This window comes from Mus caroli, unplaced genomic scaffold (assembly GCF_978045245.1).
Source record: "Mus caroli unplaced genomic scaffold, Mus_caroli_1 scaffold_18, whole genome shotgun sequence".
Classification (NCBI taxonomy): domain Eukaryota; kingdom Metazoa; phylum Chordata; class Mammalia; order Rodentia; family Muridae; genus Mus; species Mus caroli.
In genome coordinates, this window is record NW_028227273.1 from 49,591,250 (window position 1) to 49,663,338 (window position 72,089).

General features: G+C 45.7%; 1 pseudogene; it reads left to right on the top strand.

Annotated features, from left to right (window-relative positions):
- Positions 1–35,002: 35,002 nt before the first annotated feature.
- LOC110312257 (splicing factor YJU2-like) lies at positions 35,003–44,944 on the top strand (annotated as a pseudogene).
- Positions 44,945–72,089: the final 27,145 nt, after the last annotated feature.

The window sequence follows — 72,089 nt, forward strand, 5'->3', positions numbered from 1 at the left end:
GTAAATAAAGAAAATATCTCAGCCGGGCAGTGGTGGTACATGCCTTTAATCCCAGCACTTGGGAGGCAGAGGCAGGTAGATTTCTGAGTTTGAGGCCAGCCTGGTCTACAGAGTGAGTTCCAGGACAGGGCTACACAGAGAAACCCTGTCTCAAAAAACAAAAACAAAAACAACAACAAAAAAAATCTAATAAAAAATTTTTTCTCCTATCTTTATGTGTGTTCCAGGGATTGAGCCCAGGTCTCCAGTCTTGCATCTTCAGAGAGAAGACCTCTATAACCAGCCAGCCAAACCAAGCTCTGCTATTGCTAACACTGTTTTACATTGTGATCAAGCTGGAGGCTCACTGAGGTTGAGAACTGCCGCATTTAGGTGATGCTGAGAAGGCATGAGGGTGAAGCTGGTCTGGCTCTCCCAGTCTTCTCCCATGGCGTACTGACAAGGCTCTTAGAGATGCTCAAGAGGCTTTACTGCGCTGAGAACCAGAGCAGGGTCTCTGGTACATCAAGGAGACAGCCGTGGGAAGTAACTCCTGCAAGAACAGCAGGTGCTGAGTGGGTCCTGACAAGCAGTGTGAGCAGCAGGGCCTCCTGACTCCCTTGGATCCCGATGGCCAGGCGGGAGGAAAACTGCTGCTCAGAGAGACTTTGAAGATACAATGGCTTCAATAGAGGAATCCAGTGCTCTTGGATCTCACCCTCCCTGCCTCTTAGGGTTCCCCACATTCCACTAGGTCCCAAATGACAAGCTGCAATTACCGTGGAGATGCTGAAGTTACAAGTTGTCTAAAACACTCTGCAACAAAGCGCATTTGGTGCAAAGGCGCCCCCAGGCACTTACAAACCTTCCCCCACCTCCTAAGCAGCCATCCATAAGGTTTGCATCCAAGAACGTGTTGTCTGTTTGAGGCCGGCCTTTATTCTTGCAGGCGGGTGCCAGTGGCATGCATCTCAAATGAGCAGTTGTCTGTGGCCCCATCGTCTGTGGCTGAGGCATATCTAATCAGGTTAAGCAACTGTCATCCCAGCTGTCAGCTCCCGGGAAATCACAGCCTCATCTGGAACCACACACAATTCAAATAGAAGGTTGGCCCTCAGAGGTCTGACTTTCCAACTCCCCCTGACCTTGCTGTGGTGGTCCCTGGTTTTCCCGTTTCCTACGTGACTCTATACCATGGTGGCAGAGCTATTTTAGGGATTAAAACAGCTAATTGCAGATTAACATCGTGGCTAAGCCACCCCGTTACAGGTTTGGAGAGCATGCTGGTGGGCTTGGCCTGTGGGGGCGGTTTTGGTCGCATGCCCTGTGAAGTTGCTCATCTATACCCTGGGCTCCACAAAGCTGTTAATTTGGGGCTCTTCCATGTGGGCCATTGGGTTCTGGGCAAGAGGAATTTGGTGGAATTTAGTGTGAAGTAGAGTGTGATGTTTTCTTGGCCCCGACCGCCAGAAGGTCCTTTCAAAGTCATCTCCTCTGCCTGTTTTCCTGGAGAGATGAAGGAAAGGAAATGACAACTCAGAGCGAGTGACAGAACTAAGCAGGGACAGTAGTGAGATGAAATCACTGTGTTCTGACTGCCTTTCTGGGCCTCTCTCTCAGGAGATGTCCATGCACATCAACTGTTCGCTGGGAAAGCATAAAGGATGGCTAGGAGATCATCAAGTCCATGAAACGCTTGGCACAAGGACCGGAGTTCTAGTTTCTGAATCAACACTGCAAAAGGCAGGCACACTAGCACGTGTTTATAATTCCAGTGCTGAGGAGGTGCATCCTCGGGCTGAAGATCCAGGAGACCCAATGGCCAGGTAGCTGAGCCTACTTGTGAAGCTCCACACCAATGAAAGATTCTGTCTCCAAAGTTGGCACCTAGGGAGGAACACACAGCTAGGAAGGAACACATAACTCAGGAGGAGGTCAGGTTCTCTGACCACACATAACACACACACACACACACACACACACACACACACACACACACACACACACACTACATGCATATTCGAAGAACAGAGAGGCGGGTCCAAAGACCTTGGTGTGCTTTTTAGCTGTGCTGGCTTCTAGTTGATTCATTCATACAGTGAGAATTCTAAGGCTTACCTACCTATCAGGCAGGGTAAAGAATTAAACAATGTCATAATTTCAAGCTCTCTGTTGTTCTGGTTCTTACTGCAATTTGCAGGGACCTCAGCTGAGGAATTGCCTGTATTGGATTTGCTTGTGGCCATAGCTATGAAAAATTGCCTTGACTGCATGGGAGGGTTAAGCCCACTGTGGGCAGCACCATCCCTAGGCAGATGGGCCCTAGCTGTGTATGAAGGCTATTGAGAACAACTCAAAGAGTAAGTTAGTAAAAGCAGCGTTTATCCATGACTTCTGCTCTGAGGTCCTGCCTCGAGCTCCTGCTTTGATTTCCTTCAATGATGGATCATCACCCGGAAGGATAAGATAAAATACATCCTTTCATCACCAAGTTGCTTTTGGTTATGGTGTAATATCACAGCATCAGAAAGCAAGTCCGAACGCTGTCCTTATGATGCCTAGTGTTGAGTTTAGTGTCCCCTCCCTTTCTAAGTAAAGGAGCTTTCCGCATATCTCAGTGTGCTCTGATGCTGCCACAGAGGTACTATCGACCGGGTGGTGTGTAAACAGCAAACATGTATTATCAACAGTTCCAGAGGTTGAAACGTCTGCCATGAGGTTGCTGGCAGAATCGTTGTCTGGCAAGGGCCCATTTGGGTGACCCATAGTGCTAGAGCCTTCTCTGTGTCCTCCTGTGTTGGGGGAGTTAAAGGAAGTGTCTGGACTCTTTGTAAGGCACTGGCTGATTCACTTCATGAGGTCCCCACCCTCAGGACCAGCTTACCTCACAAAGACTTCTCCCAATGCCCTCTCCTTGGGGCTTATTCAGGATTTCAACAGATGAATTTTCAGAGATTGTGAATGCTACTGGCCTCTGTGAATGCTGAGGAGAGCAGATCCTTGTATTGAGTGAGGGATAGTCTCTGTACTGGCTAGTTTTGTGTCAACTTGACACAGCTGGAGTTATCACAGAGAAAGGAGCTTCAGTTAAGGAAATGCCTCCATGAGATCCAACTGTAAGGCATTTTCTCAATTAGTGATCAAGGGGGAAAGGACCCTTATGGGTGGGACCATCTCTGGGCTGGTAGTCTTGGGTTCTATAAGAGAGTAGGCTGAGCAAGCCAGAAATGAACATCCCTCCATGTTCATGATGCTCCCTGCATCAGCTCCTGCTTTCTGACCTGCTTGAGTTCCAGTCCTGACTTCCTTGGTGATGAACAGCAGTATGGAAGTGTAAGCTGAATAAACCCTTTCCTCCCCAACTTGCTTCTTGGTCATGATGTTTGTGCAGGAATAGAAACCCTGACTAAGACAGTCTCCAAATGCTTTATCAGTAGGGACAGGTGCTGGGAGTCGGTGTGTGTGTGTGTGTGTGTGTGGTATCTTGTGTGGTGTGTATGTGTGTGGTATTTTATGTGTGGTGTGTATATATGTGTGTGTGGTGTGTCTGATGGTATGTGTGTGTGTATGTGTATATGTATTGTGTAGTGTGTTACGTATAGTGTGTGTGTGTTATGCTGTTCTTGTGTGTGGTGTGTGTGGGTGAGTGGTTTTTTTGTGTCTTATATGTGTAAGTGTGTATGTGTGGGAGAGATGTATGTAGTGTGTGTGTGAATGTGTGTTTGGTGTGTATATATGTGTGTGGTAAGTCTTGTGTGTGGTGTGCAATCATGTGAGTATGTGTGTGTGATGTGTTTTGTGTGGTGTGTGTGTGTGTGTGTGTGTGAGAGAGAGAGAGAGAGACAAGGGAGAGAGAGAGAGAGAGAGAGAGACAAGGGAGAGAGAGAGAGAGAGAGAAGGGAGAGAGAGAGAGAGAGAGAAGGGAGAGAGAGAGAGAGAGAGAGACAAGGGAGAGAGAGAGAGAGAGAGAGAGAGAGAGAGAGAGAGAGAGAGAGAGAAGGGAGAGAGAGAGAGAGAGAGTTCCAGAAGAAAGAGCCTATAACCATGGAAGCCAGGCAAGTACTCTACCACGCATCTACATGTTCAGCCCTGTCTTACTGTCAGTTTGAGACAAGATCTCATTAAGCTACCCAGATGAACTTACATTTTAATCTTCCTGCCTCAGCGCTCTAAATTTCTAAAAAGCAAATGGCTGCAGAGGGCTGGGAGCATAGCTCCATCGGTAGAGAGCTTGCCTGGCATATGAGGAGCCGTGGGTTCAGTACCCAGCACTGAATAACGAGAGTGTGTCAGACACACCTGAAATATCAGCACCCAGGTCATGAAAGCAGAGAGCAAAGGTTCAAGGCCTTCCTCCTCTGACCTTGTCTCAGAAAAGGAGGATGGGAAGGAAGGAGGAAGAGAGAGGGATGGGAGGAAGGGAGGAAGGGGGAAGGGAGGAAGAGAGGGAAAGAGGGGAGGGAGAGAGGGAAAGAGGGAAAGCCCTCAAGCTGGTCTTGGTCATCCATGTCTGTAATTTCTACATTTGGGGGATGGGAGCTGGAGGCTCAGGGCTTCTAGGCTCTCCTCAGCTACACAGAAAGTTTAAGACCAGCCTGGGTTACATAAGACCCTGTCTTAAAGTATAAAACCAAACAACACCTCAGTCACAACAACACCTGAAATCCCACTTCTGGGGAGATATTGACAAGAGGACCCCTAGAGCTTCTGACTCATCCATCAGCTTAGATAACAAGACAAATGACAGGTTTAGTGAGAGAACTAAATAAAGTGGAGTGACACAGGAAGACAGCAGACACTGACACACACACACACACACACACACACACTGAATTGTTATTTAAGACTTCTTTCTAAAATGATGAGTTCTCTTTCTTGTTTCAGGCCTGAGACATGTGAAGAGGATGGTGTGAACCCACGTTACAGGAGAAGGAAGATGGCTCAGGGGGCGACTTTCCTGCTCATAGAGCCAGCAGAGAAAGTTTATATGAAGTTTACATGAAGTTATATTAAAGGGGCCTTGTGAGTTTTAAAACTATCTGAGTTTCCCGAGCCTTGCCAACCCGTCCCCCAACCAGATTTTTCCGGTTGATTTAAAGTATCAGCCTGTTCTATGGGTGTGTACTGAAGATATTTGAACTTAACTGTGTGTGAGGAGAAGGTTTCCAACATTATCATGTGTGTGCAGGGTTTGGTGTATGCAGACAGACTCACTATTTTACATAGAAAGGAATTTTATGCTGCGAGCTTGCTTGCAAAAATCACTGGGAAGGTTGGAAGGCTCTCAGGTGGACCACAGGGAAGAACTCTCAGAACTGTACAGGAAGGGCATGTCCATCCCAAAAGCAAGGGAGACTGGACCTCACCAACACAGGGGCCATTACATTCGCAAGCCAACTCAGTCACCTACCTAAGAAGCCAGGTGAGGAAATTGTCACTGACACCAAGATTTGCTTTGCAGGAAGCTGGTGACAGGACACTCCCAGTGCAGCCACTGTCTCTTCGTGTCCACACATGCAAACAGAATTCCCTAGCCTCAGAAATTCCCTAACCAGCAGTAAACAGTCAACGGTGTCTAGACGTGTTACTTCTGCACCTAACTGGAAGATCTTCATTGTCATACAGAACTCTGGTTGACGGATGTCTATAGCTGCTGAACTCACCCCTCAGATGCTGTAGCGTGGGGAGCTCACTCAGAAGCTATAGTTATGGGGGGGCCAAGCCAGCACAGACACACGCTTACTCGAAACTCTCAGGTTGTTTTACTGAAAGTATGAATGCCAAATAACTAAGCTCTAAAATTCCACGGCCTGCTATGCCCTGCTGGAAAAATAGATCATTATCATCTAATGGTCACCTACAAACAACTTACTGAAAATTTCAGATGCATAAAAAATCACCTTGAGTGGTGACCTAATGTTTTATGGAAACGAAACACTGAAGCAAAACAAACAAATAAACAAACAAAACCTGAAGCAGAGGCTTTAGACAGGTTAAGTAGTAATTTAGATATAGCTAAAGAAGGAATTTGGAAATTGAGTTAAGGAAATTACTCCAACTGAAGCCCAGAGACACAAGGACATAGAAAACTAAAACCGATCAAGAATTGTGGGACTTAGGGCTGGAGCAGTATCAGGACGGTGAGTGCTTGCCTGAGGGAGTTCTTTCAATTGTTAATCCCACAATCTTAATCCAAATTTGGTGAAAGCTTTAATTACATACAAGTCAGCAGGATGGAGTCTGGCCAGGTCCACCCCTGGGTTCCCAGGGAAATGACTGAATAAAATGAGTTTTATTCAGCAGAAGCTTAAAAAGGCAATACCCATAATTCACCACATTTCCATCAGGTCCAATGAGGAGCAAGCATGAATCCTGATGTATTTCCTGCCTGCATACCTCCTGCCAATCAAGGGCAAACATATCTACATCCTGAGTATGTCCTGCGTGTGACCCTCCAGCCCGCATGTGAGCAAACATTTTAGGGGAAAGATGGGGTCAAACAAACACAGGGCAAAGAGGAACTTGTTCTTAATGGTCTCAACTCAGACAGAAGCCACCGTAACCTGCAAGGTCTGTTGTTCCTGGTTCGCTCTCCAGAGTGCTCCAGACCTCAATGTCTTTATCCCTAAGAACTGAAGCACAAAAGTCACGGAAGGTAGAGGCCATCTGAGAAACTGGAGCTAAGACAGTTAAAGAAAGACCAACTTTATTCAAAGTTCCGAGCAGGCTAGAATTATAACAAACCTCACAACACCAGCAACACAATGCTTTCCCAGTCGATTAGGGGGGAAACAACCCTGTTCATCTCAACTTCTTTGCCTTTGTACAGTTCTAGAGAACTGGATCTTATAGTAGTTCAAAGGCTAAAGAGAATTTATAACTCACAGACCTTCACTCAAAGATCCAAAACACTGAATGGGTAGGGAAAGCAGAGAGTGTAAGATAAGATATTGTGTAAAGACAATATTTGTGTGTCTGTTTGTTTGTTTGTTTTTCGAGACAGGGTTTCTCTGTGTAGCCCTGGCTGTCCTGGAACTCACTTTGTAGACCAGGCTGGCCTCGAACTCAGAAATCTGCCTGCCTCTGCCTCCCACGTGCTGGGATCAAAGGCGTGCGCCACCACTGCCCGGCTTAAAGACAATATTTGTTAGTCAGAAATTATTACTGAATTTTAAAATACTGCTTTGGAGGAAAGGAACTAAAGGAATATATTTACTTTTCTTTATATATGTGATATATAAGTATATATAGTGTATGCATGCATATATGTCATATTTGTAAGTATGTATGTATGTATGTGTATATGTGAAAGTGAAATTATATACACATTTGTTTATATGTATATGTATACGTATATACACTATATATACATTATGTATATACATTATTTTAATATATACACACAATTTCTATATGACTATATATACAAGTGTATACTAGAAAACAGTAACATAGGAAATGAGGTGGCCATTTGCCATCATTCTTTTCAAGACTTGTTTTGTTAGGAAGGAAGGGATATTTATTAGTTTTATTTTTTTCTAGGCTTGGTATAGTATATTGCTTGTAAGTTAAGACTAGCTTAAAAAATTAATTGCAATGTTTCTCTATTCCTTTTCCCCCTTCCAAACTCTCCCATGTATCCCTCCCCACTCTCCTTCAAAATTCATGCCCCCCCCCCCATTTTTTAAAGTTTTTAAACGATAGAAGTGAAATCTTTACCAGGAAAACCTGGGGATCTTCACCTCTTATCTCTGAGGGAGGGGAAGAGATGGGCGGGGAAGGGTGCCAGTCTGCAATGTCATCTCAGAGGGGAGAATAAGAACAGCATGTTTAAAATAGAAACCAGGGCTGGTGAGAAGGCTTAGCGGTTCCTAGCACTGACTGCTCTTGCAGGTCTGGGATTCAGTTCCCCCGTACCTATATTGTGGCTCACAACCTCCTATAACTCCAGTTCCAGTGGATCCAGCTCCCTCTTCTGGCCAGCAGGGGCACCTGCACTCACATGCTGTGCATAGATTTACTCAAGCACACATAGACACACATAAATAGACTGAGGGGAGATGAGCATTTTGTCATTGCAGAGGACTTGGGAACTCAACCATGGAAGTGGCTTACCATAACGTGCACTGATCTGAGTTCCAGGGCACCTGCTAAAGTCTCCAGGGACTTGAGTCCCAGAGCAAAGAAACAGTAACAGAGATGCTTATTAGGAAATGAGAGATAGCTCCGTGGCTCAAGAGTGCTGGTTTGTCTTCCAGAGGACTGTGGTTCGATTCCAAGCTCAACAGCACCTCAGAATAGTCTGTAAGTCTAGTTCCAAGGAAAAGGGCTTGGAGCTGAGGGTTCCCTAGGCTGTGGGCAAGCCCGTCAACTATGGCTATATTTCTTAGAGATGGTCTCCTGGGTTCTGGAAGGCCCCAGAAAGCTCTACCAGGTCTGAGCTTCTCAGACCCTTTCCAGTCACACTGCAGAACTGCCAACATTTTCCACATTAAGGACAAATCAAAAGAGATTTCTCTCCTCCCCCCCCCCCTCAGAAAGGGTGAGTTGGTGGACAAAAATGAGAGCCAATCAGATTCGCGAAAAAAAAAAAAAAAGAGAGAGAGAGAGGAAATTAATTTTTAAAGAGCCTAACCAAACACCCTGTAATTTCTAGTGATTTCCTTTCAGGGAACCTGTGACCGCTGTCACTATAAACAAAGCAGAGGATAAATAAATAAAAAGGGAAAGAGAGTTGTGTTTCCCTCCCTGCCTTCCTGATGGATGGTTTACAGAGGCCCCGGATGCAGGTCAGCCTCTAGTCATTCTCAGATGGCGCCTGCCAGGCCCCAGCGCGGGTGTTTCCTCCACACGCCTCTGCCAGAGGCGCTGACGGTGGCAGGGGCTGGACCCTCATCCCTGGGTTTTGGCCACAGCCAGATGCAGCAAACAGTGAGGCCCGTTGACACGAGAGGACCCCCCGACCACCGTGGAAACGAGCAGTGAGAGCCAGCACCCTCTCGCTTTCACACATGGCTGGGTTCCGGGTGGCTGGCTTGACCCGCCTCTCCCTGGGACCACCAAGGCATAAGTGCCTCCCTCCCAAATTAACCTTTGTCCCTTTGTCAGCAGTGCCCACAGCTCTGCCCCTGAGGCTTGTTTTCAGGGCGGTGAGGTCCTGGCTGGGCATATGCACTCCCAACTTGAGAAAGACTTTGGCCTTTCCTGTGCTATGCCTGTGGGCGGCTGGACCCGATACGGAGCCCCAGGGCCTTCCTGACCCGAGGCAGGACATCCACTCTGAAGCCACTATTTCAGATAGTCTTTTGGAGTATGGGTTGAGTGTTCCGTGGATTGCCCTCAGCTGGTATCATTGACCCATCTGCCAGGACTACTGTTCTCCATCCCACGTAGCTCCAGATGGCCACTTGGAAAATGTCTTCTGTCTCCTTTCCCTAACTGAAGGGAGCCTACAGTGTCTGGGGACTTGGCAGAATCGGGGGAGGGAGGTACCTGCTCTAACTGGGGAGGTACAGATTCTAAAAACCCTCCTCCTCTCCCAGACTCCTTCTCCTTTTATGCAGAGTCTTGTGTGTAGCCCAGGCTAGCCTCAAACTCACTACTTAGCTGAGGATGACCCTGAACTTCTAATCGAGAGCCTGAGCTCACCGGTTTACAGCCGGTGAGTGATCACACTAATGTATGCAGGGCTGGAGATCAAACCCAGGGTGTCAGGAATATTAGGCAGGCACTTTACCTAGCAGAGCTACATCCCCAGTCCCTTCCCCCACGTTCCAATTTCCATCCCCACCACCTTAGCTTCTCATTTGACTAGCATTTGATTATTTTAGCTGCCTGGGTCTTTTCTCCAGCCTGCTTGTACATGAGGAGACGGGAGCCTTTCTCTTTAAGGACCTTCAAAACAATTTTGTTCTTGTTGAATCTCTCTTTTACAAAACAAATATCATGATGAGGTGAACTAAACGAATCTGAAACAGATGGGTAAAATTTCCCTGAAATACACAGAATTTCAACCCAGAGGGGAAGGGTGGGGGCCGAAGGCATTTGGGGTTTTCATTTGAATGATGGAAGCAGATCATCTGGGAGCCTCTGGGCCAACTCGGAGGAGCTGGACCGCCTCTGGGGGACACAGTTACCGTGAGCGTGCTGCCGATATCGGGTTTCTAAAGCCCAGCTTCTGAAAGAAAACAAGCCTTTCTAACTGACAGTATATCTTCTCCTAACCACTCCCCTGCAGCACATGGCCCCATGGAAGATGGAAATTATTTTGGAGATAACCAGTTGCTGCCTTTGGCATCCACTCCATAACAGCTTGATGTGTGTGCAGAGGCCCTGATTGGTGGGGCGGGAGCGTGCTGAGCCCGGGAGGCAGACACATCAGTGGTTTCAACAAGAATGTGAAAATACAGAACTTTGTGACAAAGTTCCTTCGGGGCAGGCAGATCTCCCAAATCCGTTACAGATTTCTCTAAAATATGCAGGACTTCCATGCAGACGAGAGCGGTGTGTATTCCAAAGGCATATGGGACGTTGCTAGGCTCAAACCATGGAAACTGAGGAATTGGGGATAATGATAGGTTCCAGCAGTGGGCTCTGGGCTAGTTCTTGCTCTCCCTCTGAACCTGTGAAGAGCTGTCCAGAGGAGTGTCTGCTCTCTTGTGCCCTCGAGAATCCCCAAAGGGTCACTCTCAACATTCAGGCAGGACTTCATTCCCTCGGGGATTCCTCTGCCTCAGCAGATGTTAAAGGGAGTGTTTGGGGCTCACCCTGATGCTTGTCCAACCCGTAAGCCATAAGCTTTGCAGGATAGCTACAAATGTCACTCGGCCCCAACACATTTGTAAATGACAAATTGTGTCTGGATGTCCCAAGATTGGAGACCCCTGACTCAGTATATCTTAAGCTTAGTACCTCATGGTGTCTTTTTAGATACTTTATCGCAGACCCAACCAGAGGCTTCTATTGAAACAAATCTAAGGCATGAATGCATATTGAATGCATCTCAAAGGAGATCTGTAGTGCTCAGTATCCTCTCATCTCAGGAGCAGTGCGTTTCCTCAGGATGCAAGTTTCCCAAGTCTCCGCCGCCAAGTCCTGGGTAGCTAGGGGCCATAATCAGCCCAGCGGCACCAGTATCTTCAAGGTGAAAGCCTCTGTCATACCCTAGGGGTATGGTTCTCCAGCTTCTCACATCACTATCCTTCCTGCCTTCGCACCGCTCACCCCTCCACACAGCTTCCTTGGGGCTCAAGATGCAATTCAAATAATGCCATTTTCTGCTTCGGAGTGTTTAGTGGCCTCTTATTGTCAATAGAATCAACCCCACACTTCCCACTGTTGGTCTTCTCCCTCAGCAGCTTCTCAGTGTCCTCTCTGTACCACCATGTGACTTCCCCAGCATTCAGGTCCCTGTCTACCTGCAGGTCACCCAGGCTTGCCTTAAGCACATCACAGATGTGCATCACCAAAATGTCCACCAGAAAAACAAAAGGGAGATTAAATTCTTGGATAACAGGAAATTGGATCAGTGGACTTTCCAAACAGCTGCCCAGGGCTTTATATATATTTGAATTGAATATATATATATAATTGAATTTATATATATTTGAATTGAATACACTTGATGTGCATTATTTCCAGGCATCTGTTGTAATATTTAGTCTTGCCTTCCCAGGATGCAAATGAGACCAAGAAACCTCAGCCTGTAGCTCTTGATAGCTCTGAGCCCCAGCTAGCACGCACACTAGTTGTCATTCCCAGACTCTCTTGGAATCCTGGATACCCATCCCAAGATTCGTCCACCTTGCACCAAGGGATCTCATTTCATCCTTGGGGGTGGGGGTGGGGCGCAGGAAGCTCAGCTGATATTGCCTGTACCTGGTGTGCAGACGTAGGAGACGTCACTGATAGTTTCTAGCAGAGGCTCTCCCTGCCCAAGATTTCAGACACCTCTTTCAAGCTGCTTCACTGGGGATGGGAGAGCCCATAGCTGCTGGAAGTAACTGGGAAGAGATGAACAGCATCCCCTCAAGGTGAGGGCAAGGTGAAAAAGACAAACCAAACCAAACCAACCCACAGTCCTCTCCGTGCATCCTTCCCAAAAATATGGATGTGGTGTTAGGGATGCAGGCAGAGGAAACAGATGGGGCAGAGGTGGGCGGAAGATTCCTAGGTTCTCCAGGGGAGGGGACATGGCCTTGCTCATGGAACTGAGAGATCTCTCAAAGACACCAATCCATTTAAACATGTGTCATAATGTCCTAAGGTGACATTTCTCGGGCTTCCTAACTTATCAATCCCCACCAGTGACTTGATAATAAAAGTGTCGTTCCACAGTTCTGACTCAGAGAAAGGTCCCCGAGTGTCCGTGTTTCCACTAGGGACCCTCTTGACCTGAGTTAGACTAATCAAGCTGAAGTCAGTTTCACAAGCCACCACTGCACCATTGTGCCGAGTAGAGGTACCACATGGATGTCAAGTCCCAGATCCTCTGGCCCTGCTTGCAAGGACAGTTCCCTTATCTATAAAGTGAAGGAGACAAAGAAATGTACCCAGAGGACCAAAAGTCATATGACTGGTTGAGGCATAATTATTCTTTTATTTTTATTTTTTTTGATTTATTTATGTGAGCACACTGTTTATATGTTTATATGAGACACATCAGAAGGCCTCATCGGATCCCAGTACAGAGGAATTATTTACTTAATTCATGTGTATGAGTACACTTCTTCAGACACAAGAGGGAATCGGCTCCCATTGCAGATGGTTGTGAGCCACCATCTGGTTGCTGGGATTTGAACTCAGGACCTCTGGAAGAGCGGTCACTGCTCTTAACCGCTGAGCCATCTCTCCAGCCTCGTAATCATTCTTACAAACAGTGGATCCACTCAGGTTGAATCCTGCACCTCAGACACAGACTAGAATCTTCTATTTACCAGGTACATGAGCTAAAACAGTCAAACTCAGGGAGGGGAGGGTCTTTATGGTTTGTTATTTTTTTTCTTTGTTCAGGCCCAGGTTTTCATTTCCATTAATTTTTTCTCAATATTTTGTTTGCTGGGCTTTTGGAAAAAAAATCTTTGGTTTGGGGAATGGCAACCTTCAAACAAATAGCATGAGGGGCTTGCTTTGCCTCTCAGCTGAAGGCAGCAGCGTGGGCTGGGTCAGAACTTATAGTCTGGCCCTGTCCAAAGCCATGTCTTCTATGTTGTTCACCAGGTTGTACATGGCAGGACCAGTACCACAAGCCCTCAGTAAAGTTGCAGAGAGGGGCTTAGCCTTGAACTTTCTGCCAAAAAGTTACTTGAAAACGGTGGGCTGCAAACATCCCAACACATCACAGGATTCGAGTTCTGTCTTATCCTGTAGGATACTGTTCATGATATTTTGGGTCATTTTTTATATATTTTAGGGACATATTAGATATTGCGTTTTGTATGTAAGCAGTGTAACAGCCTTATTAGAAAGGCCACAGCCATGCAGAGCCCAGTCTCCACCTGAGAATTTAGCAGATGTCTGCTCTCTGTGTGTGTCCACTGAGGAGGACTTTCCAGCCTCGTGCTGGTTCAGAGCTGCTGAGCGTGCAGAGTGCTAGCCTCGCTCACTCCGGTATTATGTCGACTTAATAAATACCACTTCAGACAATGTGGCATTCACTCACTGGAATATTACTTACTTACAAATATCACTTCAGAATATGTCGGAGTTACCCAGCATCAGAAAACACTGGTCTCATCCACCACAGCGATCCTTAGCATAGCATCACTTTAAACAGATGCCGGGCTCATTCACTACAATATTACTTGAGGCTTGTTGTCTCAACTATTGTAGACTAACAGAGAATATATGTTTTCCACTCACCTGATCGCACATAAGCACGCGGAAGGGACCTCACAGACTCTCTTAACTTCTGATGTCCCATTCCAAACTCCAGAACTCCTCCCACCATGGACAGATGGGCACACCATTTGATAACATCCTGAAAGTCCCTGGTAAGTAAGTGGAAGTCCATCACTCAGACATCCCCTTTGGTAGATCAAACACTGAATGGAGACTTAGGTTCCTAACCCTGAGTACTTAGTAAATAAATGTGGTGTGGTTTTCTTTACAATGCTAATTGGGCTCTCTGGTCCTCCCAGGTACCCCATTCAGCACCAGGAAAAGCCCCACTAATGGTTAAGATCCCACAGTTTCCTGCTCGCACGTTCACACTCCTGCTGATCCCCCCACAACTGTTTCTTGGATCTGTCCCTGTACATGGAACCCACAGCCCTGGGAACCACGAGTCCCCGGCTGAACAGTCCTCCCAGACCTTGTTAGGGAAGTGTCTCTTCCTTCTCCTCTGTCTTTCCACTCTGTAAGTCACAGGAATGTATCTCTACACACTTCATAGGTGACAAGGCCAAGCAGGAGAAGGGTCCCGACACTACGCCCATTGTGGCTACCCTCTGACCCTGGTGTGTGTCTTCTTAATTGGCTCACACTGGTGTCATGAAGCCTACTTGCGCCAAATTGTGCAGGAGTAAGACTAGACTGTCTTCAAAGGCCTAATTCTTCCCATCCTGGTTGGCACTGAGAAGTCTCTCCTCTCTTAATGCAGGCTGATGTAGAAAGTGATATTCCAGAACTTCTGAGCCCACACTTTCAGAAGACCGAAAGCTTCACTATGTAAGTCAGACCACTCTACCAGGATCATAGGTCCCCAAAGCTCTTGTATGTCTCATCCATCGCAGCCCAAAGATGAAACGTTTGAATGAGACTTTAAAACTATTCCACCTTGGTCCAACTTTCAGACTGTGAACCTGTGGACAAATACATGATCCTTGCTTTGTGTGACAATATTGTTACTCAGCCATATAGATAACTGCTAAGCCATCAGCAGCAGGTACATCTCTCTGGTAGCTTGTACCATTGGCTTGAAACATTCTGGAAGATGTGAACAAACCTGCATAAGGAGCTCTGTGGTCTTTGGGAGAAATTAGAATGGGAAGCCCACCTTTGCTTAGGAGAAGTGCAAAGCACAGGTTACAGTCAACAGATGAGAGAGAGCAGCAATCAGGCTCAGGATCACTGAAGACCACCGAGCTTCCGGTACAAAGGCAGGACTTCCTAATTTCCTACGGAGCTAGAAGAGCAGCCAGAGGAACCCCACTTGGGTTCCTGACACAAGAAAACAGAGGTAAAGGGAAGGGTGGACTGAAAGAAAACCTCTATTGACTGCTGCCTCAGGAAGTCTGCTCTGAAACAACCTGGGCTGGAGACACTTCAACTTCTTCACTGAGAAGTCAGCTAACCTGGGTCTCTTGATATCACCATTTCCATTTCTCCCTTAAAAAGTTGATATTTTATCTTGAGGAGATTAAACAACAACACAATTGTTCCCAAACTGAACAGTGCCAGAAGCCATAGCAGACAGTTCGCAGGCAGTCCTGTTCTCTCTTTTCAAGCCCATCCAGTGAGTGGCACAACACAGAGAAATAATTTTTAGCATATGAGGAAAATTGTCCTAGTGTCTCCCACAATCTAGTGTTTGAAAACAACCCTTGCCCTCACCGAATACATGAATGGTTAAACTATTGGTTTTCCTGAGATACAAAGCCTCCAAGAGAAAATGGATTTCATTTTCTTTTTCTCTTGAAAATCAACAAATCAGAGCACAAGTCCACCTTGCTGAACTTGAACTCCAAATGTGTGCTTAGGGGAAGCAGAGCTGACAGCCCAGAGACTCAAAGGTCCCATTAGCAGTCACCCAGGCCCATTACCCTGTCTCTCTGGATTTCCTTCCGTGACATTGCTCCAACACTCTCTGCAAAGAGAACTGACAGATGGATTCTGAAATTTGCATGCAGATCCTTCTTGATAGTCAAAATGCTTCAAGATGTGCCTAGGAGCCCTGGGTGGTAGGTTTCCGGGGTACTGAAGAGCCCGGGGTAGTTAGGTGGTTTTGTTTCTCACCGTGGTGTGGTACCTGCAGGCAGGCCTGAGGTTAGTGGCCCCTTTCTCTCTGAAGTGAGATTCCCAACAAGGGACCATGGGAGATGGCTCTCTGGAGCATTCGGGTGCCGAGGCGCTGAGGAGTGGAGTTAGGCTGAGTGTGTAGCACAGCAAGTTGTTTCTGTGACTCACGGCATGGCTGGACTTCATCTTATGACTAAGAGAATGAAGCAAAGGGGACGCGTTTATTCATGGGGTCATTCTGCCGTGTCACGGTCACACAGTGAGCTTGTCACCTCATCCTCTCTCCTCAGCAGTCTGTCAGGCCTTTCCCTTCATATTTTCCCCCTGGTGACAACTCTCTAGCATAGACTTTAAAAAAAAAATCCAAGGTGAAGGTATCAGAGGTTCTATGAATTTGGCTGTAAATTTTTTATTTCTCATCTCAGGCTGAAATTTCATGTTCCTTTCAAGTCCATGTGCCTGTGCCTGTGGAGGCCAGAAGACGATGTGAAATCCTTTGGAGCTGACATTACGAGCTCTCAACATGGATGATGGTCATTGTACTTTGGTCTTCCACAAAAGCAGTAAGGACTCTTAACTGCTGAGCCATCTCTCCAGCCCCTGAACTTCAGTCTTTATCAGTTATAATACCATGCACATTTGCATATGTGAAATCACAACTTCACGTGGTGGAGTATTGTATTGTATTCGCTACTTTTCTGTTGCTGTGATAAAATAGCATGACCAAAAACAGCTCAAGGAAGAAAGGGTTTATACTAGCTTATGGTCCAGAGGGAAGGAGTCCACAAAAGCAGGGAAATTACAGAGGCAGCTACAGAAAGCAGAAAGATCACATTTCATTCACTTACAGGGTGGAGAGAAGGGGGGAGGGGGGAAGAAAGAAAGAAGAAGAGATAGAAGGAAAGAAAGGGAGAAAGAGAGGGAGAGAGAGAGGGAGAGGGAAAGAGAGGGGAGGGAGGGGAGCGAGAGGGGAAGGGAGGTGGGGAGGGAGAGGGGGAGGGAGAGGGAGAGAGATCTTGTTTAATAATTCAACTGGCAAAGAGAGCTGATAGTGAGACCCAGAACTTACACTCTAAGCTTAACACTGCCAAGTAGTAGGGAATCCCATCCTACCTTCTTACAGTGACCTGGGAAGTAAGCCTGAAAATTCACACATTTGGCCATAAGCCAAAAGATCACCACAAAATGCAGAGCTGTGGCTTCCTGCTTCTCTGTCAGTGGCTCTCGTCCTTGGCATCTCATGATGAGCTGGTGATTGGATGAAGCCACTCCAGTTACTCTGTTTGATCTGTAAAGCCTCCAGCCCTGCAGTCTGGTTGTTCTGTTCATCCAAGTAGAATTGCCCATGAAGTTGACAGGAAATTTGTCAGGTCTCAATCTCTAGAGTCAAGGCCACAGAACAATGTCACCTCCTTGGAGCAGCAGGACTGGTCTATTAGCGACTCTACTCCCTGGAACATATTTGGTTCTGTGGCAGATCAGTGATTTGTCTCATGACTGCAACAAAATACCTAACGGGAAGCAAACTTAAGAAAGGACACATGTCACAACGACTTATGATACCAAACCACTGACAATGTGGACTCCATCTCTTGATACACATATGCAGGGGCTTGAATGAGAAGCATCCCACACAGGCTACTGTGTTTGGACGCTTGGTCCCTAGTTGTTGGTGCTGTTTGGGTAGGTTGTGAAACCTTTATGAAGTAGTCTTGCTGGAATCTCTCTCTCTCTCTCTCTCTCTCTCTCTCTCTCTCTCTCTCTCTCTCTCTCTTATACACACACATACACACACACACATACACACACACACACGCACACATCCACACACACACAACTAGTGGTGGGCTTTGAGGGTTTATATATAGCCTATCTCCATTCCCCATCTCTCTCTCTCTCTCTCTCTCTCTCTCTCTCTCTCTCTCTCTCTGTGTGTGTGTGTGTGTTTGGTGTTTTGCTAGTGGACTGCACTGCTGACAATGAAGATGGGAATTTCCCCAAAGAACTACTTCTTTTTCTTTTTTTAATTAATTATTTATTTATTTTTTGGTTTTTCTGAGACAGGGGTTCTCTGTGCAGCCCTGGCTGTCCTGGAACTCACTCTGTAGACCAGGCTGGCCTTGAACTCAGAAATTCACCTGAATCTGCCTCCCAAGTGCTGGGATTAAAGGCATGCACCACCATGCCCGGCTCAAAGAACTATTTCTAAACAGGCCACATCCCTCTTGTCCTATTAGTCATCTTCCTCTCCTACCTTCTGTTGATGAGCTATAAGGGAAGTTGAAGTATTAAAGAACCATAATTAAATTAGGTTTTGAAAACTCTGAGCCTACACTCTGTTTTCTAAAACAGGTCTCCGAAGCCTTCTAACATTTATGAGTAGCCTTCTTTAATTGTGTCTGTCTCTGATGCAAGTGCAGGTTATTCATTAGGGCTAAAATGATAGTGATGGCCATGGAAATATGTATGTATGTATGTGTGTGTATGTATGTATGTGTGTATGTATGTATTTTTTGGTTTGTGTTTATGTTCAGTGGTTTGAATGAGGACTGTCCCTCATAGGCTTGGGTGTTTGAACACTTAGTTCCCAGTAGGTGGTGCTATTTGGGAAGGTTTAGGTAGTGCAGCCTTCTGAAGGAAGCATGCCACTGGGAACAGGCTTTAAACTTATGTAGTCTCTCCCTATTCCTAAGTCAGGATATGAGTTCCCAGCTTCCTGTTGCCATGCCTGCCCACTGTGATGGACTCAGCCCTCTAGAACTGGAAGCCAAACTGTACCTTTTCACCCATAAATTGCTTCTGGTCATGATGTTTTATTACAACAACAGAAAACTAATAAAGAGTGTGTGCATGTGCCTATGTGGTGGTTTAATATGCTTGGCCCAGGGAGTGGCACTAATTGGGGGTGTGGACTTTTAGAGGAGGTGTGGCCTTGTTGAAGAAAGTATGTCACTGTGGGGTGGGCTTTGAGTCCTTCCCCCCCTAGCCACGAGGGAGCCAGTCTTCTGGCAGTCTTTAGATCAAGATGTAGATGTCTTAGCTTCTTCTGTGCTATGCCTGCCTGGGTGCTGCCATGCTTCCACCTTGATGATAATGGACTGAACCACTAAACCTCTGAACCTGAAGTCAGCTCCAATTAAATGTTGTCCTTATAAGAGTTGTCTTGGTTATGGTGTCTGTTCACAGCAGTAAAACCCTAACTAAGACAGGAGTTGGTACCAGGAACTGGGGTATTGCTGTGATAGGCCTGGCCATGCTTTTATTTACAGGAATGTGAATTTTGGGACTTTGTAAAGAAGTGGAATGCTTTAAGTGGGGCTTAATGGGCCATACTGGTAGAAACATGGAAGTCATGTTCCTTACTGTTTTGAACTGTCGACCTAGCTCAAGAGGCTTCAGAGGAGAAGACTTCTAGTCTATGTGATATTTTGGTGAAGAATGTGGCTGCTTTTTTGCAGTTGTCAGAAGAGTCTGCCTGAGGCAAAGGTGAAGAGATTTAGATTAATTGCTTTGACAAAAGAAGTCTCAAAACAGCCTGGTATAAATTCTGTTGTGTGGTTACTAAAGTTCACTCTTATGAAGAGCATTCTAATGAAAAGGAGCAAGCATAGAAAGGAAAAATCTACAAGATGTATGGTTCAAAGAAAGAGGAAAGGAGCACCAGGAAGTGCAGTGAAGCTCAATCCTGTGATCAAGGACATTAAATGGAATTAAGGGAGCAATATTCCACCCAGAAAAATTTATGATTTTGCAGTTGAAAAAAGAATAGTGCTATCTAAGCACTATTTATGACCTAGTTATTGTTTTCATTTGTACTTTAAATCTGGAATGAACTGGAATCCAGAAATGGATAGCATAGCTGTGATCCAGATCTTGAGGAATCAAGGCCACAACAAGCTTAGGCTGTAATCCCAGGAGACAGAGGCAAGCAGATCCCTGAGTTCAAGACCAGCCTGGAACAGAGCAAGTTCCAAGTAGAAAAAAGCTTAGGTCCAGGTGTAGTGGTTCCTGCTTTTAACCCCAGAACTCAGGAGACAAAGTCAAGCAGATCTCTGAGTTCAAGGTCAATCTATTGTGCAAGTTCCAGGACAGCCAAGCTCAGGGAGTGAAGGAGTTGGAAAACAGAAAGCTGGTGATAATATAATAGAACAAGGGGGGTATGTTCCAGCCCTGGCAAGCAGTAGAACAGGGCAGCTTTGGCCATGTGGTTCTGGCTTTAGAGTTAAAAAATAGAAGAGACTACTGGGACAATTGATGCTGCTTAGCTGGAACTAAGAAATTAGCAGTGATTAAGAGGAGACCAGTATCACTGAGGTGAAATCTGGAAAATGTTTTCTGAGAGCACAAAGAAGCTGTGTTCCAGAGATAGCAAAGGCAGTATCTCATACTGCAACTGGACTTGGTAATGTGTAAGAGTCACCCAGGTGGTACTGGTTTTGAAAGCAGGAAGGGGTCATGAAGCAGCTGAGGCTTGGAACTATGATAGGCCAGGGAAGGCCATTGGTGAAGGTGCAGCCTCAGTTGCAATTGACAGCCCAGGACTGAAGGGGTCATAAAAAGGAGTTGAGGCTTGGCACAATGAAGAGAGCCTATGAGAGGTTATTGGTGAAGCCTGGTTGCAGTGGAAGACCCCAGCAGATTGGAGATGCCAGTACCATAGGATGATCACCAAGAACAGCAGTGGCAGTGGAGTGGAGTCAACCGGAGCCTAGAGTGTTACAGAGGGCAGAGCTGGAGATGTGACCCAAGACCTTTGGAGAAGCCCAGAAGATCATGTTTGGATTCCAGACACTGGAACAAGAAGCTATAATGTTGAAGTTGCCTTGGAGACTCCAGAATGTTCAAGAGGCCAGAGCCATGAGATACATGCTGAGGAAAGCTGTTAACAGGGAGTGAAACCAGCCCAAGAGAGTTGTGTTGTAGTCAACAAAGCAGAAAGGAATTGGACATCCAGACATCAGAATGGAGTTTGCCCAGCTAGCTTTTGGTATTGCTTTGGTCCAGTGTTTCCTCACTATGTCATTTTGTAATGGTAATGTATATCCTGTGATGTTGGAGGTAAGTGTGATCGGCTTTTTGATTTTGATTTTATGAGGGATTATAGTTAAAAGATTGTATGAATCTCAGAAGAGACTTGGAACTTTGGACTTTTAACATTGTTGAGACTGCTACAGACTGAGATTTTTGAAGTTGGACTAATTGTATTTTGCATTATGGAATGCCTAGATATGGCCCTCATAGACTCAGGTGTTTGAACAAGAGTATGAGGGGCCAGGGAGTAGAATGTGGTGGTTTGAATATGTTTGTCTCAGGGAGTGGCGCTCTTAGAAGGTGTGAACTTGTTGGACAAAGTGTGTCACTGTGGGAGTGGGCTTTGAGATCCTCCTCCTAGCTGCCTGAGAACAGTCTGTTCCTGGCTTCCTTTGGATGAAGGTGTAGAACTCTCAACTCCTTCTCCTGCACCATGCCTGCCTAGACGCTGCCATGTTTCCCACCTTGATGGTAACGGACTGAACCTCTGAACCTGTAAGCCAGCCCCAATTAAATGTTATCCTTTGTAAGAGTTGCTTTGGGCATGGTGTCTGTTCACAGCAGTAAAACCCTAAGTAAGACACATCCCCATACAATATTTCGACCACAACCCCATTCACACCAGTCTTTCCTAAGTGAAGGGACCAATCACAGTAGTCCCTCATGTGAATGAGAGTCTGTCTGTGTTTGTACCAGTCCTGGGTGTTCTGGTAGGACAGCAGGGGATGTGTTCACCTCCAGCCTCAGGATAACAAGCTGCAGGGTGTCTAGAGTCCCCCATGTGATGACATAGTTCTGCACAACTTTTTAGAATAGACATGGGCTGGCACAGTGTGTTCCAGAGCCAGGCTGTGTGTCAGCAGCAAGCAGCTATGATTGGTATGCAGTTTCTTCAAGCTATACATGGAGTATTCAAAGCAGCCAGTGGTGGCATGAAGCTCATAGGGCTGATATTCCTTCCCTCAAGGCACTTGGAGTGCAGAAAGGCCCTCAGAGTTATCAATTATCAATTAGGGGGTGAAACTGTCCCATCTCTCATTATCTTTGTTTATTTTTTTAAAAAAGCATTAGGAGGGATGCTTTCAATAAAGACTCACAACTAACATCAATAGTGATTCAACAGAGGCTATGTGGTGGCTCTGTCAGTAAAGTGGCTCGTAGACACTGGGCCAAGTTCAGATCTCCAGAATCCACGTAAGAAGTTGGGTTGATGGTATGATTGTGACCCCAGTGCAGCGGACACAGTCACAGGCTGGCCCATTAGTCTAATGGGATAGGTGAGCTCTGCTTTCAGTGAGAGACCCTGTCTCAAAAACTAGATGGAGCTGGGCATGGTGGCTCACACCTTTGTCCCTTCACTAGGGAGACAGAGGCAGGCAGGTCCCTGGGAGTTCCATGCCAGCTTGGTCTACACAGTGAGTTCCATGACAGCTTGGTCTACGGAGTGAGTTCCAGCACAGCCAAGGTTGTGTAGAGTCCCTTTCTAAAAAAAAGGGGGGGGTGGAGAAGCTATTAAAGAGAACAACCAACATTGACATCTTCATGCACACACATGTATACATCCCTCCACATCTGAACACATATGCACATACATGTGCAGTCTCCCATGCCTGAACACATTTGCACAATGCACAGACATACACATGTGCACACACATACACACATATAGACACACACACACCTCCTGCCTTAGCATCCCTGGGAGAGGTAGGTCCCTTCTAATCTGTCTCAGAAATTAAGAATCTTTGAAACATTAAGTATATTTTGGTAAAACTAACTCCAAATATTCTTGTCTTAGTTAGGGTTTTGCTGCTGTGAACAGACACCATGAATAAGGCAAGTCTTATAAAGGCTAACATTTAATTGAGGCTGGCTTATAGGTCTAGAAGTTCAGTCCTGTATCATCAAGGTGGGAGCATGGCAGCATCCAGTCAGGCATGGTGCAGGAGAAGCTGAGAGTTCAAATCTTCATCTGAAGGCTGCTAGTGAAAGACTGACTTCCAGGCAGGTAGGCTGAGGATCTTAAGCCCACGCTCACAGTGACACACCTACTCCAACAAGGCCACACCTCGTAATAGGGCCACTCCCTGAGCCAAGCATATACAAACCATCACATTCCACTCCCTGCCTCCCATAGACTTGTTCAAATATATGAGTCCATGGGGACCATACCTAAACATGTCATAATGCAAAATACATTTAGTTCAACTTCAAAACTCAAAAATGTTAAAAGTCCAAAGTTCATGGTCTCTTCTGAGATTCATCTAATCACTTTACTGTAATCCCCAAAGCAAGACAGGAAACCAGCTGGGCAAACTCCAAACTCTGCATCTCCATGTCTAATATCATAGCAATCTTCAGATCTCCAACTTCCTTTTCATCTTTGTTGACTGTAACAAACTTCTTTCTCCTGGGCTGTTTCCACTCCCTGTTAGCAGCTTTCTTCAGCAGATAGCCCACGGGATCTCAAACATCTTGGGGTCTCCAAGGCATCTTCAGTGTTACAGCTTCTTGTTTCAATGTCTGGGATCTACACATGATCTGGGCTCCTCCAAAGGGCTGTTGTCACTTTTTTAGCTCTGCCCTCTGTAGCACTCTAAGCTCAGGTTGATCCACTTCACTGCTGCTGTTCTTGGTGATCAGCCCATGGTACTAGCATCTCCAATATGCTGGAGTCTTCCACTGCAACCTATAGCCTCTCATAGGCTCCCTTCATGGTGCTAAGCCTCAACTCCTTTGCATGATTCCTTTAGTCCTGGGCCATCAACTGCAACTGAGGTTGCACCTTCACCAGTGCCCTTCCATGGCTTCTCACAGTGCCAAGCCTCAGCTGCTCTCCATGACCCCTTCATGCCTTCAGAACCAGTAACACCTGGGTGACTCTTACACATTAAGCTGCTGCATGAGGCCCAACCTTGACTATCTCTGGAACACAGCTTCTTCTCTCAGAAAACACTTTCCAAGTGATGTTGGTCTCTTCTTAAACACAGCTAATTTCTTAGCTCCAGCTAACCAGCATCAATTGTCCCAGAGTCCTTTCTATTTTTCACTCTAAAGCCAGAGCCACATGGCTGAAACTTCTGTGTTTTGCTGCTTTCTGGGACTGGAACATGGCCCACCTACTTATTCTATTACTATCTTTCTTTTTTTGACTCCTTCTCTACCTAAGTTTGGCTGTCCTGGAACTTGCTCTGTAGATTGATCTTGAACTCAGAGATCTGAATGCCTGTCTCCTAAACACTGGGATTAAAGGTGTGGTCCACCAAGCCTGGATTTAAGTTTTTATTCAACTAGAACTTGCTCTGTTCTAGGCTGGCCTTGAACTCAAAGATCTGCTTGTCTTTGCCTCCTGGGATTAAAGGCTAGTCCTACCATCCCTGGATCTAAGTTTAGCTGGGTGGGTTCTTGTCCCTAGCTCACTACTGCCTTAATTCAATGTGATATTCTTGAACACAGAATTCAGCTCCATTTCACTTCATGGGATCCCTTTAATACTCAAACTATATATTTTATATTTTTCATTTCTTAGCTTGCTGGGCTTGTTTAAAATGCTCTTCATGAGACTATGATAGGCATTTCTGAGACTTCCTTTGTCAATTCAATTAATCCAAGTCCCTTCACCTTAGTGTCAGGCAAACTCTTCAGACAAAGGCAAAAAATAGCCACAGTTTTTATTTAAAAAAAAGAAAAAAAGGCTCTAGGCCACATATTTAAATTTCCACTGAAATCTCTTGGGACAGGTCTTATAATTCAAATCACTCTCAGTAACAAAGTCTTCCATATTCTTACTAGGCCATCCAATTAAGCCCCATTTAAAGCATTCCATGACTTTCCAAATCCAAAGTCCAAAACCCACATTCTTCCAAACAAAAGCATAGATAGGCCTATCACCCCACTCCTGGTACCAAGTTCTGTCTTACGGTTTTACTGCTGTGGATAGACACCATGACTAAGGCAAGTCTTATAAAGGCCAACATTTAATTGGGACTGACTTACAGATTCAGAAGTTCAGTCCAGTATCATCAAGGCAGGAACATGGCAGCATCCAGGTTGGCATGGTGCAGGAGAAGCTGAGAGTTCTACATCTTTATCTGAAGTCTGAGGATCTTCACGCCCACAGTAACACACCCACTCCAACAAGGCCACACCTCATAATAGGGCCACCCCTAGACCAAGCATATACAAACCATCACAGTGCCTTATAGTCTTCTGTGTGTTTTGTTATACATTTAAAACATTATTCTGGAGTAGGGTCTCTGGACTTCTGTAGGCAACTAGAAGAGTGTATGGTGAGGAGACTTGAGACCCCATAATCCAAGACTGTGCTCTCTGGAGACAGACTCAAGGCTAGGGAAGCAGAATGCCCTGGGGGAAACATCCTACTCTGGTGTTACACTGTTCAGCTTCCTTTATGTTTATGGGGAGGCTTTAGGGTATAATGTTAAATGCATGTGGACATGTAGTTCTGTGGCTTGAGGGTTCACCATTAGTGTTATTCTCTGTTAGAGACAGATTTGTCCCTTTGAGAAATGAGGATGTGCTGAGCAAGGTCTGTGCCTTCCCTCAGGGCTACTACAGAGCAAAGCTGGCTTCTCCTTTTTTTTTTTTTTTTTTTTTTTTGGTTTTTCGAGACAGGGTTTCTCTGTATAGCCCTGGCTGTCCTGAACTCACTCTGTAGACCAGGCTGGCCTCGAACTCAGAAATCCGCCTGCCTCTGCCTCCCGAGCGCTGGGATTAAAGGCGTGCGCCACCACGCCCGGCTTGGCTTCTCCCTTTAAACAGGAAAGCTGTGTAGGGAGGGTGAAAGGAGGAGAACTTGAGTTCCAATCTGACTTCTTCTGGATAATGGCAGCTTCAAATTTGTCACCAAACTAGGAGCTCCTGAGAGGGATGGAGGGAAACAGAGGGGGTCACAACTCCTTTCTGAGGCTGTGATAAAATCTCATGACCAGAGGCAACTTGGGGAAGGGGATTTGTTTAGCTCAGCTCATGGTTTCAGAAGGCTCGAGTCCATGCTGGTGGGCACAGTATGGCAGCAAGGAGCCTGGCAGGAAGCTGGCTATGACATTTCATCAGTGTATAGGAAACAGAGACAGTGAACTAGAAGTGGGGTGAGGGTGTAAACCTTAAAGCCACACCCAGTGACTTAATTCCTTCAGCAAATGTGCATCTCCTAAATGTTCCACAACCTCCCCTAGAAAGTGCCACCAACTGAAGATCAAGTGTTCAAGTATGCATGGGGGACAGTTTTCATTCAAACCATCACATAAGCAGAGACACAAATTCCCCCCCCATTCCACCATGGATGGTGCTCACCATACCTTTCCACCATGATGAAAGGGTCATATGCCCTCCCGTTAGCCCCAGTAAATCCTCCTTGGGATGGGGCATTTGGTAAATGCTTGGATGGGGCATTTGGTCAGAGCAGAGAGAGAAGTTATTAATATAGATAAACATACCGAGTCTCAGAATGTGTCCCTGTGCTTCTTGTGAATGACACCATGGCCTCTGGCTCTCGTGAAACGTGGGGTGGGTTAGAGATGAGGGAATGGATGGGCTGAGCATCGAAACCTCCCTCCCTGGCTTGTTTCCCCATTAGTTTCAAGGGTCTCACTTTCTATGATGCAGGCGCTGTGTCTGAAAGTAGACTTTAGTGTGGACCAGCTCTGATACTCCTATGGCCTCCCATTCTTAAAGTGGCCTCTGTAAGACAGAGAGACCTCCCCAGGGAGAGAACACTGGCATGGGCCTTTGGGTATTCTGACTGTGTCCTAGTGCTGCGTGTCTCAGCAGCTCACAGAGCTTGGTCATCTTTCCTTCCCAATGCTTTACCCTGTGAGCTCACAGCTCTAATCATCTAGTCCTGTGTTCTATACTCTCCCTACTGGGTCTGGGCAGCTGTGTCCTATCTATTCCCCGACTCCCTACAGGGTGGAGGGCAGACAGAGAGTCCTCTGTCTTCTGTGGAATGTAGCAGCAATTCTGAGTAAGGCACTGGCCAAGAAGTCCGGTCCCCCTATAAACTTTTTACAGTTCAGGAAAGTAAACACGTGGTTTAAGGTCTTTGCATAGGCAGGACTCACCGGTTTAGCTTGTTTTATAGAACTTTGAAAGAAAATGTTGGTAGAGCTAATACCTTTGGGAACCAGTCAAGGGGCAGGATCCAGAATCCCCAGGAAGAGCTTGGTGACTTAGGAGAGAAAAAGAGGAACCCTGTAGGAGCTGACTCCTCGTTCTTGCTCAGAATCTGTCTGTCCAGGTGATGTAGCCAGGTTTTCCCAGTTCAGGAAATTCGTTCCTATGTGGGGCAGTCACAGAGTTTCCTAGCACCAAGGGCTTTTACAAGTGAGCAGATGGGACCCAGGAAGCTGCATCATACAGTCCATTGGAGTTGGGGATCCATATACTGTTCAATTGAGCATCTCTCCAAGACTCTCCTGTGTGCTGGCAGGTGAGGAGAAAGCTGGACAACCACTTGATGGCTGTGTACAAAGGAACATGGCTGCGAGTGAGAGGGGTCCAGGGTCCATTTCTAAGGTTTTCGTGCTAGCAGAGACCTTGGGAAGAGAGGGAATGACCAGGGTTCCCAATTAGAGCCCTGGGGTGTGGGGAATAAACGCAAATATCCACAACCATCTAGCAGGTGAATTCACAGCCAGTGTTGAGCATCTGCAGTTTCTAGATACAGGTGTGGCTAACCAATGATGAGGAAGAATTAGGTGGGGCTACATGTGAACGACCTTGGGACAGACCAGCAGAGACCAGAGTCCAGCCATTAGAGCAGGGTACTTGGGTGGGGGTGCCTGCTAAAGTTGGGGTGAGCTAAATCCTGGGAGTAGGAGAAACAGGGATGGGAGTGGAAGACATAGGCAGACATCAGTAGTTGCAGTCACAAGGAAGGTACCTGGGCTCTGAGAGTGATTCTAGCTTTGATGGGTGTGGAGAGGTCACAGTTGGGGTACCGTGGGGGGCATTCATTACAGCCTTACTTACAAACTCTCTCAGTAAGAAATGAGTTGGGCTGGAGAGATGGCTCAGAGGATAAGAGCAACTGACTATTCTTCTAGAGGTTCTGAGTTCACTTACCAGCAACCACATGGTGGTTCACAACCATCTGTAATGGGATCCAAAGCCCTCTTGTGTCTGAAGAAATGTACTCATACACATAAAATAAATAAATAATTCCTTTAGAAAAATGAGTTATTCTGGGAAACGCAGACAGCAAGGTCAAACTGGAGGTATAATGTCAGTACTCATGACCTTCTTGACAAACCAATCATCGTCTCTAGAAGGTCACAGTATGGATACATAGACAGAGGCTTCTTTTGCAAAGCAAGTAATGTGTGTGTGTGTGTGTGTGTGTGTGTAGATTTCAGTATCAAATACTGTACCTGTCAGGCACTTAGAATGCTTTTGGCTTGTGGGATCTTGGGAGGGCGTTTATTTTTATTTTATTTTTACATACTGCAAATTGGTTTGCTACTTATTGCATAATTTATGTTAGTTTTAATATTTTCCCAGCACTTGGGAGGCAGAGACAGGCAGATTTCTGAGTTTGAGGCCAGCCTGGTCTACAGAGTGAGTTCCAGGACAGCCAGGGCTACACAGAGAAACCCTGTCTCGAAAAACCAAAAAAAAAAAATCTTTAAAATATTTATTATATTTCTGTTTTTTGTATGTGTGCACACGTGTGTCCTGATGTATCTGTGGAGGCCAGAGGATAACTTGGGGGGAACTCAGTTCTTATCTTACCTTCTGTCACATGGATCTCAGGGATTGAAGTCAGGTTGTCAGACTTGGCAGCAAGTGCCCTTACCTGCTGAGCCATCTTGCTGGCCCCCCAAAAGTTGTTGATCATTTTTTTTTCAATCTAAGGATTCACCATGAGTAACCCTAGCAAATGTTTGCCTAGTGCTTATTGGTTCTTTTTAAAATTGAATATTTTATTTATTTACATTTCAAATGTTATCCCCTTTCCTGGTCCCTCCCAACTCCCCTATCCCATTCCCCTCCCCCCTGCTTCTATGAGAATGCTCCCCCACCCACCCGCCCACCCACTCCTGCCTCCCTGCCCTGGCATTCCCCTACACTGGGGCATTGAGCCTTCATGGGACCAAGGGCCTCTCCTCCCATTGATGTCCAATAAGGCCATCCTCTGCTACATATGTGGCTGGAGCCATGGGTCCCTCCATGTCTACTCTTTGTTTGGTGGTTTAGTCCCTGGGAGATCTGGGTGGGTGGGAGGGGTCTGGTTGGTTCATATTGTTGTTCTTCCTATGGGGCTGCAAACCCCTTCAGCTCCTTCAGTCCTTCCCCTAACTCCTTCATTGGGGACCCTGTGGTCAGTCCAATGGCTGGCTGTGAGCATCCGCCTCTGTACTTGTCAAGCTCTGGCAGAGCCTCTCAAGAGACAGCTATATCAGGCTCCTGTCAGCAAGCACTTCTTGGCATCCACAATAATGTCCAGATTTGGTGACTGTATATAATAGGATGGATCCCTGGGTGGGGCAGTCTCTAGCTGGCCTTTCCTTCAGTCTCTGCTCCACATTTTGTCTCGGTATTTCCTCCCTTGAGTATTTTGTTCCCCCTTCTAAGAAGGACTGAAGTAGCCACACTTTGGTCTTCCTTCTTCTTGAGCTTCATGTGGTCTGTGAATTGTACCGTGGGTATTCCGAGCTTCTGGGCTAACATCCACTTATTAGTGAGTGCATACCATGTGCGTTCTTTTGTGATTGGGTTACCTCACTCAGGATGATATTTTCTAGTTCCATCCATTTGCCTAAGAACTTCATGACGTCATTGTTTTTAATAGCTGAGTGCTTAGTCTACACCACGGTCTATTCCGAGTACTTTCCACGGATGAGGTGATGTCCTTCCCCGGGGGAACTCAGACAGTGCATTCAAGCTCAAGAAGGCTGGCAGGTACCTGTGTTTGCAGAGCTGCTGTGTGGCAGCTGGCGTCTGAGACCGAGCCACCTGCTTTTGGAGTCTGCACTCTTAATCACTGTGGGGCTTTGTAGCTCCCCTGGGAGGAAAGGGCATTCTCTGTGGCTGAAGAACATAGGGGAGGGGACACTTACATTTTTATAGCTGGTAGAAAGGGTTGCCTAACACCTACCTACATTTAGTAAATGAATGAGTGAATGAGTGAATAAGCGAATGAATGAATGAATGAATGATTGAACAAAAGGAAAATCCTTTGTCTCCAGGATCTGAAACAACTTGAATGTTTCCCAGGACAAAGCTGCTTCTTCAAATGGAAGGGTGATAAATTGACTAATGGAACACCAGTGATTGGGTAGAGGTTGGAATGTTGCAAGTCCATAGCCAAATTATCTTGAGTCATCTTTAGCTCTCTTACTAGCCAACGATAGCCTTCCTCTGTTCCTGACCCAACAGGTCTGTGGGCCTTTGGAATATGCAAACAGAACACTAGTTTTGCTGTTGTTATTGTTTCGTTTGAAAGGTATTAACTTAGCAGACTACTAGCTTCCACCAACCCTAAAGTTAGTGTCTTCAGACAGCATGTAGCAGAGGTTTGCCCCATTTGGCTGTAAAGCGCCTCTCTGATGTTTCTACCAGAGTATTGGAAAAGCATATTGACTTAAGACTCTCTGTCCTGTTATTGCAAGAACTTCACAGTTCGGCTTCCATGTAGGATCACTGAGTTTGGGCTAACCTAAACTCGAAGAGAAGTCTTAACTGCTGAGCTGTCTCTTTAGTTCCTTACCTTGACATTTTCATAGGGCAGACCTGTTTTTGTTTCCTGAAGACTGACTGCCCATGGGGGGAGGGGTAGAGGGGGGAGGGGTGGAGATGGAGGGGTTGGAGGCTAGTAGTTAGTCCCAGAAGTAATTCTTTGGTAGTGTTCAGGTGAAGGACTTGTTGGGATAGGGTCAGAGCATGCTAAGGCATTATGATGGTTTGAATAAAAGTGGTTTCCATGAGAGTGGCACTATTAGGAGGTGTGGCCTTGTTGAAGTGGGTGTGGCCTGGTAGAAAGTGTGTCAGTAGAGCATGGATTTTGAGATTTCAGAACCTCAAGCCAGGCCCAGTGGCTCACAGTCTTGCTGCCTGTGGATCCTGATGTAGAACTCTCAGCTCCTTCTCCAGCACCATGTCTACCTGCATTCCACCATGCTTCCTGCCATGACAATTGTCTTAGTTGGGGTTTCACTGCTGTGAACAGACATCATGACCAATGTAAGTCTTATAAAAGACAACATTTAATTGGAGCTGGCTTACAGGTTCAGGCCATTATTATCAAGGCAGGAGCATGGAGCATTCAGGCAGGCATGGTGCAGGAGGAGCTGAGAGTTCTACATCTGAAGGCTGCTAGCAGAATACTGGCTTCTAGGCAGCTAGGATGAGGATCTTAAACCCACACCCACAGTGTACACACCTACTCCAACAAGGCCACTCCTCCTAGTAGTGCCACTCCCTAAGCCAAGCATATACAAACCATCATATCCCACTCCCTAGCCCCCATAGGCTTTTCAAACATATGAATCTATGGGGGCCATATCTAATCATAGATAATTAAAAAGTACATTTAGTCCAACTTCAAAAGTTTCCATAGTCTATAGCAGTCTTAACAACGTTAAAAGTCCAAAGTTCAAGGTCTCTTCTGAGATTCATCCAATGACTTAACTGTAATCCCCAGAGAAAGACAGGGAACCAGCTGGGCAAACGCCAAACTCTGCATCTCCATGGCTGATGTCAAAGTGGTCTTCAGATCTCCACTCCTTTTTCACCTTTGTTGACTGCAACAAACTGCTTTCTCCTGGGCTGGTTCCACTCCCTGTTAGCAGCTTTCCTGAGCAGATACCCTATGGCTCTGGCATCTCAAAAATCTTGGGGTCTCCAAGGCAACGTTGATGTTATAGCTTCCTGTTTTGCTGTCTGGGATCCCCACATGATCAAAGGGCTGTTGTCACCTCTTTAGCTCTGCCCTCTGTAGCACTCTAAGCTCAGGTTGATCCATTCCACTGCTGCTGCTATTCTTGGTGACCATTCCATGGTATTGGCATCTCCAGTACACTGGGGTCTTCTGCTGCAACTAGGCTTCACCAATAGCATTTCACGGTCTCTCCTCATAGCACCAAGCCTCAACTTCTTTGCATGGCTCCTTCAGTCCTGGACCATCAACTTCAACAGAGGCTGCACCTTCACCAATGGTCTTCCATAGCCTCTCACAGTACCAAGCCTCAGCTGCTTTCCATGACCCCTTCCTGCCTTCAAAACCAGTACCACCTGGGTGACTCTTACACATTACCAAGTCCAGTTGCAGTATGAGATACTGCCTTTGCTATCTCTAGAACATAGCTTCTTTGTGCTCTCAGAAAACATTTTCCAGATTTCACCTCAGTGATACTGGTCTCTTCTTCTTCTTCTATTCCTTCTTCTTCTTCTTCTTCTTCTTCTTCTTCTTCTTCTTCTTCTTCTTCTTCTTCTTCTTCTTCTTCTTCTTCTTCTTCTTCTTCTTCTTCTTCTTTTGAGATAGGGTTTCTCTGTGTAGCCCTGGCTGTCCTGGATCTCACTTTGTAGACCAGGCTGGCCTCAAACTCAGAAATCCGCCTGCCTCTGCCTCCCAGTCTTTTTGTAATCACTGCTAATTTCTTAGCTCCAGCTAACCAGCATCAATTGTCCCAGTAGTCTCCTTCTCCTTTTATCTACAAAGCCAGAGCCACGTGGCCAAAGCTGCCAAGTTCTGCTGCTTGCCAGGACTGGAACACGGCCCTTTTGTTCTATTACATTATCACCAGCTTTCTGTTTTCCAACTCCTTTACTCCCTGAGCTTGGCTGTCCTAGAACTTGCTCTGTAGAGGAACTTTGAACTCAGAGATCAGCCTGCCTATAAAACACTGGGATTAAAGGGGTGGGCCACCAAACCTGCATTTAAGGTTTTCTTTACCTAGAACTTGCTCTGTTCTAGGCTGGCCTTGAACTCAGAGGTCTTGTCTTTGCCTCCTGGGATTAAAGGCTTGCACTACCATGCTTGGATTTAAGTTTAGCTGGGGGTGGGGGGGAATCACTTCTCCCTTAATTTAATTTACTATCCTTGAACACACACAGACAGACAGACCCACATACACACTCCACATTCACACACATGTACACATACACACAAGCACACTTAGTCACACACACACACACATCTCCCCTTACACTTTAAAAAAATAAGAACAAATATATAGTATTTTCCTTCTGAGAATCTAAGGCTAAGCCTAAGGCTGCTGGCAAGCAGACCTTGGAGGCTTCTTTTGGAACAACATGAAGAATTAGGCAGAATTAGCATAGTAATTGGTTACGGATAAAAGACAGAGCCAGGAGTGTGAAAACCATTTGTTTTCCTAAGGGATGAAGCATCCCAGATCCATCTTTCCTCCCTGCCTTATCTCCCGCCTCAGTCAGCACACTTCTTGCTGGCCCCTGGCCCAGTCGCTGAACCTGCGTTGTCTCCTCCAGCAGAGGCTTCAGGCTGCCGTTAATAAGCATCATGATGTCAAGGCTGAGTTCTACTTCTGCCAGCACTGTCTTAAATCATAGACTGCTTATGTCATCAGCAGCAAATGCTCCTGTACTTCAATTTTTAGAAAATTGTAAATCATCATTGTGTCTTTTGAGGGGAAACCTTTCTGCCTGGAGGGAGGGCGTGCTGTTCAATGCTGAGACACTGAGCAAGGGCTTCGGGAGAACTGGCTTACAAGCCTTCTTAAAGTCTTAGTTCAAGGAGCCATCCTCCCATTGTTCCAGGTAAAGCCTTCTGTGGAGCCTCAACGCCCATGCCAACGAGCCTCTAACTATCCGGGCCATTCACAGTGGCCCAAAGACAGCAGGGAGATCCCCTGAGGAACGACTCAGACTTGAAGTTCTGTTCCAAGTAGGAACCTCCAGGGTCCTGCTCCTCTGAGACTCCTGGGTGCAGGCTGAGGGCAAAGAGAGCCGGGAGAAGAGTCATTTCCTGGCCTTCACTGTCCCAAAGCCAGAACAAAGGGGTCCCTGGAATGGAGCAGGGACAGAGGGAAGAGAGCACTGTTCAGAGGAGCCTGTGGCTGCCCTGGTGATCCAGGGCCAGTTCCCCGCCCCTCCAACACCCTCACCTCTGCCAGGGTGCTAACAGCTGCTCCAAGGGCAGCTGCCACTGGATGGACCCAGGTGGTGTGAGGTCAGAATAGGACCAACAGTTCCGGGTGGCTCAGAAGGAGTGGCCAGATACTCGCCCTCCATGGGGCAGAGAAGGCTCAGAAGGTCAGCTTGCCCCTGTGTTTGCTCCATTATTCCTGGTTCTTAGGTCTCCCTGGGTTGGGACCTCAGACAGAGTGGAGGCTGAAACAAAGATCAGATTTGTGTGGCTGCTATATGGTGCTTCAGACACTCGCTTCAGAACCCTTCTTCCTTCCTTCCTTCCTTCCTTCCTTCCTTCCTTCCTTCCTTCCTTCCTTCCTTCCTTCCTTTTTTCTCCCTCTCTTCTTCCTTCCTCCCTCCCTCCTTCCCTCCCTCCTTCCCTCCCTCCCTCCCTCCCTCCCTCCTTCCCTCCCTCCCTTCCTCCCTCTCCCTCCATTCCTGTAGTGCCTATTCCTGGTTGTCAATTTGACTGTATATGGAATTAACTGCAATCCAGAATTGGAAGGCTCACCTGTAATCCTGACCTTGAGGCTAGGAGATACACATTTTCGACCTGGAGATCTTGAGGCACAGTGGCCATGAATCTGAGGAGACTGAGGCAAGAAGATCTCTGAGTTCAAGGTCATCCTGGGACAAAACAAGTCCCAGACCCAGGTGTGGTGATACACACCTTTAATCTGAGCCACACCTCATGCTGGAGACCTACATAAGGACATTGGAAAAGGGAAGATTCTCTCTTCTTTGCCTGCTTGCCTTGTGGGACTGAGCAACTGCTAGATCCTTGGACTTCCATTAACAGTTGCCCATTAGTTGGACTATAGACTAAGCAGAGTTACTGTGATCAGAGAAAACTCCACAATGACAAAGAGAACAGCTTCTTTGCTTGTTTGTTGAACAGGAAGAGAAGATGTCCGAACGGAAAGTTTTAAACAAATACTACCCACCTGACTTTGACCCATCGAAGATCCCGAAACTCAAGCTACCCAAGGACCGGCAGTATGTGGTGCGGCTGATGGCCCCCTCAACATGAGGTGTAAGACTTGTGGAGAATACATCTACAAAGGGAAGAAGTTCAACACACGAAAGGAAACAGTCCAGAACGAGGCCTACCTGGGCCTGCCAATCTTCCGATTCTACATCAAGTGCACTCGCTGCTTGGCCGAGATCACCTTCAAGACGGACCCAGAGAACACGTGTGGTCTCTCTTTTTCCAGCCTGGAACCTGCTTGCTCAAGGGTGGAGTTTTCTGCTCATTCGTTCTGCCACGCCCACTGCTGGACCCTGTCGCTTTGCTGCTTGGAGACACACACACGTGTTCACCCTGTTACTTGATCCCAAGATTATTTGGCGGGAAATCGGGTTCCCTCCCCCTTCCTTTTTAACTGGATGTCAAAACTAGTAAAATTGGGCTTTGAACAGGATGATCTTGCCTTGGCCTCATTCTTTCTCCCTCCCTGTCTAGCTTCCTCTTTTTTTCAGCTCGAGCTGCTATCCTCAGTTGAACCTTTCACGTTGCGGACTGCTGGTCGGGCTGCAACAGTTTGGCGCCCGAACAGGGACCTGAAGAATGGCAGAGGGATGCTAAGAGAAATGGCTGCTGCTGTGGAGCTCCACAGGAAAGGATCTTCGTATCGGACATCGAAACAGCGGACAGGTACACATACTAGCACTAGCTTAAAATTTCAGTTTTGTAAAGTGTTGCTAAAGATGCGGTAGGATACGAATTAAGTTTAAATCAGTGCTAACCCAACGCTAGTTCTGCTTGGGTCAGCAACGTGTTAATCGGAACTAGATACAGAAACAGGTGGTGTGCCGCAGCTTTTTAGAAAGCTGCTTAGGTAGAAAAAAAAAAAAGGGTTTACAGTCATGGATCAGGCGGTTGCTTTTAGTTTTCAAGAGTTGTTTCAGGCTAGAGGAGTAAGGCTTAAAGTACAATTAGTAAGAAATTTTTTAGATAAGATAGATAGCTGTTGCCCATGGTTCAAGAAAAAAGAAATGATAGATTGTAAAACCTGGGAAAAAGTTGGTGAGGCCTTAAAAATCGCTCAGACAGATAATTTTACCCTAGGCCTCTGGACACTCGTAAATGATGCTATAAAAGATGCAACTTCTCCAGGGCTAAATTGCTCCCAGGCAGAGCTTGTGGTATCTCAGGAGGAGTGCCTATCAGAGAAGGCCTCCTCAAAAAAAGATCTTCTTAACTCAAAAATTGATAAATGTGGAAACTCTAATGATGAACTGAATTTTAACAAAAATCACTCAGATAGAGGAGTTGCCCATTACTTTAATGAGAATTGGTCCTCTTGTGAATCTCCCGCTTCACCTATAGTCCCCACTTCGAGAAGTGCTACTCATAGGAACACACGGCTAAGCGAGTTAGAGTTTGAGATTAAGCTTCAGAGGCTGACTAATGAGCTTCGAGAACTAAAAAGGATGTCAGAAGCAGAGAAGAGTAACTCTTCTATAGTTCACCAGGTGCCACTAGAAAGAGTTGTGAGTCAGGCTCGTGAAAAAAGACAGAATATGTCTAATACGCTAGCCTTTCCTGTGGTCGAAGTAGTTGATCAACAAGCTACTAGGGCCAGACATTACCAGACCTTAGATTTCAAGTTGATAAAAGAGTTAAAGGCGGCTGTTGTGCAATATGGTTCTTTCAGCCCCATTCACTCAAGCATTACTGGACACAGTTGTGGAGTAACCCCCTCAAATTGAAAGACTCTTTCAAAGGCTACCCTGTCAAGAGAAAATTTTTTGCTTTGGGATTCTAAATGGCGAGACGCCAGTAAGAAAACTGCTGCTTCTAATGCTCAGGCTGGTAACTCAGACTGGGATAACAACATGCTTTTAAGAGAGGGTCCATATGAGGGACAGACAAATCAGATTGATTTTCCCATTGCAGTGTACGCACAAATTGCGACAGCCGCACGCCGTGTTTGAGAAAGGTTGCCAGTTAAAAGAGATATTGGTAAAAGTTTAGCTAGCATTCGACAGGGTTCTGATGAACCATATCAGGACTTTGTGGACAGACTATTGATTTCAGCTAGTAGAATCCTTGGAAGTCCAGACACGGGTAGTCCCTTCGTTATGCAATTGGCTTATGAAAATGCTAACGCAATTTGCCGAGCTGCAATTCAACCACATGAGGGACAGACAGATTTGGCGGGATATGTCCGTCTTTGCACAGACATCGGGCCTTCCTGCGACTTCTCGCAGGAAACCCACGCGCAAGCAATGTTCTCGAGGAAACGAGGGAATAATGCATGCTTTAAATGTAAAAGTTTAGATCATTTTAAAAATAATTGTCCTAAAAACAAGGGCGCCCAGAGTAGACAAACAGGCCGTGCCCCAAAAATATGTCCCCGGTGTGGGAAGGGCCGCCACTGGACAAAAGATTATAAACATAAACCAAGGGTTTTAAGCCGCCCAATGCCGAAAAACGAAAAAAGGGGTCAGCCCCAGGCCCCAAGTTACTCAAAAAAGACAGCTTATGGGTCTATAAATCTGCTGCCCAGCCAACAAGATCAGTTCTTAAGCTTGTCAGGTCAAACCCAAAAAATACAAGACTGAACCTCTATTCCACTGTCCACGCAGTATTAACCCCAGAAGTGGGAGTCCAAACTCTGCCTACCGGAGTCTTTAGACCACTGCCCGTAGAAATCTGTGGCTTTGTCTTAGGACGAAGCAGTTCTATTATAGAAGGCCTACAGATTTATCCAGGTGTTATAAATAATGATTATGAGGGAGAACTTAAAATCATAGCCGCTTGCCCTCGTGGTGTTATAACTATACCGGCTAATCAGAAAATTGCTCAACTTACTTTGATCCCTTTACGCCAGTCACTGTATAGATTCTTTGAAAATGAGGAAGGACAAAATAACTTTGACTCCTCTGGCGTAAATTGGGTGAAATCTATCACTAATCAGAGACCTAACCTTAAATTGACTCTTGATGGAAAAGGCTTTGAAGGATTAATAGATACCGGGGCCGATGTAACGATTATAAGAGGGCAGGACTGGCCCTCAAACTGGCCCTTGACTGTTTCCTTGACTCACCTTCAAGGAATTGGGTACGCCAGTAACCCAAAACGTAGTTCCAAATTGCTAACCTGGAGAGATGAGGATGGGAAATCAGGAAAGATTCAGCCGTATGTTATGTCAAATTTGCCTGTGACCCTGTGGGGAAGAGATCTGTTGTCACAGATGGGTGTTATTCTGTACAGTTCTAAGGAGATGGTGACTGAGCAGACATTCAGGCAGGGACCCCTGCCTGGTCGTGGACTAGTAAAGAAGGGACTACACCATGGAGCACGGGGCCACGCGCAACTTCCAGGCGGAGAAACTTTTGGAAGAGGAGGAGAAGCACGTGCAGAAGGAGCGAGAGGATGAGGAACTGAACAACCCCATGAAGGTCCTAGAGAACCGGACGAGAGACTCCAAGCTGGAGATGGAAGTGCTGGCAAACCTGCAAGAGCTGAAAGACCTGAACCAGTGGCAGGCACACGTGGACTTTGTTTTTTTGTTTTTGTTTTTTGTTTGTTTGTTTTTTTTAATTTTTAATATTTTTTATTACATATTTTCCTCAATTACATTTCCAATGCTATCCCAAAAGTCCCCCATAGCGCCCCCCACTTCCCTACCCACCCATTCCCATTCTTTTGGCCCTGGAATTCCCCTATATTGGGGCATATAAAGTTTGCAAGTCCAATGGGCCTCTCTTTCCAGTGATGGCCGACTAGGCCATCTTTGGATACATATGCAGCTAGAGACAGGAGCTCCGGGGTACTGGTTAGTACATCATGTTGTTCCAATTATAGGGTTGCAGATCCCTTTAGCTCCTTGGGTACTTTCTCTAGCTTCTCCATTGGGAGCCCTGTGATACATCCAATAGCTGACTGTGAGCATCCACTCCTGTGTTTGCTAGGCCCCGGAATCGTCTCACAAGAGACAGCTATATTTGGGTCCTTTCAGCAAAATCTTGCTAGTGTATGCAATGGTGTCAGCGTTTAGAAACTGATTATGGGATGGATCCCTGGATACGGCAGTCTCTAAATGGTCCTTTCATCACAGCTCCGAACTTTGTCTCTGTAACTCCTTCCCTGGGTGTTTTGTTCCCAATTCTAAGAAGGGGCACAGTGTCCACACTTTGGTCTTCATTCTTCTTGAGTTTCATGCGTTTAGCAAATTGTATCTTATATCTTGGGTATCCTAAGTTTTGGGCTAATATCCACTTATCAGTGAATACATATTGTGTGAGTTCTTTTGTGATTGTGTTACCTCACTCAAGATGATGCCCTCCAGGTCCATCCATTTGGCTAGGAATTTCATAAATTCATTCTTTTTAATAGCTGAGTAGTACTCCATTGTGTAAATGTACCATAATTTCTGTATCCATTCCTCTGTTGAGGGACATCTGGGTTCTTTCCAGCTTCTGGCTATTATAAATAGGGCTGCTATGAACATAGTGGAGCATGTGTCCTTTTTACCGGTTGGGACATCTTCTGGATATATGCCCAGGAGAGGTATTGCTGGATCCTCCGGTAGTACTATGTCCAATTTTCTGAGGAACCGCCAGACTGATTTCCAGAGTGGTTGTACAAGCTTGCAATGCCACCAACAATGGAGGAGTGTTCCTCTTTCTCCACATCCTCGCCAGCATCTGCTATCACCTGAATTTTTGATCTTAGCCATTCTGACTGGTGTGAGGTGGAATCTCAGGGTTGTTTTGATTTGCATTTCCCTGATGATTAAGGATGTTGAACATTTTTTCAGGTGCTTCTCTACCATTCGATATTCCTCAGGTGAGAATTCTTTGTTCAGTTCTGAGCCCCATTTTTTAATGGGGTTATTTGACTTTCTGGAGTCCACCTTCTTGAGTTCTTTATATATATTGGATATTAGTCCCTTATCTGATTTAGGATAGGTGAAGATCCTTTCCCAATCTGTTGGTGGTTTTTTTGTCTTATTGATGGTGTCTTTTGCCTTGCAGAAGCTTTGCAGTTTCATGAGGTCCCACTTGTCAATTCTTGATCTTACAGCACAAGCCATTGCTGTTCTATTCAAGAATTTTTTCCCTGTGCCCATATCTTCAAGGCTTTTCCCCACTTTCTCCTCTATAAGTTTCAGTGTCTCTGGTTTTATGTGAAGTTCCTTGATCCACTTAGACTTGACCTTAGTACAAGGAGATAGGAATGGATCGATTCGCATTCTTCTACATGTTAACAACCAGTTGTGCCAGCACCATTTGTTGAAAATGCTGTCTTTCTTCCACTGGAAGTTTTTAGCTCCCTTGTCGAAGATCAAGTGACCGTAGGTGTGTGGGTTCATTTCTGGGTCTTCAATTCTATTCCATTGGTCTATTTGTCTGTCACTATACCAGTACCATGCACTTTTTATCACAATTGCTCTGTAGTAAAGCTTTAGGTCCGGCATGGTGATTCCACCAGAGGTTCTTTTATCCTTGAGAAGAGTTTTTGCTATCCTAGGTTTTTTGTTATTCCAGATGAATTTGCAGATTGCACTTTCTAATTCGTTGAAGAATTGAGTTGGAATTTTGATGGGGATTGCATTGAATCTGTAGATTGCTTTTGGCAAGATAACCATTTTTACAATGTTGATCCTGCCAATCCATGAGCATGGGAGATCTTTCCATCTTCTGAGATCTTCTATAAATTCTTTCTTCAGAGACTTGAAGTTTTTATTATACAGATCTTTCACTTCCTTAGTTAGAGTCACGCCAAGATATTTTATATTATTTGTGACTATTGAGAAGGGTATTGTTTCCCTAATTTCTTTCTCAGCCTGTTTATTCTTTGTGTAGAGAAAGAGAAATTGATTTGTTTGAGTTAATTTTATATCCAGCTACTTCACCGAAGCTGTTTATCAGGCTTAGGAGTTCTCTGGTCGAATTTTTAGGGTCACTTATATATACTATCCTATCATCTGCAAAAAGTGATATTTTGACTTCATCTTTTCCAATTTGTATCCCTTTGATCTCCTTTTGTTGTCGAATTGCTCTGGCTAGGACTTCAAGTACAATGTTGAATAGGTATGGAGAAAGTGGACAGCCTTGTCTAGTCCCTGATTTTAGAGGGATTGCTTCAAGCTTCTCACCATTTACTTTGATGTTGGCTACTGGTTTGCTGTAGATTGCTTTTATCATGTTTAGGTATGGGCCTTGAATTCCTGATCTTTCCAAGACTTTTATCATGAATGGGTGTTGGATCTTGTCAAATGCTTTTTCCGCATCTAAGGAGATGACCATGTGGTTTTTGTCTTTGAGTTTGTTTATATACTGGATTACGTTGATGGATTTCCGTATATTGAACCATCCCTGCATCCCTGGGATGAAACCTACTTGGTCAGGATGGATGATTGTTTTGATGTGTTCTTGGATTCGGTTAGCAAGAACTTTATTGAGGATTTTTGCATCAATATTCATAAGGGATATTGTTCTGAAGTTTTCTCTCTTTGTTGGGTCTTTTTGTGGTTTAGGTATCAGAGTAATTGTGGCTTCATAGAATGAGTTGTCCCATAAGTTTGGGTATGTTGTGGCTTCATTTTCATTGAACTCTAAAAAGTCCTTAATTTCTTTCTTTATTCCTTCCTTGACCAAGGTATCATTGAAAGAGTGTTGTTCAGTTTCCACGTGAATGTTGGCTTTCTATTATTTATTTTGTTATTGAAAATCAGCCTTAGTCCATGGTGATCTGATAGGATGCATGGGACAATTTCAATATTTTTGTATCTGTTGAGGCCTGTTTTGTGACCAATTATGTGGTCAATTTTGGAGAAGGTACCATGAGGTGCTGAGAAGAAGGTATATCCTTTTGTTTTAGGATAGAATGTTCTGTAGATATCTGCCAGATCCATTTGATTCATAACTTCTGTTAGTTTCACTGTGTCCCTGTTTAGTTTCTGTTTCCATGATCTGTCCATTGGTGAAAGTGGTGTGTTGAAGTCTCCCACTATTATTTTATGAGGTGCAATGTGTGCTTTGAGATTTACTAAGGTTTCTTTAATGAATGTGGCTGCCTTTGTAATTGGAGCATAGATATTCAGGATTGATAGTTCCTCTTGGAGGATTTTACCTTTGATGAGTATGAAGTGTCCCTCCCTGTCTTTTTTAATGACTTTGGGTTGGAAGTCAATCTTATCAGATATTAGAATGGCTACTCCAGCTTGTTTCTTCCTACCATTTGCTTGGAAAATTGTTTTCCAGCCTTTCATTCTGAGGTAGTGTCTATCTTTTTCTCTGAGATGAGTTTCCTGTAAGCAGCAAAATGTTGGGTCTTGTTTGTGTAGCCAGTTTGTTAGTCTATGTCTTTTTATCGGGGAGTTGAGTCCATTGATATTAAGAGATATTAAGGAAAAGTAATTGTTGTTTCCTGTTATTTTTGTTGTTAAAGTTGGCATTCTGTTCTTGTGGCTGTCTTCTTTTAGGTTTGTTGAGGGATTACCTTCTTGTTGTTTCTAGGGCGTGGTTCCTGTCCTTGTATTGGTTTTTTTCTGTTATTATCCTTTGAAGGGCTGGATTCGTGGAGAGATAATGTGTGAATTTGGTTTTGTCGTGGAATACTTTGGTTTCTCCATCTATGTTAATTGAGAGTTTGGCTGGGTATAGTAGCCTGGGCTGGAATTTGTGTTCTTTTAGTGTCTGTATAACATCCGTCCAGGATCTTCTGGCTTTCATAGTCTCTGGTGAAAAATCTGGTGTAATTCTTATAGGCTTGCCTTTATATGTTACTTGGCCTTTTTTTCTTACTGCTTTTAGTATTCTATCTTTATTTAGAGCATTTGTTGTTCTGATTATTATGTGTCGGGAGGTATTTCTTTTCTGGTCCAGTCTATTTGGAGTTCTGTAGGCTTCTTGTATGTTCATGGGCATCTCTTTCTTTAGATTTGGGAAGTTTTCTTCTATAATTTTGTTGAAGATGTTTGCTGGTCCTTTGAGTTGAAAATCTTCATTCTCATCCACTCCTATTATCTGTAGGTTTGGTCTTCTCATTGTGTCCTGTATTTCTTGGATGTTTTGAGTTAGGATCTTTTTGCATTTTCCATTTTCCTTGATTGTTGTGCCGATGTTCTCTATGGAATCTTCTGCACCTGAGATTCTCTCTTCCATCTCTTGTATTCTGTTGCTGATGCTCGTATCTATGGTTCCAGATTTCTTTCCTAGGGTTTCTATCTCCAGTGTTGCCTCATTTTGGGTTTTCTTTATTGTGTCTACTTCCCTTTTTAGGTCTAATATGGTTTTGTTCATTTCCATCATCTGTTTGGATGTGTTTTCCTGTTTTTCTTTAAGGACTTCTACCTGTTTGATTGTGTTATCCTGTTTTTCTTTAAGGATTTGTAACTCTTTAGCAGTGTTCTCCTGCAATTCTTTAAGGGATTTTGGTGCTTCCTCTTTAATGTCTTCTACCTGTTTACCAGTGTTCCTTTGTATTTCTTTAAGTGTGTTATTAAAGTCCTTCTTGATGTCCTCTACCATCATCATGAGATATGCTTTTAGATCTGTGTCTAGCTTTTCCGGTGTTTTGGGGTGCCCTGGACTGGGCGAAGTGGGAGTGCTGGGTTCTGATGATGGTGAGTGGTCTTGGTTTCTGTTAGTAAGATTATTACGTTTACCTTTCGCCATCTGGTAATCTCTGGGGTTAGTTGTTATCGTTGTCACTGTTTAAAGATTGGAGCAGACTCTGTGTTCCACTCACCCGAAGTCTCAAAATCCTGTGGCGGGTGTCGTGGGTAGCTGGCGGGTGTCAGCCGACCCTGGGCTCTAGCTACCCTGGTGCTGGTCCGGCCGGAAGAGGCCTGTGACCCTACTCAGGCGGGTTTTCTGCTTCCCTAACTAATGCAGTCTCAGGTCCCGCGTGCAATTGGATTGGAGCAGAAGCTGTGTTCCACTCACCAGAAGTCTTAAGATTCTGTGGCGGGTGTTGTGGGTAGCTGGCGAGTGTCAGCCGACCCTGTGCCCTAGCTACCCCGGTGCTTTTCTGACCGGAAGAGGCTTGTGGCCCTACTCAGGCCGGATTTCTGCCTCCCCAACCAAAGCAGTCTCAGGTCCCGCATGATTGGACTGGAGCAGAAGCTGTGTTCCACTCACCAGCAGTCTCAAAGTCCTGTGGCGGGGGTCGTGGGTAGCTGGCGGGTGTCAGCCGACCCTGCGCTCTAGCTACCCCAGTGCTGGTCCGGCCAGAAGAGGCCTGTGGCCCTACTCAGGCCGGTTTTCTGCTTCCCTAACTAATGCAGTCTCAGGTCCCGCACGCAATTGGATTGGAGCAGAAGCTGTGTTCCGCTCACCAGAAGTCTTAAGATCCTGTGGCGGGTGTTGTGGGTAGCTGGCGAGTGTCAGCCGACCCTGAGCCCTAGCTACCCCGGTGCTGTTCTGATCGGAAGAGGCTTGGCCACACGTGGACTTTGAAGCCATGCTGCGGCAACACCGCCTGTCTCAGGAGCAGTGGCGACAGCAGCAGGAGGAGGAAGATGAGCGGGAGACAGCTGCCTTGCTGGAGGAGGCTCACCATCGAAGGCTTCCGGATGAATTCGACTCAGAGGATGAGGCTCCACCTTCCCGACTACAGGCAGCTGCAAGACCCAAACTCACAGCCATCCTCCACAAGGAACCAAAGACCAAGAGGAAGGCAGAGGCCCTGTGCAGCAAAGCACAGTTGGCAGGCTTGGTTGTACCAAACAAGGTAAAGACAGAAGCCAAAGGAGGCTCAGAGCAAGTCAAGGTGCCCGCCGCTGGTGCCCCCGAGAACAGGAAGGCAGCCAACCCTACACCCCAGACATCTGGTGAGTCCTACCTGAGCCAGCTGGGTGTATACAGGGATAGTGAGCACAGTGACAACTGAGCATCAGTGATGCCCACCGTGGTGTCATAGATCCAAGAAATGAGGAGGAGGTGGAATCAAGCAAACAGGAGGCCTCTGGACCATTTCTGCCATGGTCCTGGCAGGGTGTGGAGAAGCAGTGTCCCCAGGCACCCCAGGACAGACAGCCTGGTCCACTCCTTCAGTCCTTGAGTTGTGCGGAGCTTGTTGGCCGGTCCCTTTCTGTCATAGATATGAACATTGTCTGACATAGGACAGGGGGCAGGGATCATTGGCACCATCTCCCAACCATGCACAAGGTCTGGGGCTCCACCTGCATGTAACACAGTAGTACTGTAAAAACAACAAAAAAACAAAAACAAAAACAAAAAACAAGAAAGAATAGAAAACCAATTGAAAAACAAATAAACAAAATGAAGCAGAGTTATCCATTGTGATGGTTTGTATAAGCTCGGCCCAGGGAGTGGCACTGTTGGGGGCGTGGCCTTGTTGAAGTAGGTGTGTCACTGTGGGTATGGGCTTTAAGACCCTCATCCTAGCTGCATGGAAGCCAGTCTTTTCCTAGCGGCCTTCAGATGAAGATGTAGAACCTTCAGCTCTGCCTGCACCATGCCTGCCTGGATGCTGCCATGCTCCCACCTTGATGACAATGGACTGAATCTCTGAACCTATAAACTAGGTTAAATGTTGTCTTTTATAAGATTTACACTGGGCATGGTGTCTGTTCATAGCAGTTACACCCTCACAGAGACAGCCCCCCCCCCCCGCCAAATAACAAACTAAAACAGAAAAAACAAACCTGTGGCCTCACACTGTAGCTGTAGTTGGTGTAAAATTCACTATAGCTAAGGTTGCCCTTGAACCTACTGCAATCCTCTTGCCTCAGCCTCCTTGGGTGCTGGGATTATAGATACAAGTCAGTCCTGGTTTGCCTAATTTCTCTTTGGCAAGTTTTCAACCTTTCTTGGCTGTACCATGGTAGAAGGAGATCTGGTGGCCCAGTGGCTTGCTGAGCCTCAAGACTCAGACTCACACCTAGATGCTTGTGTCAAGGAAAACCTTCCTTTCCACTAACCCCCCACATACTTTCCAAAGGCCAGGGCTAGGGGAGCCTCTGTCTCTGGTTTCCTTCCTCCCCAGGAATGTCCATATTCAGGCGCCCTCACCTTTCTCCTGCCTCCTGCAATCCCAGAGTACTTCTGAGCCATCTTAAAAGTAAGCATCTTGGAGAGACTGGCCTGACCCACCTACCCAGCAGGGTAATTATCCTTGCCCCAGTTTCTTGTGTATGCTTCTAGGGATTTAATACACAGCTATCTATAAATATAAATATACTTTTAAATTTCCTCTGGTTTTATTTTTTGAAAAAAGAACACTAGAATAATACACTTTTCTTTCTATTAATAATATTCCATTTTTAAAAAATAGTGCTATAAAATGTTATAGTTTACATTTGTAATTGGGCAACTCTTGCTGTTTGAAGTAACGCTGTAATAGGTGATCCTGAACTGAGAAGGCGAGGCTGACTCCATGACAGGCTTCGAGTTGGCAGTTAAGAAGAATCAACTTCTGTTTCCAAGAACTGGGCAATTTCAGGGAAGTCCAGGTCTCAGAGGCTGCCCTGCCATCTGGCCTGAGGCAAGGACAATGGGTCAACAACAGTTTCCAGACTTCCTCAGCAACTGTTTCCAGACCTCCCAGGCAAGTTTCTAGCCTCCACCCTACCCCTGTAATGAAATGTCCGTAGTAGAGATGGACCCAACATTTGAACATAGAGGTCATCTACCCTGGAATTCCCTAATGTGCCTGAGAGCTCACTTTGGGGGTCTCTCTATTCATGGTAATGGGAGACTCCAGCATGCTTGACTTTTGCAGAAATAAAGCACCCTTTGCGTTTACATATGTTTGAGACTGGGGTGTCATTCTTTGGTGGATCATGGACCCTTATAAACATGTGTCATTTGGAATGAGGAGGACCCAGTCCCTGGGCCAGATGGTAACTGTGCTCGTAACTTAATTAGATTTTACTTTTTTGGGGTGCTTTCTTCAATTTTCCCAGTGTTGTCAGCGACTAGAGCTACTCTCTCAAGGACAAGCCGGAAGCAGATAGACAGGAAGCAAAGGAGGAAGGAGGAAGGCCCACTTCCTCCCCTGCCTCCTTTCTCACAGCCTCTGTTGTCGCCCCCTACTGGTAGAACCCATCAGAAGCCAGTGGCAAAGCTTAGGTTTGTCTAGAAGGATCCAAATCAGAAGAGAGGAGGGTGGGGCTGGAGTAAGAGTTGGTCACTTGATAATTGGCCTGATAATGGCGCCATAATGACACTTGAATGTGTTATTAAACATTTGGAGTTTGGCTCGCTGGACGGTTGACAGCTGAGAAGCAAACTGCATCTTCATGGGGTTTTGCCATGCATTCTTTGGATCATGAAGGAGGCCAGCCATTTCTTTATGTTTAGGCGACATTTCTATACATACATATTCTGCAAACTTGTTTGGGTTATTTTTTTCCCTATGGTTGTTTGCATTTTTTCCCTCAGAAATATCTTAATGAAAATAAGTACAATAAAAACACTCAAGGGGTCAACAAACTCAATCTAAACAAAAATTTGAAACAGCAAATGCAAAAGTGCCCTAAGGTTAAAAGTTAAAGGAAAGAAGCACACATCTGACAAGTTATACCTCCACCTCCCAGATGCTCACATTAAAAGATGGAGAGGCTGGGGAGATGGGCCAGGAGGCAAAAGTGTTTGCTGGTCAAGTGTGAAGAAAAGCCTTTCACGCCCATTTCACAGGTGGGAAGGACTGAGGCATCAGTGACTTACCTGGGTTATCTGAATAATGAGTTTTACCTTTTTTGTTATTGTTGTTTTTTGTTTGTTTGTTTGTTTTTTGTCATACTGTTGTTGATTTTAAATGCAGTTTTTATTTTCTAAAATACCTCTCTTTATTATATCTTGTTTTCTCATTTGCCAACCTAAGACACCCATGTCCCTACATTACAATATATTCTCTTATAATATACTTTTGATGACTTGTCAACTAATTTCCTCTTTGTGTTTCCAAAGGAGAAGTATATATTTAAGACAATGCCCCAGGCACATGGCCACACACACACACACACACACACACACACACACACACACAGAGACACTATATTAAACTACTGTTTGTGAAATTCTTGCTTGAGAGGCCGGGCAGATGATCTAATCAGTAAAGCACTTGTCTTGTAAGTGCAAGAACCTGAGTTCAACTCCAAGAGCCCATAAAACATGGTAACTTGAGTTAGTAATCCCATCATTAGGATGACAAAGCCTGGCAGATGCCTGAACCTACTGGGCAGCCTGGCTAGTTGAGAATTAGTGATTCCACACCATTGTGAGACACCGTCTCAAATATAAAACTGATGGGAGCTGAGGAGATGGCTCAGTGGGTAAGGGGCTTGTCGTGTGAGTTTGGGGACCTGAGTTTGAATCTCTAGAGCCCATGCAAAGCTGAGTGTGGTAGACTGCATCTGCAGCTTCAGGGCTCCTATGCAGACAGGAGGCAGAGACAAGAGACTCCCAGGAAGGGCGAAGGCCCACTAGCCTTGTGTGCACTGCAGCAAAAGCGAGAGACTCTGTCTGTCTCAGACAAGGTGGGAGGGGAGGACACTTGTCTTCCACATGTGCAGAATAGCAATGCACATCCAAATTCAAACATGCAGGCAGGCAGGCAGGCAGGCAGGCAGGCAGGCAGGCAGGCAGGCAGGCAGGCAGGCACGCACGCACGCACGCACGCACGCACGCACGCACGCACGCACGCACAAACGTACTCACGCACTCGCAAAGAGTTTCAAGCTGGTAGCAATTCCTTCCTTCTCCCGACCATCATGGGACCTGAGTCTCATCAGATCATCACGGATGCTAGCTTTGTTTTGTCAAAACATCCTGGCTGGTCTGCCTCCCCCCACTCTGTGTAAGGCTGGACCTTGCGCCGCAGAAATTTTGTGTCTCAGTGTCCCTAAGTATGTGGGCCTCAGACCTGGTTGTTGTTGGTTAGAATCTCCCTTTGAATCTCTTTTCGAGTTTTGTATTAGTAGTGAAACCAGTACTGACACCCAAGAGCCCTTCTGAGATTAACAGGAAACCCCAACACTCCTCACCATCAGGTTCCGGTGAGCCAAAGTGTCCATAAATATGTCTGCAGTATTCCTTGGGTCCACCTTTACATTGCTTTCCTCTAATGTGAGGCAAAACAAATCACTGCTTCAGGGGTGTAGGGACACTCACGAGATCCTTTCCTCCAGAGAAGAAAATAGAAGAGAAAAGAAGGAAATGGCCTCATCCCCCTGCACTGTAAAGAGAGGGAGTACAGAGAGGCCAGCCTCCGAAGAGAATCCCTCCCTCCTGGGGCAGTCACTCAAATTTTTTCTCCTCAGGACCTGGTATGTAGCTTAAGGGGTGGGGGTGGGGATGGAGTCAGAGAAAAAGCAGAAAACTTTTAGAAGCAAGCCGGCTTCTAAAGGAATCCAGACCCGGGGAGTGCTGAACTCTGTCGCCCTAGGCAGTCCAGATGTGGGTAGCTACAGCAATGGCTGTCCCAGGGGCCCGGACTTCATGCTTCAGACTCCTGCTGTTGGCATCACAGACAACAAAGCCGGTAGCGGGTTTGCTGGCCCATGTGGCGGTGCTAACAGTTGCCAGCTGGAGAGCAGGCGGTCTGGTGGCATGTGGGGCACAGGTTTCCCTGACTTCTACCTTCTCCGTGGACTGCTCGGTGTGTATATTTGAGTTTCATCAGGGACTCACGTGACTCTAGACCCTCCCTGGAGGCCTACGGGGGTGGGGGTGGGGGTGCCGGTGGTGTCAGCGGCCTAGGCAGTGAGCACCCGGGGGCCCATCTGGTAGAGTAGGGATGAGTGTACCCTCAGAGGCCCTGCCCCTACCACTGAGCCAACCATCTGGAAGCGACCCAGCTATCTGCCAGTAGCTTCTAGGAAAGGGTGTTGACAAGGCATCCCATCTAGTACTATTCTTGGCTCAACAGAAAACAGAGCACAGTAGTCAGAAACCCGGCAGACCACATCACTTACTATCCTGGAGACCTCCAGCAAATTATTTAAGCATTCAAAAAAAAAAAAATCTCACTTTCCTCCCTTGTAAAATGCTGATAATATGATTCCTAAGTCATTGCAGATGGTGGCCATCTTGATCAATGGTGATTTTTCTCTCCAATTTGTTCAGGTCAAAACCAAGTTTTCTGGCTGCACTGTAACTCAGTGGTATAGCACTTATCTTCCATGGGCTAGTTCCCTGGGTTCAATTCCCCAGCATGCCACAAAACATGTTAATACAGTACTTGGATCAAGGGACTGTGCTACGGTTCAGGCAATCAAGTGCAGGCCATGCAAGTGTGGATACCTGAGTGTGTAGTTCCAACACTCAGGGAAGAGAGCCAGGCATGGGGCCATGCACCAGAAATTCTAAAATCTGTTGGCAAGCTGGTCTTGCCAGATTCCTAATCTCAGTGGAAAATCCTGTGTCAAAAAATAAGGGGGTAGGGGAAAGGCTGAGGAAGATACAGGACATCAAGTTTTGGTCTCTACACACATGCACACAGACACAGACACATCCATGTACCATACACCATACACACCATGGACTATACATGCATCTTTGGTTTCATAAAATATAGATTAGATTTCTTTTCTTGGTTTTTCTGAGAGAAAATAAATACTGTTTTCATCAGCATATCTTACCAGGTGTTGTCTTCAAAAATAATCGATGCATAGCCACAATTCCAACATTTCTCTGGACTTTTGCTGCTCTCTCTCTGGTCTAAGCCCCCCATCATCTGGTGCCTACAAGTTTCAGTCTCCTTGGTCTCCTGCAGCCTGTTATTTACATAGCAACCAGAATAATCCTCGATAGAATATAACGTTAGGTCCCCTTTATCACATGCTGCAAGGACATCACCATGTCTGATGATGCTCAACTCAGCCTGAGGGGAGTGAGCCATCCTCTCCCCTGGTCGAGCCTTCTTATGACATTATCCCAAGATGACTTCCTAAGGACTCTGCAGTGGGCCTTGGGCCACCCTCTCAGCTAAGACGGAACCTTCAAATAGAGAGATGTAACCAAAGCTTCAGTGCTAGCAGGTCTAACAAACTAGGCTTAACCATCTGTCCCAATGCCACACTAACAATGAAACACATTGTTAACACATATAATCAACTCATGTGGAGGAAGAATAAAGAAAGGGAATCCAATAATCTCTAAGTCATCTTTGGGGTGCTGATGTGAGTTTTAAGTCGAGGAATAATTGGACCAGGGCAAGAGGTATTAAGTGGTTCTTGTCAAGCTGTGGTCCCATCTTTTATGGCCTCAACCATAGTATTGTAAATTATATATATTGTAAATTATGGGGCCATAGCTCCATAAATTATTACTTTACTCATTACTGACATTGTCCTTCCGAGGGAACCAATATGGTTCCTGCAAGATGATCTGTCCCAGGGTGTAGTCACTCACCATATATAATTGCCCTCATCTGAGGCAAGGTTGTCTTTCCTGCAGGACTTGATGCTTCTGGACTCCTAGAAACCACAAGTGTGTAATAAGCAGTGACTTATTTTTTGTGCCTTCAGCCTTGAAGGGAAATGAGGTAGGTCAGGTGGACAGAAACTCCTTCGAGATAACCATGCAGAATCAAGCAGAAGGTTGTGCAGAAGGAGATAGCACAGAGCCAAGGCAGAGATGCTGGGCCTTCATCCTGCTCTTACTCCATGGGCTCAGCAGGAATTAGCTCTTTTGTGGATGTGACATCATCCTAGAGTTTATTACAAGAGTGACTTTGGATGTTGAAAGTAAGTAGTAGCTAAAAAGACATGGGAGGGTGTGTTCTAGAACATTTTAGGAACCTTGAATAGTCTGCATGAGGCTAGATGAAGGGCTTAGTGGGAAATCACAAACATGTTCTTGGAAGCAGATCAAGGGAATCCCGGAGCACACTGGCAGAAGGTTTAGCCCCAGGCTCACCTGTAGTTCTATGGAAAGGAAAAGTGCCTGAAGAGCCGCATAGCTTGCCAGCTGAATGTGTTCAAAGCTACCCCCACCCCCAGCTCTTCATGCCTACCCCAGAATGTACCAGGAGGGACACAAGGTCAAGGGAAAACCATGAAACACACAAAGGAGCCAGACTTGCTGATTCAGACGTTTCTCTCTATCTGCAGATGCCAGATGACAGTGATATCAGGCTCCTGCTAGAAAGAGGTGCTGCAAAAAAAACCAAAACAAAATAAAACAAAAACAACAAAACAAAAAAAAAAACAAAAACAAAAAACCCGAGGGTGTGGTGATCATGCCCTTGGTTAAAATCAGAGAAAGACCCATGAAGAGCCTTAGAGAGCAATTCAGTTAGACAAAAGGTGCTTAGTCTCTGTGATGGACATGCCACTTGTTCTTGGTGTCATTCCAAACTCCAGACTCCCTGTGGGATGAAACTGAGGCTATAGGCTTTAATCTTCTCACCCTTCCCACCCCTCACTCAGGAAGACTCTCACATCAAACCTTGTGGCAGATTAGCCTCTAAGAAATGCAACTGAAAACACACATTAACTATAAAGTGGTGATATATATATATATATATATATATATACATATACATATATATATATACACACATATACACACATATATCATATATATGTGTGTGTTATATTAATGTGTTTTATATATTAATATATATGTTGGTTTTAATTTCATTTAGGGTAATATATATGTTGGTTTTAATTTCATTTAGGGGTACTGTGTTTAATTATTCCTCCCCCTCCAACTGTTCCCCATGCTTCCTCTCAAATTCAGAGTCTCTTTTTCTTTAGTTTTTATTGTTGCATATATAAATAGGACTGTCTGGGTCTATCTAGTGATACTTTTAAGTGTATGTTTTAGGATTGATCACTTAATATTGGATAAGCAATTAAGGGGTTTATCTGTGGGAAAGACTAATTCTCCCTCTCTCAGCTGTCATAACTGCCTGTGGCTCTTTATCCAGGGGTAGAAATCAGTGAGATTTCCTCTGACCAGGTTGGCATGTCAACTGGTGGCATCGTTGTAATGATCTTGTTTAGGCAGCCATATGGAGATGTCATGGGTGTGGCTTCCCTGTTATATTTAAAGAGACAATGTTGCAGCAGAGGCCCTGCTCCTCTGGCTCTTACAATTTTTCCATCCTTCCTCCTGTAACGTTCCCTGAGACAGGTGTAGGGTTTGTGTTGTAGATGTATCAGCTGTAACTGGGTACCACATGGTCAGTTGCTCTCTGCAATTGGACTGGTTGTTGCTTTCTGTGATGCCCTTTGATGCACAAAGAAGTTTCTTTGGCTCCACTCAGTGGACTGGATGGGGCACAGGACGAGTCCCAAAGTTAGCCTGGATGTGGTCCAGCAGGAGAAAGGAGTGATTAGCCAGACTGGCCAACGCAGGATATGATCCCTTGATCTTTCTAAGACATATTCATCTCAGGTTAGCCAAGAACTGATCTTACATCTTTATTTCAACTCAGGAGTTCGTGGCTGAGGGAACACAGATGACTTCCATTTTTCCTTTTGTGTGACAGAGCAACAGTCACTAAATTTCTTGGCTCAGAGTCTGTCTTTACCCCAGCCTGGGTGAGCCCTGCTTTCTCTCTGGTTGACTCCCTTTTTCTTTCTACTCTGTATTCTGCTGGAATTGAGTCTTTTGTGCCATATGAACATTCTTCAGTTGATTGGATTCTTGTAAAGTCTGCAGTGCTTTCTGTATATGTGCCTTGAATTCACATACATTGAAATATGCTATCATGTTTGCTCTGTTTCGTATTTTTTATGCAGTGCTGCGTTTTGAGAGGTAGCTATGTGACTTCATGCACCTTTCACCCATTGCTCTTTGGTGTTGTTCCGTATCAACTCTTCAGTATAATGCAATTTTAATGGAGTAGGTTGGTCAACATTATTTCTTTATAGTTTATCTTCTCATCTCTTCTCAAAACATTCAGTCTCTGCTTTGAGATCACAATGGCATCTGTCCCCACTGTCTTCTCAAAGATGACAACTTGCCATTTGCAAGTGCTTAATCCATCAAGGTTGGTGGCTTTGTTTTTAAGGGGTAGGGTATGAGGCAAAGATTTGATGTCATTATTACCCCAACACAGATAAACAAATATATCAACCCTGGGATGCCTGCTCTGTTCCGGGCTGGTCATCACCTCCTTCTGGTTGTGTCACTCAGTGTGACTGTACTGTGTCACTCTAATTTGACAGTTTTGATATTTAGTGGGAAGTGCCCCTCCTCCTTGACCCCTTTCTACAGACAATCTCCGCCTTTTGTTCCTGCATCTAAATTTTAGAATCAGCTCATTTAGCTACTTTCATCTTAATCAGAGTGGGACTGAGACATCTAATAAGACATAGCACATCAGTGGGGGTAATATTTATAACTCCACACTATGGACATCTAAGCACTTGCAGTCAAGTTCATTAGGTCTAATAAATTAATTAGGTCTTTTTGTATCTCTCTGTGTATGTTTATAACGTTATCTATGTAGGACTCAGAACTCAAGCAGATATATGTCATTTTTCTATAAGTGGCATTTAAGAACTAAACTGTTTAGCTGATTGTTGGTGGTGTATAGAAGGAGTTGTCTTTTATTCTTTGAAAACTGTTGCATTAACGATAGAATATGACAATTTTGGATTATTTGGGGACTTTCAGTAGAAAGCCAAAATCATCTGCAAATAATGAAAAACAGTGTTTCTGCTCAACTCTGACCTCCCATTTCTCTTCTTGTCCATGGGAAATGAACAGGGCAGCAATGGCCAGCCATGTATCCATCCGCAGGTTTTGGATTCCAAGGAAGACATTTACTGCAGAGCAGTTGCTGCGTCTTCTAGGCAGCCAATCTGATTCACGAACGTTCTTCCTATCTTGTTCTACAAATACCTTTTGTCTTCCCAATTTAGAATTTTTTAAATTTTGTCACCTTTTTTTTGCCTTTTTATGTATTTTGAATCTATTTGCTGTTGTTTGACAGTTCCATGTGTTTGTTTGATGAATTTTGGTCATCTCCCCTCTCCCACCTATGGCCCTGATTCCCCTCTCTCATTCCCATCTCTCTTCCGTGGGCATCCTTCTTTTCAGGCCTCTCTCTTACTTTCATGTCCTTGGTTTTGTGTGTGGTCCATTGAGTTCACTACGGATTACTTGCTTAAGCTCGGGTGGAAGACTGGCTACACCACTGAAGAACAACATTTAACTGCCAATAGTCTCTCTGAGAGAGCTGGGGTCTACCCCATGGATTTTTCAATAATCTGTTGCTTTGAGAAGCAATGGAATGATCATAACAGGTTTTCTTCTCTACTTGGTTAATAAAATCACGTGGCTAAGAGCTTCCCATTTGACAAGAATGTATTGTCTTCTTACGGTTGTTTCTAGTGAGAAATCTGTGGTAGTTTGAGTAGAAATGTCCCCCACAGACTCGGGTGTGAATGCTTGATCCATAGGGAGTGGAACTATTAGGAAGTATGGCCCTGTTAGAGGAAGTATGCCACTATGGAGGAAGGCTTTGAGGTCTTGTGCTTAAGCTAAGCCCAGTGTAGCACAGTCTCCTTCCTTCAGCTGCCTGTGGACCAAGTAGAACTCTCAGCTCCTTCTCCAGCAACATGTCTGCCTGCAAGCTGCCATGCATGCTGCCATGCTTCCCATCATGATGGTAATGAACTACACCTCTGAAACTGTAAGACAGCCCCAATGAAATGCTTTCCTTTATAAGAATTGCTGTGGTCATGGTGTCTCTTCACAGGAATAGAAACTGTAAGACAATCTATGTTTACCCCTTGTTCAGACTCTAGGCATTTATGCTTAAGGATGAGGCTGGCCTAGAATTCTCCCCCCCCCCATATATTAATAACCCTAAACGATGAATGTTCCCACCCTCCCAACCTGCTCAGGCTCCTCTGCTACTTCCGATGACAACACAGATGTGCACACTTGAGGCACATACTAGCAGGGACCACACCATGACAGGGTTGCCCTAGGGGCAGCTTCCTGGAAGATATTTTAAAGACAGAGCCCACACCCAGAGCTCAGCATCTTGTGATCTTAATTTGTGGCTTTGTCTGATGGGACCTGCTTCCCAATGCAGCATCCTCGGGCTGTTTATTTGGGGAAAGGATATTCCCTGCCTTTCATGTCTGAGTGGTTTCCTTCTGTGAGTTGCCTGTGAGGTCTTCAGTAGACCCTGGCTCCAGCAGGAGGGGTGGGCTCTTTTGGGAAGCAAGCCCTCCCTCAGGATAAGGAGTCCCACGGGCTCTGTCGTGAAGCTGTCCATGGGGACCATGTCAGCCATGGTGGTGGGTAACCTCTTCAGATCTGCTTGAGAGCCTCAGCAGATCTCTTTGGACTTGGGCTAATAAGATTTTTTTTCCTTTAAAAGGAACTTTCCATTGTTTGTTTAAAAAGTGAAATGAGCAATTTTTCCAACCGCAGAGGCGATGCTGGAAGAGGCTGTAATTTCTAGGATCCAAGTCAGAACTTAAAAACACGAAGAAGAAAATGGAGGGGAAAAGCCTTCCAATTAAAACAGGTCTCTTTATACCTCCCTCCGGGCTCTCTTTGGTCAGTCTTCATCGAGGGGCATCAGCAGGACCCTTCTGTTTTTTCCTTCTGCCCCAACCTTTAATGAGCGAATTCTTCCATTCTTTTTCACCAATAATGAGAAACCTACAGCTAATTAGACATTAGGGGCTGCATAGGATATGAAGGTGCAGGTAGAGTTTCAGGGCTGCCCAGTCTAGTCCACACATACTGTGTGCCACCCACCAACCATTGAGCCCTTGAACATAGCATGGCGTCTGCCTCAGGACTATGCAGCCCAGCCCAGAGACAGCCAGGGCACCGCCATCCCTTACTGCCTGCGCAGGGAGAGAGGGTCAGATGGCGCGTGAAGTCAACCCTCTGAGCTGTTGCTGAGCGGCTGTTTGTTTGCCTTTCTTCCTTCCGGAATCAAACAGCGCGTGCACACCAGGTAGGGTACCGAGCTGAGGAAGATGGAATCCCTTGTTCTGGGAACCCTGGTCCTTGGCAGGAGCCTCTTGCAAGTCTGAATCCAGGCCGGCAGACTAAGAACGGGGGCGCAGGGGTGACCATGTCACAGGTTTGAAAGAAGCAGGGAAAGAAGGATTTCAGATTAGAAGAGCCCTCCGAAATAAAATCCCAGGGGAAGACTCCACGAAGCCTGTGGCAGGCCGGTGCCAGAGCGCTTTGAGATAGACAAGAGTCATCTGTGTGGTAAAGAGGGGAGCTGGGGAGGGGGGCGAGGGTCACCAGTCACTGTTCCGACCTCAGAGACAGTGTTGCCTGAGCACTCTGGTTCATTCCCAGTCCTGAGTCTACCTGCCAGAGCTTGCAACCCTTGGCTGGAAGGTTTATGAGAGCTGGCTTATTCTCTGGTGTCTTGGCACTTTCCTTCATGTCCTGATTGGAACCAGGGAGGCTGTAAGTGCAAACTTTTTTTTTTTTTTTGTACCTTGGAGTAAATTATACCTGCGTTCCTGGAGAAGGCTGCGGTGAAAGTGTCTCTTGTTTCCAGTGGCCCTACTCTCCCCTCAGGAGACCCGAATTCCAAGCCGGCGCTACTATAAAGTTGATGAATGCGTGCCAGGCCCTAATCCAATATGCAATCACCCTTCTCTCTCCTCTTTCTGCAGGGGGAAAGGAAGCTGGAGTTTTTAATAAGGTAATAGCGCCTCTTTTATATTTTCCTTTCATAAATTATAAGGAATTGGGAGCAGAACGCGGCGGCAGCAGCCTGGCACTGCGGGGCAGTTGCTGAGCTGGAGTGTAAATTGGTGCAAGCGCTTTCAGAGAGCAAATTGGCAGTGTCTAGCAAAGCTGCAGCCTAGTGGCTCCCGTCCGCAGGCCAGCTCACCAGAGATGCTAGAAGACACAGCAGTGTTATCAAAGACAGCAAGGTACTGGGGGGAAATGAGGAGGCTCTGTCCCCCAAGTCCTTCAGTGCCATGACAGTGAAAACCATAGAGAGAAAAGCAGCCACGGGGAAAGAGAAATGAATCGTGGCATCTGAGACGTCACCGTGAACGAACCAACCTTGCGTTTATCAATGGGCACAGCCTCAAGAACGCAATAGCAACTTCCAGGGCCTGCGACACAATAGTGTTTACAGCACTCGGGAGGCAGAGGCAGGTGATTTCTGAGTTCGAGGCCAGTCTGGTCTACAAAGTGAGCTCCAGGTCAGTCAGGGCTATACAGAGAAACCCTGTCTCGAAAAATCAATCAATCAATCAATCAATCAATCAATCAATCAAACAAACAAACCAGGAGATGATTTGACACACTGTTTCTAGATGCACACAGGCATTGTAACGGTGTGAAACTATGAGGATGGAGCAGTGGGTAAAGGTGCTTGCTGTCAAGCCTGTCGTGAGTTTAAACCCAGGACTCACATGGTGGAAGGAGAGAAACCTACTTCCATGAGCTGTCCTCTGATCTCTACACACACACACACACACACACACACACACACAGAGACACACACACACACACACATACACACACATAGACACACACATACACACACATAGACACACACACACAGACACAGACACATAGACACACACACACACAGACACACACATAGACACACACACACACAGACACACACACACAGACACACACATAGACACACACACAGACACAGACACATAGACACACATACACACACATAGACACACACACACACAGACACATAGACACACACACACACACATAGACACACACACACACAGACACATAGACACACACACACACAGACACACACACACACAGACACACACATAGACACACACACAGACACACACAGAGTACGAGGGACTTTGTGACAACCTGAGTGGACGGTGCCTGTGAATGTACCATCTGCTGAGCCTAGGACATGTTGGTTTTTGTCCTCAGTGAAGTCCTTAGGTCCAGACATCTAGCATAAGCAGGTTTTTTTTTTTTTTTAATTCCCCAGTCAGCTCTGTGCCTTCTTCCTCCCTAAAAACCATGTTTTCTGTAGGAATAAAGGCACTTTTCTAGCTATGCCTACATGTGAGTTTTAATCACCGTGTATTTCCGAATTCCAGATTCTGTGGTAGGCATTGAGGGACACAAAAATCTCACTCTTCTAGTTTATATTCCGCTGGGCCATGGCAGAAAACGATCAATTAATTAATAAGAGAATGTAAAATGCTGTAAAGTGAGGGAGATAGTCCAACAGGTCAGCAGAGGAGGATGACTGGATGCAGGAAGCCCTCTCCGAGGAAATGACAAACCAACGACAGGAAGTAGCTCCACTCTGAAGGGTTTCGGATGGGTGGAGCTGCAAAGAGCTCATGGGGTGATTTCAGAAGCTCAGCTCACCAGTCTTGGGTTGGGAGACAGCTGTAACGACGCAGAGGTGAATAGGTTTGTGCTTGATGTATTGGTGTGGGATTTGGGAGCAAGGCTGACTACAGATGAGTCCTTATATTCTAAAACATTTTTTGAGATATAATGATATCACTTCCCCCTTCCTTTTCTTCCTCAAACCAGTCTATATCCATCTCTCATGGGCTCTTTTAACTGTTGTTATATTCATATATTTATGTGCATAATACATAATTCATATATAGTCCTAAATATAACCTGCTCAGCCTGTATAGGGTTATGTTAAGTATATTTCAGGCTGACCGTTTGGTACTGGATGAACAACTGGTGAGCTCTTCCCTGGGGGAGACTTTCTCTCACTCTCAGCATTTCTTAGTTGCTTATAGTTCTTTGTGTAGAGTTGAGACCTCATGGGCTTTCCATCACCTACTTTGTAATGTTCATTGTTGTTGTTCTTGTTCAGAGCATGTCTATGTGGTCATGTTGGTGAGACTTTCTGGGTGTAGCTTCTTATAGCAAAGTCATTGATCTTTTGGCTCTTACAGTCTTTCTGACCCCTTTCAGCTGTGTTCCTAAGCCTTGGGTTCAGGAGTTGTTTTGTAGATGTATCCATTGGGACTTGGTTCTGCAACTCTGCATTTGATTGATTGTGGTATTCTGTCATAGTCTCTGTCTGTTGAAAGAAGACGCTTTCTTGATGAAGGATGAAGGCTACATTTATCTGTGGGTGTGAGGACAAATATTTACTGTATAGTTAGGGCTTATGCTGTTTTAGTAAAATGGGTATTGAAGGTTATTCTCCAAGATCTATGACTTGTGGTATCTACTGGCGGTAGTTGGCCATCAGGTTTCCAGCATCAGGCATGGCTTCCCTCTTGTTGATTGGCTCTAAGTCTAATTAGGGAGCTAATGGTTACTGCCAAGATATATATGCCACTACTGCACCTTCAGGGTTATCACTCCATGCTGGCTGTTGTTGTTGATGTTGTCATAGCTGGATAAGGCTATTGGTTGCTTTCCTCTTTGGAATCTTGCATGGCACCTTCAGGTACCATGAGAGCTAGTTCTCAGGGAAGGAACACTCAGGTCTGGGAATTGTGTCAGAAGGGCATGGTATCTTGAGCATAGGGACTTGCCTTCCACCTATGGAGGGAAATCAAGGGCAACAGCAATAGCCTATAATGTTTGGGTAGTCTCTTGTTGGATAGCCGTAACCAACACCTCAACAGAAGGCTTCTCATGCCTAGTATTGGGTCTTTGCTAGATGGTCTTTGACCCGTGGAGGGAGCATTGTGAGCCCAGGCGTCCTTCCATTTTGAGTTCCAACACTTGGGTGAATGTTGGGTTTTCATTGATTGCACTTGGGAGAAAAAGTATACGGCAGAAGACGAAGTTGTCTTCTGGTCACGAGCGAGGTATTTGGATTAGATATTGAAATGAAACTGTCACGGAAACAACTGGATTTTATCAGTAAGACACTGTTGACGTCAGGATTTGTAGATGTTCTGTTGAGAGTCCCGGTAGGAAAGACCTAGAACTAAGTTTGAACTTCAATATTAAGTGCTTCCTTGGAGGGAGGAGAGCAGCTGAAGAGATCGAAGAGTGTGTGAGAAAGCCAATCAGTCAAGGTTGATATCACAGGACTGGAGCATGCAGGAAGAGGCAGGTCAGCTGTGTCAAGTGCTTCTGTGAAGCTGAGGGAAGAAAGAGGCAGAAGTGACAGCCGTATTTGGCAGTGGTGGCTTCAACAAGCAATTAGGAAGATTCTGGAAATGGAATCCAGAGTGGGGAACTGGAGCACACGTTCCATAATCCTTAGGATTATCTTATCTTATATTATCTTATCATAATCCTTATCTCTTTGCCTGGTGCCATGGCCCTTGCTGTGACCTCTCCCGGTTCCCCTATCTCCAACTCGATCGCAACTATCCCCCAACCTGCAGAATCCAGGAGCTGCTGTCCACACTCGAGCGGCCTCTCATGACTAGCTTGGCCAAGCTGCCAATAACCACCCTGGCCGCCCACTTTCTCCTCCTGCCCACCTTATTGCCAAGGATGGAAAACACTAGACAGTTTTATTATTTTAAATAATAGCCAGATAACCCAATGGCTGGGCAAAGAATTTCCTACCCTAATCTTAGCAACTAGCTCCTTCCATTTTCCTTGGCCTCTGTTCACATCAGAGGCTACACACTATTAGGTGCCTGAGCCCTACATGTATGTAGCTTCCTACCAGCTCCACAGCCTGGTCCAAATCCTCTTTCTCCCTGCCTCCCCTTTTCCTTCGGCAACCCGGATATCCCACCTTTTTTCCTTTGCCCAGCAATTAGCTTCTGCTTCCTTTATTGACACAATCAAAAACCAATTAGAATCACTGCCTTCCCCTATACCACATGGCTCTATTCTGCCACATGTAAAGGCACAAACCCATCCTCCCTCTGAGCTGAGCTGTCTGGTCAGTGTCTCTGAGGCTGCTTTGTGCTGAATATCAGCGGGCAGGGATAGGCGTTACTTTTCTCATTACTGTAATGAAATAGCCAATGAACATATCTTAAGGAAGGAAGAAATGGTTTGTTTTGGCTCCGTTTGAGAGGAGAGCCCACAGTGGCAGCAGAGGCAGGGCGAGAGAAGCTTTAGGTGGCCGGTCACATTTCATCTGCAGTCCAGTAACAGAGAGAGAACACTGCTCAGCTTGCTCTCTTTCATGTCTGGGATCTGAGCCTATGGAATTATACTGCCCGTGATCAGGGTCCACCCCTATTAATCCAAATCTTCAAAACTTTTCCTAGGCATGCCCAGAGACTTGTCTCGTAGGTGATTCTAGAGTCTGTCCTGTAGGCAACCAATAGTAGCCATAACAACCATGGCCTTCATTCCTATGCAGGTGCTAGGGTGGGGGATGGGCACTCTCTTCCACACTGTTTCTTGTTCTGTGTTCTGATTCTGCTGTGTGTGTGTGTGTGTTGCATGTTGTGCAATGAGATTTCCAACTGGGGTACAATGGTACATGAGGCCCAGGTAGCTGGCTTAGCTGCCTCTGGGGAACATGGCTGCCTCCATCCTTGGGCCATGCTTGTCCCCGTGTGAGACTCTCTGTGCCATCTGTTGCCCAGCCTATGAAATCACTGAATTTTGGGCTCTGGTGGTATCTTCCCTCTTCTTGCCCGAGGATCATGGTATGAAGGATGTCAGATGAAGGCTGTTGTGTTTTCTTAGCTGGTTTTAGGAACCCAGCAGTCTATTTGCCTCCACACAGCTTGACTGTTGTGGCTTTGGAGTCTTAGGATTTTGTTGTTCGTGTCAGAGTGCACATGATAATTTCTTTCCTATTTTCTTCTTTGATTGGGGGGAGGGCATGAGTGGACTCCCGGGGCTTGTTAACCAGTTAGCCCAGCCTATTCATTGAGCTCCAGGGTAGCAAAGAGACCTTGTCTCACAAACCAAAGTGGGTAGTGCCTGAGGAATGTCACTCAAAGGTTGTCTTCCGGCCGCCACACATATGTACAACATGCACACATGCCCACCCACAGGAATGCCCACACAGGTGTACACTAAAAAAAATGGCAAAATATAATTACACACTTAATAGTGGATCTACAGAGCTGAGCTCTTCCTCAGTCGAGGAAGCACAAAAAGCCTGTCTCTGCCCTGTGCTGTTCTGCGGCTGAGGATCTGGCAGACTGAGACTGTCAGTGACAGGAAGAGGAAAGCCCACTTCAAAACCTGTCTTGTATGAGGCTCAGAGAAATGGCAGGGTTGCTATAACTCCTTAAGAGCCTTAGGAGCCAGATCTGCTAAGAGCTGCCCGGGACCCACAGCAGGCAACACAGCAGCAAATGCTGCCATTTTCTCATCTCCTTTCCTAGAACAAATGCTAATTCCCCTGGGTAGTTCCGTCTGCTTTTCTGAGCATACCGTTGGACCAACAGTAATGGAAAGGCTTGCTCCAGGTTTGGTTTCAGCACCAATTTATGACCAATTTATACTTATAGGCACACCCACATCACAAGCCTGCAGAGTTCACCACTGAGCACTTCTCATCTTCTTGATGTGCCTAGAACTTCACCATCTTCTAGTATTTACTTACCTATTGTCATGGCAAAGGAGACAGGAGATGCTTTGTGTTTGTGTGCCTGTGTCTCTGTGTGTGTTCCTGGGCGCACATGTATGTGTACATGGAGGTCAAAGGGCAATCGTGGGGTCATTTCTCAGACACCATTTACCTTTAGTAAACAGGATTTCTTGCTGGCCTGGAACCTGCTATATAGGCTAGGTTGTCCTGCCAGTGAGCCCTAAGGATTCTTGCATCTCCACCTTTGCAGTGATAAGATTATAAGATGTGCCTTTATGTGTGGTGGGCAGGGTATCAAACTCAGGTTCCCCCGCATGGCAAGCACTTTACCCAATGAGCTAGCTGTACAATTCCAGGGGAACTGGTTTTTAACATGTATCATTGCTTCTAGACAAATCCCACCTCTGTCTAGAACCCATGGAACTCGTCTGTCTCCATGGCTCATCTGCGCTGCGTGGCCTTAACCACACCCTCACCTCACATGCCCATCTATAAAACAGGAGCAGCGACATGAGGCTGCCGAGGCTGCAGCCACTATGGAAGGAACTGTAAATACATATGCATAGTTCATATGTATGAGCTTAAGTCATCTTAAACACCCACTCCTTTCCTTTTTCCACTACAGAAGGTTTTAGCCCATTTTCTGGTTTCTTTCGATGTTCTGTCATTGTAACGTAATGACAGGAGACAGTCAGAACCAGGAACTTTTAATTCCTTGCATCTTAACACAAGGAGGAAAAAGCATTTTCCTCTGGCTTGGGAGAGAGCAAAACGCGGATGATGAATGTAAACTGTCGGGGTTTAATTATAATGTATAATTATATATTTATGACATATTAATACTGTTGTTACTTTTATTTTGCCCTAGAGAGGTATAAATGACCTAATTCTCTTTCCATTCTTTTCCTGGTTGGAGTTTTTGCTGGGTTGACTTCCCAGCTCATTTTTTGTCTTGTAAAACATCTCAGGTGATGAGACCTTGGAGTCGGGTGAACCACCTGAGGAAATTCGGGGGCCTTCTGTGGAAAACAAGCAGTTGCTAGGGTGGCTGGGGACTGTATTTGTTTAACATCCATATTCCTGCCTCGTGGAGCCCAGCGGTGCGTTATTTCCACTGGGCGTGAGCCAGCGCCTCGTTCCTCCCCGCTGTGTCCAGCCTTGAACATTTTTCTCTGCGATTATGTTTCGCCCGAGGATTAGCAAACTGCAGAAGAGGAAAAGAAAAACCGGAGAAGGTGTTTGGTGTGGGGCTCGGTGCTGTGTTTGCACAATCCGCCACTGAGCTAGGCTGACTGGCCAGCAGAGCAGGGGCTCAGAGAGCAGGCTAGCTCTTCATCTTGGGCCTTGGGAACTACCGAGGTTCAGGTTTGTTTCTAAGGCCCAAGCAAACACCAAGCCAACTAGTGGTTCCCATGCCTCACCGAAATGCCAGAGAGCCTGGAATCGGGCGTGAGGACCTGTGGCTCCCCTTTTAGACCAACAAGGTCTATTGCCTGGGCCATCTCGAAGAAGTCTCGAAGGTAAATTTTTTTTTTTTTTCCTCACAAGGAGAGACATTACCTCAGCAGAAGAGCATGATATCGAGTCCGGGTTGATAAAACTGTCTTCCCAAAGCCCAGCTTTGGGAAGAAAAGAATGGGCAAGGGGAAGTTCTGAGGCAGCTTTTCTCTGACCGCCACCACCCTAGGGACTTCAGCTTGGAGCCTTGCTGTGTATAGCCAGGGGTAAGGCACTGGCTCGGGACAACTTTGGAGCTGACCCACTGGTCACTGGGTCCCTTCAGCCCTGACCCTTTCTGCCTCCAATTCAGTAAACCCTTGTGGATGATCTTTCTCAAGAAAGGGTCTTTAGCCAGGGGTGGCCTCAAACTTCAAATTTACCTAGTACCTAAGCATAACACAGACTTCTCATGCTTCTGACTCCACTTCCTAAATCGAGGAGTTACAGGTAGAGACACTGCGCCCAGTTTATGCTGTGGTGGGGATTGGTATTTTTCCTCCCGTATTTATTCATTCCTTTCCCCCAGAAGCTTTCAGGAGCCAAGAGCTCCTCAGGGACGGGTGGGAGCTCATGAGCTTGTCCCATCCTATAAGGGAATGCCGACCCGAGACCCGCGCAGATGTCTGCTGTGGGTTCCTGGGAGTGTAGGTCTTATCATTTCAGTTACAGCCTGTCTCACTCACAGCAAAAGCATCTTAAAGGGCCAGCGCCAGTCCCCAGGGAATCACCTGATCACAGAACTCTGGAAAAACTAAGAAGACCCCATCATGATCCTGATGCTCTGTTCTCACTCACTCTTGGGCAACATTAGGTCTCCTTACCTGGAAAGCAAGTGGGATTTGAATATTGTGAAAAATAATATAAGACCTATTAATAGTGTCCCGGCAGTTAATTTACATCAACATTCTTACTTCTTAACTCCAGGAAGGCCCCCTGGTTTGTTTGGACTGTAACAGTGTGGCAGAAGTGACACTGTGTCAGCGGAGATCTGCTGCACCTTCCCTCACTTCCCGTTCTCCCAGTGAAATCCTGCCAGGTTTTTATGAACAAGCCCAGGTTTAACAGGACCCTGCAAAGAGCACCTGTGCCTAAGTTACAGCCACCCTAAGCCAGAGCCACATGAACTCTAAACTGATGAGGCTGTTCAAAGCCAGTAGATCTCTTCCATCACCCAAAGAGGGAGCCGCTCTGCACTCTGCGCTTTGAGCTGCTGAGCCTTGGATGGTTGTTAAGTGGCAACAGCTAATTGGCACTGGCTTGGCAGAGGAATTTGGCAAGGATCAATTGGAATTAATCATTAAGGGCAAAGTCACGGCTTAGCCTTAGGTTATGACAGCAGCACATATAATCAGGCGCAGTGAGGAAGGCAGGGAAACTCTTTCTTTGGCCAGGCTTTTGCAGCAGGAAGATGGGACAGTGCAGCTGAATAGCATGCTGGTTATGTCTTAGCATGCTGGTTATGTCTTAGCATGCTGGTTATGTCTTAGCATGCTAGTTATGTCTTAGCATGCTGGCTATGTCTTAGCATGCTGGCTATGTCTTAGCATGCTAGTTATGTCTTAGCATGCTGGTTATGTCTTAGCATGCTGGTTATGTCTTAGCATGCTAGTTATGTCTTAGCATGCTGGTTATGTCTTAGCATGCTGGTTATGTCTTAGCATGCTGGTTATGTCTTAGCATGCTGGTTATGTCTTAGCATGCTGGTTATGTCTTAGCATGCTGGTTATGCCTTAGCATGCTGGTTATGCCTTAGCATGCTGGTTATGTCTTAGCATGCTGGTTATGTCTTAGCATGCTGGTTATGCCTTAGCATGCTGGTTATGTCTTAGCATGCTGGTTATGTCTTAGCATGCTGGTTATGTCTTAGCATGCTGGTTATGTCTTAGCATGCTGGTTATGTCTTAGCATGCTAGTTATGTCTTAGCATGCTGGTTATGTCTTAGCATGCTGGTTATGTATAGCATGCTGGTTATGTCTTAGCATGCTGGTTATGTCTTAGCATGCTGGTTATGTCTTAGCATGCTGGTTATGTCTTAGCATGCTGGTTATGTCTTAGCATGCTAGTTATGTCTTAGCATGCTGGCTATGTCTTAGCATGCTGGTTATGTCTTAACATGCTAGTTATGTCTTAGCATGCTGGTTATGTCTTAGCATGCTAGTTATGTCTTAGCATGCTGGCTATGTCTTAGGTTATGACTTAGAATTCAAAACGACACTGCATTACGACATGAGAGTTAATCTCTAATAGGAAAGCAATGTTTATTTGAGGTTTAAAAAAAACGTAATTTATTGTAACAATAAGTTAATTTTTCCCCGCTTTGGGGTCTGTTAAGCCAGTGGTTCTCAGCCTTCTTAATGCTGCAACCCTTTAAAACCATTCCCCATGTTGTGGTGATTCCCAACTATGACGTTGTTTTCCTTGGTACTTCCTAACTGTAGTTTTGCTACTGTTAGGAATTTTAACGTGACTATCTGATATGCAGGATATCTGTAGGACAGATACATCTCAGACAGTTCTCCCCGGTGGAGAAATTAGAAAACTGATCTACTTCTAGTGTAGCCTGGCTCCCAGGCCAGGACACAAGGCTTAGGAAGTAGGGCACATGCTGGAAGTCTGGTCTGATGTGTGTGAGCTGTGCTCCCAGCCACCTCTCTGTGCTGCCTGCCTGCTCCAGATGGCCCCACTCTCTGGATGACTAGGAGTCAGGTCTGTGGGGGGTGCGGGGGGGTGCGGCAAGGAGCTGGGGGAGTAAGAGGCCATGGGGAAAGTCAATGGTTTCTTTGAACTGTTTGCTACTTGTGACTACGAGAGGGATTGAGGGGACCAAGAGAGTCGGAGGAATGCTTTCTCTAGAAGCTGAACAGGGGGCTCTTTCCTTTAAGAAGTAAGAAAGGGGGAGCAGGGAGATACAGAGTCACATTACCTAACATGCCGTACAGAGTTAAAACAAAACAAATCAAGAAACCATGCAAACAGGCTCTTCCATAAAGTAGGCTCACAGAGATGACAGTTGACCGTGTGAGGTGTGTCCCGGCCAGAGACTCACGTAACCTTCTGAGCTTCAGGTAAGGCCCAGCTCAAAGCCACCGAGTTCCAGACAGCTCAGTGTCCACTTGTCTCGGTTTCCCTCTCCTTCTGCATAGGTCCAGAGCTAGTGATTCCCTGTGTCTTTCTGTTCCATGCCTAGGACATCACTGCCTTATAGGTTAGAGAATCACAACGTTTCAAAGATTCATTCAGCTTTCTCAGTATGTTTGTATGGGCGTTTCCCTCACAGTGACAGCCTTGCCAAAACAATGTTAAAACCAGGCCTGGTAATATTTCTCTCATTTGTAGGCAGGCGTGAAAGGTTGACTGTGTGCTTATCCTGCAGGCGCACAGCACTTTAGAATTAGGTTCTGAATGCTACACAGTAATAGATGGTGTATTTGCCAAAATAATTTTTTTTCCCAATGAGGCAGAAACCAAGTTTTGGGTTTGGTTTACCTCTGGATAGCAAAACTTGTTAGCTACTTCATTTTCTTACAAGGAAATGTTTGTTATATCAGTATATCACAAATTCGGGGATGAAAATATATGTGGTCAAAAAAATTCAAAAGCAGTAATATTTCGCTATTTTTACTCACATCAGCTCACAGGGTAAATCCTTAAGATCCACACGGCTGAATTCTGGCTCTTGAAGTCTAGAATTATTTCAGAGACAATCAGCAAGCTATACTGGTCTGGACCTGCCCAGCTTGGGAAAGGGACACACAGCATTTGGCTAAGTGCTTGGCTATCATCAGAAAGGTACCCCTCCCACTCTACACTTACACATGCAGAAGAAACAGAGAGATTGACAGCCTGAAATTCTCTGCAAGTTTGGTCTGTAGCATCTGAGACTTTGAGCTCAAATGCAGCTGTGAGGATTGAGACTGTCGCATCAGAAAGTAGCTTTAGGATGTGTTCTTAGTGTGTCCTGATAGAAACCAGTGTCTTTCAACAACAACAGTACCACTACTGTCACCACCACCACTGCCACCACCACCACCACCACCACTGGCTGGTCTATGAGACTCTACGGGCCATTGTTGGGTCCTCTGGCCCTTTTGGAGACATATAATTTGGCCTCTAAACATTTGGAGAATGAGACAGCAGTATTTCCTCTGTTCCTCGCTCTACTTAAAAATATTTATTTTATTATTTTTTGCCTCTCTGTCTGTCTCTCTCTGTCTCTGTCTCTCTGTCTCTGTCTCTCTGTCTGTCTCTCTCTGTACACTCATGGACATGAATGAAATGCCCATAGAGACCAGAGGAGGGCATCAGCTCCACCATGGAGGGCATTGGATCCCCAGAGCTGGAGTGACAGATGGCGGTGAGACCAGCCCATCTAGGGAAGGACTAGGACCCTCAGGAAGAACAAACGAGTGCTCCTCTTCATTGCTGGGCCATCTCGCCAGCCCTGTCTGCAGCTCCAGCTTTTGTCTTCTTGTTAATGGCTGGAATTGGCCAACTGAAGAAAAAGAATTGTTGGCTTTATACATTTAGCTCTTGGATGTGACGCTCACAACTCCCTGAGTCACCTTCTCTGGAACTTTTTAACCTGTAGAGGTACATCACTCAACAGATGTTTTCCTCTGGAGGCTGAGGCAGTCAGGTAGATGGGGATTAAGTCTCTACTTCTCCCAGGCCTGAAAAATTATTTTGACCCAAAATGCTTAAGTCATGGATTTCATGTAGACACAGCTTAACTGAGTCATTAAGAGTTTTATTGGCTAAAGTAGGCATATATTTTTCCTAGTAGACGTCATGACATAACCGTAATAAAAATGTAATATCCAAGTAATCACTGTAATGTAATTACAGTTTGGTCATAAAGTAAGATTAGAGGTCTGAGATGGCTGTTTGTGGGGTGTGCATGCTAACGTCTGACTGCTGTCTGCGCTCGTCCGTCCTGTTCATCAAAAAACCAGGAGGCTGGGAGCCCAGCCGAGCCAGCACTATCTGGGTGCTCTGTTTAGTCTGTCTGCCCTCTCCAACTGTCATTCTGCCTGCCGTAGATGCCTAAGCATTGTTCCATGGATTCCATAGCACTTACTTTCTCCTTTACGGTGGCACAACCCACAGCCGTCTGACTCTGTCCCTTTGGGCCTGCAATGTGCTACAGCGTTAGCCTATTCTAGCTTTTGGAGGGAAGAACATTCCCCAACAACAACAACAACAACAACAACAACAACAACATCATCATCATCATCAACAACAACAACAACAAAAACTGTTTTATGCATGAGTCCAAAATGTTCCTTAAAAGAAAGATCAAAGAGTTTGCCATCATTGGAAATAGTCTTTGAAGTATAATAAATGAGATTCTACCGGCTGTTGTTTCTTGGTAGCATGGATTACAAAAAGGTGAAACAGAAGCAAAAAATCAAACCAAACAAACAAACAAAACAAGAACAACAACAACTATTTGAGTCCAAATAAGGAAGACAGTGGTTGGGGGGAGTTTACCCAGATTGATTTTCTACAATGTCATTTTCTCATTCTTGGCAAGGCTCGAAATTCATTAAATGGAAAATTCTAGAAAGAGAGACTTCCTAAGTTTTAAAGTGCATACAGTTCTGAGTATCACAAATCCCGTGCCACCCCAGCCAGACAGGACTTGTACTGCACCATCACTTTCCAGTGTGACCATGCTGATGGACTCCTGCTCCTTGGCCACCCAGCAGCTGTCTTTTTTTTTTTTTTTTTTTGGTTTTTCGAGACAGGGTTTCTCTGTGTAGCCCTGGCTGTCCTGGAACTCACTTTGTAGACCAGGCTGGCCTTGAACTCAGAAATTCGCCTGCCTCTGCCTCCCAAGTGCTGGGATTAAAGGCGTGCGCCACCACCGCCCGGCTCCAGCAGCTGTCTTGATTGTCAACTCCACTGTCGGGGTCACAGGTTCGTCTTTTCAGGTAACCCGTGCTTACTCTGCGATGGCCATTTTATGGCAGCGTGCTGTCATCGTTCTGCTTCATTACGTCACTCAGCCCTCACTGTGCCTAATTTAGAAATTAACTACACCTTAGGTGTGTGTGTGTGCCCGTTCCCCTTGAGTTGTGCTAAAACACCATATGGTAACTCTACCTCAGGAGAAAGGGTTTCTTAATCTTACAACTCCAGGCTATCGTCTGCCATCTTAGGAAACTCACGGCAGGAGCTTAAAGGCAGAAAGAGATGAATGCGCATGTGCCTACTGCTTGGCTCACTTTCTCAACTCTTAACAAAATTCGGGACCCCAGAAGGGACTGGCACCCATATTCAGCAGGGGTCACCTCAACTTGATTAGCCCAGTTAAAAAAAAGTCCCTGGCAGGTTATGTCCAGAGACCAACCTCATCTGGTAATCCCTCACTGAGACTGTTTGAAGGTGTGCACAGTGTGTGGAGCTGGCAACAATTAAAGCCAACCATGAGCACATTTATGTGCAAGGAAGAGCACCGAGCCCGAGAATGTACGAGGGAGGCTTTTGGCGCAGGGAAGACCACTGACTCAGACCTGATGCATGGGATCAGGAACGAGGAGCTTTTGAATAGGCTGATCTGGGTTGCTGGCTTTTACTTGGCGTCTACTCTTGGGCTGTTGAAGAAATGTTATTTTTTCCTTAAACTTCGTTCTCATTAATCTTGTGTTAAGAGGGGTCTAACCCTGTTGGGCACGCAGGTCATTTCAGTTCCAATTAGCATATATTTCCGGAGGTGCTGAGTGGGTGAAGGGAAGGGAGCCCCAACATCTCTAAACTGCTGACCTTGAGGGACTTGTAGGAAGGGTGTCTCTGACATGCACATAATACAACCGACTCTGAGAAAGCTCTAGTAAATGGGAAGTTATGGTTGGCTCTGGTGATTTATGCTAAACAGAATAAACCATGACGGAAACATAAAATATTACTAAGCTTACACTTCACTCCGTCAGTACGGACGAAACTCAATCTTTTTACTTCAAAAGTAGACATTTAGAGTCTCTATAGGAAATTGGGTGCATGCTGTCTCCTGCTGGCTATGGGGGCCCTGGTTAGGACCTGAAACACCCCGAGGTCTCAGGTCAAAGTTTACCTTGTGATCTCCCCATGTAAAGAGCACCTGACCAGAACACTAAGGGGCTCTCCTGGTCCTAAGAAACTGAGCATCAATGTCAG